General features: G+C 38.9%; 1 protein-coding gene across 1 annotated transcript; it reads right to left on the minus strand.

The window, feature by feature from the left end:
* Positions 1 to 34,246: 34,246 nt before the first annotated feature.
* LOC142150051 (homeobox protein EMX1-like) lies at positions 34,247 to 51,542 on the minus strand. Its single transcript, XM_075205301.1, has 3 exons — positions 50,794 to 51,542; positions 36,693 to 36,877; positions 34,247 to 34,824 (listed from the first exon to the last, which is right to left on the minus strand). Exons 1-3 carry the CDS (start codon positions 51,080 to 51,082, stop codon positions 34,657 to 34,659), a joined length of 642 nt encoding a protein of 213 aa, XP_075061402.1. The 5' UTR covers positions 51,083 to 51,542; the 3' UTR covers positions 34,247 to 34,656.
* Positions 51,543 to 66,187: the final 14,645 nt, after the last annotated feature.

The following is a 66,187-nucleotide window of genomic DNA, read 5'->3' on the forward strand; positions in this document are numbered from 1 at the left end:
TGATGTCCCCATAGACCTCTTAGTAAGCAACGACGCCATCTCAGGATGGCGTACTGGCACTTTACAATGGGATTCAGCAGGGGTTTCTCTGGCTTTGCATCCGTATAGCACTTCTTCCATTCGTTGGCAGCGTTAGGCTGCCACTCAATAGCAAACAATCTTTCCTGAGGAGGAAGGATTCACGGAGGCAGCCCCGGCATGGTGTTTCATTTTGCATCACTGCAATTTGCATTGAATCATATTGATTGTTCTATAGTGTATTATTGAATAGACCCCATAATGAGTATATCTTTACTCTGCAGAACAATGACTCCATGAACAATGGAAAAATGCAGTAATAAGCTACGGAAAGTGTGTATTATATGATAGTTGCAGGGAATATCTTTTTACTATCCAGCAGTTATACTAGTGCCACAGTATGACCTATGCATTTTATTGCAGGAGAATGTCTGCGTTTTGGTTTTACTTTTACCCAACTGTATGTCTCTGAAACTCGTAAAATACGAGTGCTATTTCCCACAGGTCAGGTTCTGCTTCCCATTCTCTTCTCTGCGTGCTCTCTAATCTTCTGAATGTTATAATACATACACATTAATTAGTAATATTGCGCTTCATTTACCACAAAAGCAATTATATTGGTGAGAAGACCTCGAGTGAGACTTTCTCGTATTATACTAAATTGTTTATAATGCGGAAATAGATTTTTTCGTAAGTGCTATAATTGTATTATTATTGTTAATCTTATTGCCATTCAATTAATTTCTTTACAGGTATCAATATTATATTACTATTATTATTATTATTATTATATTAGATATCAGCATTACATTCATGCTGATTTTCTCTACCTGTGTCTATTATTTTAGTGGCTAAGTATAGTATAATGTAAAAAACCACTTATGCTTTCTGTAATATTATGCAAATGTTATTTGGGCTTCAAAGGGCGATTTTTATTTATACCAGTCCAACTTATTCTTCCTATCCATTCATTTCTATTCCTGCTACACTGCAACATGCACCAGTTGTCATTGAGCATAAGCTCAAATCTCTATTGCATATATTCAAGTTTTCCCAGTACAGTCCCCATTTTCACACCCAAAATGTTAAACGACAATAGTTATTTTCCCATAATTCAGACTCTTGATACACCCAAACAATCAGGATGAGTATTTTACTTTACTTGGGACCTAAAGAAATATGTTGTGCATTTTATGGCCAGAAAAAAAACTTCACATAGGTGTCCAACTTTTTTATGAGAATTATGGAAGCTCTAACCTAGATGAGCCTATAGCATGCGGCTCATGGCAACGGAGGACTCAGTCCAGCCAAGGTGCTTCAATAGGGCTCTACTGAAACACTATGGATGCTTTCAATAAGATACTCACTTTCCAGCATGAAAAGTAATAAACTTGTCCTCTGATACAGGTAGAAGTAGGTGACCTGGAGGACCTCCCTAAATGCTATTTGTAGAGTGCAGGAATGATTAAGAAGGGATTGTCCAAAAGTTGACTCCACTAAAATGAATATAAACTTGAATATTGAGCAACAAGCCTAAAAGCTGATATTTGGTTGCTGTGGGTTGAAGCAAATAATTGCTATGTGTACCATGTTATTATAAAAGACCTGATATAAGTAGCATATTGCAATTATGTCTTTATAACCATTTGCAGTCGTCTTCTGAAATTTTCTTTATATGCTCATTAACAAACACCAAAATCTTTGGATGTTTTCCATTATAGTTGTCTGTTTGTAACTATAAGAACTGATTTATAATAGTGGTGCATTTTTATGGCTTTTTCCCCATTTTCTAAGACTATGAACCAGTCAGGTGTACCCAGACTGACAGATTTGTTCATCTCTGTCATCTACCAATACACTAACTCAAGTTCTACATTATTAACCCATATCAATTCATTCATTTAAGAGTGAGGTAGCAGGAGATAGACTGATCACAGAAAGGACATAAATATTGGGACACTATTGTTACCAAATGCAGTTTGAATGAATTATACATTTTTGTGCCTGTAGCAAAGTGAAAGAAGAGCTAAGTACACTCACTGTAAGTAAAGTATATATCTTAATATTAGTTGGAGTAACTTTTTTCTGTAAAGAAATTTACTTGTACTATCAATAATTAGCAATTACGGCATTAGAAAAGGCAATATATATTGTTGTGTGGCTGAATATAATTTGGAGACATCAATTCAATTCCTAAAATGAATTAGTCCAAAGTTTGTTCTTGAGCAATGAGCCTATTAAAGCTAAAAAGTATACACCAAGATAATACTATACAAAAGTATCTTGAATTACAATCCATGGAATAAGAAGTTTTTCCACCTCCAACATTCCATGCCTTCAAAATTTATATAAAAGATACTGTCTGATACTCCTTTCACATCAAAATCCCGGGTCAGACACAGAATAATGAACACAGTTTCAAACCGTGTTGCAACCCTTACACCGCACTTTGGTCCCGGATATATCCCAGGTCGCAGCCTTTTACACTGGACTCTGCATTTTCATGATGAGTTATTAAAGGGGACAGCAGTTGAGCTGCTTTCCATTGAACCCGGGTCGAATAACCCGGGAACATCTTTCAGACCGCAGAGTATCCGGTGGTGACCCCGGTTGCCCCATTTACACCGACACATAACCTGGGTCATTCCCGGGTCCATGCTGCTGTGTGAAAGGGGTATGAGTTTTATCGTTAGTAACCCAAACAACAGGTGAATAGAATACACAGTTCTGTTTTATACATTGTGGGCCTGATTCAAATCGGAACAAGCTTGCAGGTAAGATGCGTTTTAGAAAAGAGTACAGAACTTGAGCGTAGTTTTGACCATATTCAAATCCAAGCGGATCTCAAAATGCATTTCCATTTGAATCTGGGTGTAAGTATGCTCTGTATAAACACTTGCTGTATGTTAACAGACATAATAGACTATAGTATACACACAGGCTTATGTACAATATAAAGTAGAGATGCTCACTGACCCCCGTGTTTTGGTTTTGGATCTAGATTACCTTCGGGTTTTGGTTTTGCCAATACGCCCTTGCGTGTTTTGGTTTTGGTTTTGTTTAGCCATTTTTTTAAAAATTAAATTTTTTGGCTAAAATCACATAATTTAGGTATTATTTTGTACATACATTATTATTAACCTCACTAACACTAAATTCCAGTGATTTCCATTCCATTTTTACCATCTCACTGGTCACAATATGCTTTTCATATACTTTCAGCCAAATACTGCAGCAATCTGGCTGGATGGTAAGCGACAGAGATATGATTCAAACACACGGCAGTTCCTAGCACATCTAGGAAACATTGGCACACAGCAGTGGCAGAAAAGAAAAGTGGTGCAAGATGGAATTGTCCTTGGATCATGAAACCAGTTATGGTTCATCTGATCGCTCCATCTGTTTCTTGGATAAGTGAGGTAATTCTACAGCTAATACATGGCAACAATCGCTCCACCTGTTTCTTGGATAAGTAAGGTAATTCTACAGCTAATACATGGCAACGAGCGCTGACCCCCCCTTTCCCCGGGATATGTGCTTTTATCAGACACACACCAATCCAGGGTGCCAGACAATGCACTAAAAAGAGCCATTGAAATTCACAGCAAAAAGCCAGTTCATCAGTGAGCTTCGAATCAGCCCCAATTCTCACAAAATTATAATCTAGTTAGGTATCGTTCATGTAAAGTACTGATTACACGCACAACAAAACACATGTGGGAGAATGTGGCCTCTAAGAGGCTGACTACTAGACACAAAGACATTGCATGGATGGCTATCCAGGGATGTCTGCCTCTCAGGACATTCATGCACTCCCGGAACCTGTCCACTGCCCCTTCTGCATCACCAGGAGGGAAACAGCACAGCGTATTTTTTGGGACTGCCCCACTGCAGAGGCACTGTTGGATGCCTTGGAACATGAACATAAGGACAGTGTGCCCAGAACTTGCCTTTCACATCATTCTGTATTTTATGGATTATTTCCTGCGACCCACATCATTGGGGCAATCCAGGAGGCCTGGAGCCTAATGAACTGCTTTAAGGATGCTATTTGGCTTGCCAGGAATCGCCTCATCTTGAAAAGGGAGAATATGACCATCCAGGACTGTCGCAGGCTGATCCACAGCCTACTAAGAGACTATAACACTATTGACAGTCCTGAGTAAGAGGAAGATGATTAATTTTCTGTCTCCCTCTTCTCCTTCTCCCCCTATGTGTCAGTTTATTCAATGTAACACTGTTGAATTTGCCTGAAAATTCTACAGACAAGCCTGCTTGTCCTCCTCTTCATTTTTGACTCTTAGCAATGGAGCACTCGTCTTTGGGTGTATATTAGACCCTACACATATTAGTGCAAATTAAGAAAAAAGCCTGCAAAGACTTGTAGATTAATAAAAATGACCAAAGCAGCTCTTCTATAAGGGTGTATATATTAGACCCTACACTTATTAGTGCAAATTAAGAAAAAAAGCATGCAAAGACTTGTAGATTAATAAAAATGACCAAAGCAACTCTTCTATAAGGGTGTATATATTAGACCCTACACTTAATAGTGCAAATTCAGAAAAATACAGTTTAATCACTGCTAGGCCCTCTCTAAACAAGCTAACAATGGGCTTGTTAGAGTAATGGCAGAAACACACATCAGTGCCAGGAAAGATTAATGGTGCAAGATGGAATTGTCCTTGGGCCCTCCCACCCACTCATATGTTGGATCTTACAAAGGACATGTACACTTTAACAAACCAAGCACTTCAGCGGCAAGGGCTGCCACTTTTGTGGCTGAAGTGCTTGGTTTGTTTGGGCCCCCACTAAACCAGCTATCAATGGGCTTAAGGCATGTGAGACCAACAGTGCTGTGAAATTAATTCTACACTGTCAAGATGTTGTCGTCATCATCTTCAGCATTATCCTCACCCTCATCAGTGTGTACATCATCATTGCAGACTATTAATTCATCTCCGCTGGAATCCACCATTAGAGAAGTGTCAGTTCTTGGATGTATTTACCGGTAAAGGCCTTCCTCATGAAAGATCTAGTTCATTTTGATGAACATCATCTTTTACACATTTTTAGGGAGTAACCTCCTACGTCGATCACTGACAATGTTCCCGAATGTGCTGAAAACTCACTGGAGGGTGGGTAGCTTAGGTATTGCAAAGCAAGTTTGTACATGGGTTTCCAAATGGCTTGTTTTTCCTCCTTGTATGGAAAGGGATTGTCTGACACTTCAATTTCAATTAACTCTTGAAAATAATCCTCCACCATCCTTTGCAGAAAATACAGCTTTTTTTATAAGGGGGTATATGAGACCCCAAATACTTTGTAGTGCAAATTCAGAAAAATACAGTGCTATATTAAGATTTCAGCACTCAGAAAATACAGCTTTTTATAAGGGTGTATATGAGATCCCAAACACTTTGTAGTGCAATTTTTAGAAAAATACAGTGCTATATTAGGATTTCAGCACTCAGAAAATACAGCTTTATTTATAAGGGTGTATATGAGACCCCAAAAACTTTGTAGTGCAAATTCAGAAAAATACCCACCCTCCTATTTCTACTCTATCGCTTTGCCTGCTCTATACTGTGACCGTCACTTAACCCTTCTCTGTCCCTCTCTCAAATGGTGCTAGATCGCCATGGAGGCGGGCATTTATTGATTCTAAAACTTGCGAGATCCGACAACGTCACAATGACGTTTTGCCTCTTTTTGGAATCCGAATAGGCGCGAGAGTACTGAGCCGACTCGGCTCGGTAGTCGGAACCCCAAAGTTCGGGTGGGTTCGGTTTCAAGGAAACCGAGCCCGCCCATCTCTAATATAAAGTAACATGAGAAGGCATAATAAATAAATGAACAACTCTTAACACTATAATCATTAATAAAAGTATATATATTTTAAATACATATTTTTTCATTTAAATACATAACTCAAGATGTTCTGTACTTACAAGTTGTTTTATAGTCTATTTTTACTTGCATACACATGTCATGTGGTATTTAGTGACACGCATACATGTACTTTTCAAAACAAAGCCTATGCCATGACAGTCATCACTATCAGTAGGCACCTACACCTGCCCTGTAGGTGGTGCAAATGAGACGGCTGAAACCAAGCATACTATCGATAATCTCAGGACTTCAATCGGCTGAATATGCGTTGGAATGCCTTCGGCACACCCTACTGTACATGGGCAATGTTAGTACACCCCTTCTCTCCTCCATTCCACCCCTCAAGTCAGAGGCTCCTATGTCATTTGCATGAAATTGCATTCATTGGCATAAGGTCCATTTCTGGGCATGTGTAGAGCTATTTCACACGGCAAACAAACGGACTTACTTCCAAATAGAAATCAGGTCCTGAGTGTTTCCATTTGTAAAGGTGAATAGTGATGCTGCACAGCTAAGTTTGATATATATCTGCTGCCCATTTAAATAACAATCATATATGCCACGACATGGTAGCTCTTTTACTGCACTTTTTAGCAACTTGTAGCTTTATACTCATGAAGTTGTAGACATGTGGTACATAAATACATATACACATACATATAAACATACAATACAGTTTTATTAGAGAAGAAAGTTTCCTTTATGTATAGATTTGATAGGTCACTGGTTTTCAGGGATAAAGGGGTAATTTATTACTCAGAAAACTGCAAAGGAGAAACTAATTTTATATTTTGCAGATGCTATTATTTTACCACTCTTAGATGGCATGATAGCATAGATGGTTTGTTTGGGACTTTGAGAAATGTTGAAATGCACAAGTCTGCAAAGGAATGTTGCCTAAAAAGATCTGTCTGCTATAACATTTGGACTGCTATTTTATTCACTTGCACTCTTCCATTTTTCTTCTAAAATACTGCTTATTTGAATCTTATTTATATCTTTATATAACTCATGATAGTAAGCGGTTATTGACGCTGCCTTTATTAAGTGTCACAATTGTACTTGTTTTATTCGCAGTGGTTTATGTTTGTCTTTACTTCGGTAAATTGTGCCTAGATTAAACAGCAGTTGTCACATTGTTAGTACTATCCAAGTACTACCCACTGTCATTTTTGAGTTATTGGCATTCATGTGGATAGTTCCAGAAACTGCAATGCCAACTGAAATCTGTAATATTGGCCCCTATAGTTTATTGTCATATCCCTTCCTGCAAAAATAACCCTATTGTTTTGCTTTAGTGCATTTTAGCACCTATCCTGAATTTCATAAATAAAGCCCATCTGGCCATACCTATCAGCATTTGTCATTATTTTGTCACGCTTCTCATTACACACATGGGCAAAAGCAGGTACAAATACAGGAGAACTGTTTGTGTTGCATTTCATCTTCATCTTCATTTGTTAGAGTCTTTATGTGATTTATGGACCATTGTGTCATTATAGAGCCTTTGGGGTAAATGACCCTGTCCAGAGGTGATCTATGTGCAGGTCAGCTGTAATATACCATAAGACAACCTTTACTATATTGTTCTCTTTACTGATGATAATCTACTGCTTGGATAACTGTGGCAAATATCAATGCAGAGAAACTTGATTGTATTTATTTATTTATCTGCATTAATTTATTTACCATTGTTACTTTGTAACTGTATGCCACATAGCTAACAACAACACATATTACAATTACAATATAATAGATTGTCTTGCACTCAGTTTCACAATAAAACATTTGATTCCTTGCTCTCCAAAATGCATTTTAATGTGAGATGACAGAATAATGTCACCTTGCTTTTCTTCCCCGAATTACATAGAGAGGATTATGCAGATGAGGCTTTTTCACAGTCAAGCTTTAATTAACAAGGTGTTACCTTTTACAATATTTGATAACACGACAGATGCCTGCAGATGTACAACACGACAGGAACTCTGCTTAGAATAAGGAAGTGTAGCGCAGGTGTGCTAATTAACCCTCTGCTCCATTTAAATGAGGCCAATCTGTTTGGAGAGAAATTAATTAGTACATTCATTACACGAGATGAAAGAAACAACTAAGAAGACAATCACTGTTTAGACTCCAATATGGGAAACAAAATATTTGTTTTAATACAAATAGTACAAAAAGCAAAACACTGCACATGATAAAGGATAATGAGATAAAACAACATTGTACTTTACATGTTATAGCATGCCTGGCATTTACTTTCTTTCAAAACTATACCCCTTCCCGGGTAAGTCACACCCATTTGACTGGTGGAAATCAGAACTGTCCCAGTATAATTTGTACTAATATGATTAATATACCAAGCAAGTATCTGCAGCAGTTAGAGCTCATTTTGGACAAAGGACTGACTTCTAGCTTTTATGTGTTTATTTGTAATACAATGTTTGCATCTAGAAATCCGCTCTTCTGCAGACGTGCAAATGGAAGGTTCCAAGTACGCTCCATAATAATTATATGGGTAAGAGCCGATCTACGGGTCCTCAGAGGTGATGGAGACTTCTAGGCCATTTCCAGGGAGAAAAGATCTATCCACACAGAGCAGGGAATGTCTTTGTACCTTCACCACCTTCACCCACTTATCCCATCTAAATAATCTTGTCCTAGTAAATGAAATCACTTGTCTGCACTTCAGCGCAAACATTGGCACAACATTGTGTTGTTTCATATACTATATAGTCTGTCCCTAAACAGAGAAGAAAGTAGGTGGTACAACTACATTACAAATATACTGTAACTGATAATTTAGATAAACAGGGATTAATTAAGCACCCAGAAGAGATTACAAGCATGAACTGTGAACCCGGAACTTCCTTTTGCCAGACTATAAATCTAATACATTTGTCTGGGTTGTGTCCTGTCTGGCTGTTTGCTCCCTCATAATTTACAACACCAATGACATGATAATCGTAGCTTGTCATGAAACAACACATTTCTCCATGAATTCTCGCAGACTTGATGGGCCTGTTTTGGTGTCGAACACCTGTTTAAGACACGTCCAGACACAGTCGAGCAGTAAAAATAGCTGTGTCACAGAGGCAGTTCTTTTGTGCTCTTTTACAGGCTAAAATCGTTTTGTGATTTACACATAATATTATGTTTTAGGTATATTTTACAACTATATGATTATTACAGCTTATTACAGCTTTAGGACTACAGCTTTCTTCCGCATATACAATATAACTTGATATAAATATACACATATGAAATACCCAAGCATTTTGTGAATAAAGAATCTAGTGGGTTTGTGTGCAAGCTTCTCCCCTTTTCACTTATGCTGCCCCACTATTCTACCCTTGTTATGTATGCCCAAGCCTTACCCACCTGCTGTGGTGTCTGGTGGAGGAGGGCTATGGTCTTCAAAGCTCCTCCTACCTCGACTGCTTAATGTAGGAAGGGAGTCTGTGCAGAGCGCTGGTGACGCCCACTGATGATGTCACTGATACAGTGCGCTCACACAGTGAGGCTGCGGCTGAGTAGTGCAGTGCACTGACCCCTCCTCCCCTGGACACAACAGCAGGGTAAGAGATTCTGGCAGGAGCGGATTGGGAGAGCAGCATCAAAAGTGTCCTCCTGACTGTCCCCACCAGAATCAGAACAGACTGGCTGCTGTCTTCCACCTGCTTTTGCAGCTTTGACTACTTGCTGCTGCTGGTGGAGTCTTAAGCTCTGTTTCTGCTTGGCTCGATCCTGGAAAGCTGGGGCCTTATTAGGAAATCATTCTAGGTACTATAAACTTCCTGGAAAGCCAAATAATAAGAACTATATTCCTCCCTCCTCAATTAGTCACAGCATTCAATCAATAACACCCACATTATTAAATTAGTCCTCCTTCCCTCAAACTAACCAATCATTAAATTATTAACTTCACATTTAACACAGAGGTCCAACATTGCCTTATTAACCCCTACAATATATTAATAGTCTCCATCACCCTGCCATAATATTACCAGTCCCTACATTTAATAAAATGAATTTGATTAGCTGATGCTTTGATTTGTTGCTTAAGTTCAATATAGTGTTAAGAGTTTGAATAATGATAGATGTCTCATTTCAGTGAGCTTCAGGTAAGCATAACCCAGAGTTTTTTAATGACCTATCTGAGCAATTCACAGTAATTAGAATAAATTATTCACCAGATCATTCCATTTATTAATTCAAGAGAATAGCCAAAAATTTCTAATTTTCTTTTAGTTACCTGTTTATTTTTTCCTATAGTCATTGCACTTGTCAACAATGATGGTCAAGTAGAATTTACTTATACATATTTTTTTATATCATTATTCCGTAATATACTTCCATCTGAGAAGCTAAATGAATATTAATTCATACACATTTCAAATTATGAGAATAAATGAATTATGCGATTAGAAATATACATGTAATCAAATGTGTAATAATTAGAGATGGGCGGGTCCGGTTCTCCGAGAACCGAACCCACCCGAACTTTGGGTATCCGAGTACCGAGCTGAGCAGCTCGGTACTCTCCCGCCCATTCCGAATCCAAATCGAGGCCGAACGTCATTGTGACGTCGTCGGATCTCGGGGCTCGGTTCTCGCGATACTTCAACTTTATAAATACACGCCTCCACAGCAATCCATCGCCATTTGACAGAGGGAGAGAGCAGGGTGTAGTCATAGGCTAATTAGAGCAGGGACAGAAAATACAATATTGTTCTTGCAATTGCTCTAACCAAAATCGCTAGTGCAGAGAGGAGGATAGAGGTTTATTATTTTTTCTTCATATTTGGCACTCCCCAGCGCTTTTGGGGTGTCCCCCATAATTGTGCATAAATATTTCTGGCTGTCAAAAGTCATATCTGTCAGCAGTATCTACTAAATAATTTTTAGCACTCCTCAGTGCTTTTGGGGTGTCCTCCCTAATTGTGCATTAATATTTCTGGCTGTCAAAAGTCATATCTGTCAGCAGTATCTACTAAATAATTTTTAGCACTCCTCAGTGCTTTTTGGGTGTCCTCCCTAATTGTGCATTAATATTTCTGGCTGTCAAAAGTCATATCTGTCAGCAGTATCTACTAAATAATTTTTAGCACTCCTCAGTGCTTTTGGGGTGTCCTCCCTAATTGTGCATTAATATTTCTGGCTGTCAAAAGTCATATCTGTCAGCAGTATCTACTAAATAATTTTTAGCACTCCTCAGTGCTTTTGGGGTGTCCTCCCTAATTGTGCATTAATATTTCTGGCTGTCAAAAGTCATATCTGTCAGCAGTATCTACTAAATAATTTTTAGCACTCCTCAGTGCTTTTGGGGTGTCCTCCCTAATTGTGCATTAATATTTCTGGCTGTCAAAAGTCATATCTGTCAGCAGTATCTACTAAATAATTTTTAGCACTCCTCAGTGCTTTTGGGGTGTCCTCCCTAATTGTGCATTAATATTTCTGGCTGTCAAAAGTCATATCTGTCAGCAGTATCTACTAAATAATTTTTAGCACTCCTCAGTGCTTTTGGGGTGTCCTCCCTAATTGTGCATTAATATTTCTGGCTGTCAAAAGTCATATCTGTCAGCAGTATTTCCCAAATAATTTTTAGCACTCCCCAGTGGTTTGCGCTCAGAATGGATTCAAAGCAGTCCACATATGATCTGAATGAGCAACCAGGTTCTGTCACCAGTCCTGATGTTAGTGTTCCCAGTACGTCATCTGGCCAAGGCGATGTCAAACAACAGAGTGTTTTCAAATTAGTGCAAAAAACAAAAACCAAAAAAAAAATTACTGTATTGAAGCGAAAAAGAAGTGTAACTGAGCAAAAGTTAAGTGACGATAAAAAAAAAATTGCAAGCATGCCATTCTACACACGCAGTGGCAAAGAGAGAATGAGGCCTTCACCTTTGGCTATTAGTGGCAGATCCCAAAAAGTTACCCAGCCTACAATTGGTGCACAACTACTGTTACGCGTCAAAGCCGAGCTGCAAGATAACAGTGAGGCATTACAGGAGAATATTTGCTCTGATTCAAAAATGACAACAATCCCTGTGGAGAGTCCATCCAACAGTGGGATGTCTAATCGTGAGCATTCTGCTGATGTGTGCCTTAGTAGCCCGAGTGTAGCCGGTGATACCCAAATTGAGGATGCCACTTGGAATTAGAAGAGGATGAGGGGGAGATTTGTGTAGGCGACGAGGGCGCTAATGATGATGTTGATTATGATGCAGACAGATACCAAATTGCCTTTCTCAATTTCTATTTATATTCTAGATTATATAACGACTGAATAGTTTTCTATTTTACTCCTAGTGGAGAGAGGATCTGATGCATACAGATACCAAACTGCTTTTGTCCATTTCAATTTATATTGCACAGTATAAAACGGCTGAATTTATTAGTATTTTATACAAGTGGAGGGGGGCCTAGAGAGACAGAAACCAAACTGGCTTTCTCCATGTCAATTAATATTGTACAGTCTATAACGGCTGGATTTTTTGGTATTTTATACAAGTGGAGGGGGGCCTAGAGAGACAGAAACCAAACTGGCTTTCTCCATGTCAATTAATATTGTACAGTCTATAATGGCTGAATTTTTTGTTTTTTTTAAAAAAAGTGGAGGGGGGCCTATAGAGACAGAAAGCAAACTGTCTTTTTCCATTTCTTTACATATTTAACTATAAGTGTAGGGTGTAATATACATTCAAAGACGATGGCTGCATTGCCAATATGCATAGATGGAGAGGAAGACAATCTGTTTTGTGTGTAGAATAAATGAAGGCCTACCAACGAAGAATTAAACAGTTTTTTTGGATGATTTAATACCTCAACAATTAGATTACTTATCTCTAAAACAGTTGGAGCACTAAATTGGGTTATTTTAGGCCCAAAAACATGTATTTTCCAACAAAATAGCAAAACAAAACCAAACAAAACCAAAACCAAAACCAAAACACGCAATGGCGGTTTTGCTAAACCAAAACCAAAACCAAAACACGACGGTAATCCAGATCCAAAACCGAATCCAAAACCAAAACACGGGGGTCAGTGACCATCTCTAGTAATAATGCACTCAGGTGTCAGATGATTGTGTAAGACTATAATTTTTTTTAAATGTGACAGTGAAATTGTTTTGCTCACCAAAGTCATCATAATGAAATATTAATAAGAATATATATTGTCTAATCTACATATGGTACCTGTTTAGAAAATATTTGGTTCTCAGCCTATGGATTTGGACCCTAAATTTGGGGTCCAAATATGGGTAACTTCCTATGCATTATAGTTTTGGCAATATTACTCATGATCCCTAGGCATTAGTAGAGTAATTGAAAAAAGTACATTGTTAATTAAAAATATAATCCTGGGTAAAAGCTGAGTCACACCACAAAAGTTAGGAAATTCTGCCATATAGGGTGTGATTCATTGGGCTTCTTGTGGCACATGAGGTATAGAAGGAAAATGAAAAAGAACATTTTACTTGATTGCTTTATTGGAAAACTATTGCCATTTGAGCCACATTTGAGCTTTCAGCCAGGACCTAGTACCAGTGTGAAGTTTGAAGTGGTTGTGGTCAGTACTGGATAAACAGCTGATAAACAGTAACCAAAGCTGATCTTAAATAATAAAATAAAGTGCTCACCAACTTAGGATAAGATCAGGTGGAGCTCCTCTTTAAGCTAAAAGGACAAATCCAGATGGAACTGTGAATATTAGAATGATTAATTGGACCTGTAAAACCATCTATTAGACGACCATCTTCTCTTAGATAACCAAATCTTCAACCATTGCAACATATATAAAAGGAAATACATGAACAGTGGCGCATGCAGGGGGGGTTTCTGGGTCTTTCCCCCCCCCCCCCCGCTAACTAAGTGCCCACAATAGCGGCACTGTACTATACAGCAGCCGCGGCACTGTCAAAGAAGCGTCCGCGGCTGTGCTGTATTGTATACATGCCCCTGACAATCCTGCGTGCGCCCCTGATGAATATGCAGCTGATTGATGTTACAAGAAAAAGACAGCAAATATTACACAGTAAGATTGTGGGCAGCACGGTGGCAAAGTGGTTAGCACCTCTGCCTTACAGCGCTGGGGTCATGAGTTCAATTCCTGACCATGGCCTTATCTGTGTGGAGTTTGTATGTTCTCCCCGTGTTTGTGTGGGTTTCCTCCAGGTGCTCCAGTTTCCTCCCACACTCCAAAAACATACTAGTAGGTTAATTGGCTGCTATCAAAATTGACCCTAGTCTCTCTCTGTCTGTGTGTGTGCGTGTGTATGTTAGGGAATTTAGACTGTAAGCCCCAATGGGGCAGGGACTGATGTGATTGAGTTCTCTGTACAGCGCTGCGGAATCAGTGGCGCTATATAAATAAATGGTGATGATGGTGATGATGATGATGAAGATTCATGGTCAAAATAATGGCAAGCTTTAAGCAATTGCTGTGCTAGCTAATTTTATGATGTAGTGAACATGAGTTTTCTTACACATTTCATTATTAGTTAAGAAATTATAAAACTCTGTTTAATAACAATTGGGGTAGAGGTGTCTGCATTACATGGGGTCACTATATAAGATCGCTATGAAAAATGAATCAATGGTTAGTGTTTAATAAAGAAATCTCTGATTATTGAACATTCTACAATGTCTCTTATTTTCATGGCAATTACAAAAAAAATAATTGGTGGTTGAAGTGGGATGCAAAACAACCCAAAAAAAACCAAGTTGGAGACAAAGGCGTAAATATATCGTATGTGATGTTTTCTTGAACCGCCGATTTAATTTTGAGATTTTATGGACTGTTTTTAATGTATTGAAGGCAAAACTGCTGATTAACGGCCCAAAACTACAGTTTCATCCAGCCCAGCATTCAACATTGCTGTCGAAAAATTTTAACCTTGTCTACATACAAACCATTGAATGTATGCAGGGCCGGATTAACAAAAGGGCTTTCTGGGCTACAGCCCAGGGGCCTTGGGCAGCTGGGGGGCCCTAGATATTTTAAAATGTATTTTTTTTAAAAAAATAAAAACGTTGGATTTTTCTTCATCGGGTTGGGGGCCAGGGGCGGATTGGTCATCCATACACTGCCTCATGTGTTTTCAGTACATTTTTTTTTTAATTTGTTTTCCAGCGGCGTGGGGGATGGTGGTGGGTGATTGGCAAAATCTCCCGTATTTGGTTTGACCTGAAGAGGCGGATCCGGCAGTGACGCTGTCCTGGCAGCGAATAAGGAGGCTGCCTGTCACAGAGAGGGGACTGCAGAGGCTCTCGCGTGACTTCCTTAGCTTCAGCCCAGACGGATGCCTCCTGCATCATGAAGCTGAGCAGCACCAGCACAGGTAAGTAGTTAGCAAACGAATCAAAAAAGTGTGTGATAGTGACAGTGAGAGTGTGTGTTGATGTTCCCTGGCTTTTTAAAATGTTATGTTATGATATTTAATGGTCACTTTCTATAGTGAAATAGGAAATCCATGCATAAAATAACACAAGCATAGAAGCTTGGTCGGATTAGATAGATTGCAGGGTATACTGATTTTATTGTAACCCATGAACCATTTTGGTTAAACAGCCCAGACATTTTTGGAACACTGATGGTAAAGAGTAAATAGACTGGTGTGACAGCCATTTGGAGAAGCGACAACCACCACAAGGAGAGAAAAGTCAGAGGAAAAGCACAAGGATATATATATATATATATATATATATATATATATATGTATATATATATATATATATATATACACATCTCCACCCTCCTCTCTATTCATGCTCCATCCCGCCCTCTCCGATCAGCCAATGACCGTCGCCTCTCTTCTCCCCTGATCACCTCCTCCCATGCGCGTATCCAAGACTTCGCCCGCGCTGCTCCCCTCCACTGGAACAAGCTCCCTCCCTCTATCAGAACCTGCCCTAATCTGTCCAGTTTCAAACAGGCTCTAAAAACCCACCTTTTTCTTAAAGCCTTCCAGTCTCCCACTTAACTCCCTACCAGATCTTCTGCCTCTTCCCCTTCACTCCCCCCTTCCCTTATCCTCCTTCTCTCCCTCCCTCGTGTCTCTCTGTCTGTCTACCCCACCCCTTAGATTGTACGCTCCTTTGAGCAGGGTCATCTCTCCTCCTGTCTTCACCACTTTTAACTCTGCTCTCCAGCTACCTTGCCCTCCTCCTCTAGGACCTTCTTCTCCCCGTTCCCTCTTGCTCCCTCCTCTCCACTCTGGGGGTTTCCCTGCCATCCGTGCCCTCTTGGGCTCTGCCGTATGCGGGACCTTCCCCTCGCCCCTCCCCCGCCCCTCTAGTTGTGCTTTGAGCTCACTGAGTTCTGTGCATTTTGTTTACTGTATCGTGCTGTCTCACCTTTGTATTGTAATTTTGTTTGTCCCTGTACGGTGCTACGGATACCTAGTGGCGCCCTATAAATAAAAATTAATAATAATAATAATAATAATAATATTATATATATATATAAATATATATTGCACTTGACCTGTTATCCAGAAAAACAAGTGAGCTTTGTGAATATATTCTCTTCCGCAGGCCTTAGAGCCATGAAACACACTGGGATTGTACTTGGTTAGGGTTAGGCTGAAGATTCATTTGAAGTTGTGGTTCATTCATTTGCAGTTTAGTGGTTCCATGGGGGAGCTTTGAGTAGGTAAGAGCATAGGGTTAGGCTAAAAGGATAGGTTAGAGTTAGGTTGTGATGAGGTAGGAGAAGGTTAGGTTTAAGATGTGGTGGAAAAATTAGGGTTAGATTGTGAGAAGGTAGACATGCCCAATACGATATTACTGGGGGGGCCCCAATATCGGACTGGGCATAAATTGCTTGACAAATGGGGGCCTCACAGTATCCCTAGCCCAGGGGCCTACAATGTCTTAATCCGGCCCTGAATGTATGAAGCGGAGGTTTCACAAATCACCACAAAACTGCCATCAAAATATCTAAAACAAAAGAGGAGGTTGTGAGTTTGAGCTATCTTGTCATTCATAACATAGGAGGAGGCACTATTAACTTATAAATTATTGTGGAAATCATTATTTAGTGATTATGGGGACACAATTAATTTATAGTTAACTTACTGGGGCAATTTTTATTGTTCATTATATCATGCTGGTACTTGTAGTGCCACATGTGTGCAATATAAATGCACACATCATGAAATAATAAGTGTTGCTTCATCATAAATAATTATTGCCCCTGTTATAAACCAAATATTAATGTCCCTTAATATAATTATATATTCCTATTGCCCTCATAATTTAAAAGACAAGAATATTGCCCCCTTAATATAATGAAAAATAAAAATTGTTCCCATAAGTTAATTATTATAAGCTGATTATAAATAAATTTTGCCCCCATAATCATTAAATAATGTTTGCCCCAATAGTTAGCGCTAAACCACCGGGAATTAATGGCGATGTGCGGTGGATTATAACACCGTTTGATAAACTTACCCCAAAGTGTAGCTCTGCATAAGGAACATTATGCTCCATATCTCTTCAGCTAAATTATTATTTAATTAAACATGCCTATGCTATTTTAGAAATCAGAATTTCTGCTACCATTCAATGACAACTTCCATTTTCATTAAAGATCCTGATTTTTTTTTCATGTTCTTTACTATAGTGACACAAAAATGAAATCCAATGAATACTAAATTGTACTAGATCAGTTATCTTACTTCTAGTTCCCAGATGTGCTAAAGGCATAACTTTAGAAACTGTAAAATGGTTCAGGTGGAGAAAGTTTGTTTTAGGCTAGATGCACACTGGCCCAATGATTGCACGAAGACCTCCAATCAACCGATATCGGACCATTTGGTCAGATATTGTGTGAGTGTGTATAGTGACACAATGATCTAGAGTCGTCCCAAAGTGCCGATCATCGTTTCATTTGGTTGGTCGTACTGTTTAATATTTTCCGCCCAACCATCATCATGTAGTGTGTATGCACTCATGCTGACGATCTCCATAGAGTTTACAGAGTCGTGTTCTTTTCAGCCGATGTTAGCGATGAATGTCCAGTGAATAAATGTAGAGAGTGCTGTAGAAGCAATAATTCATTTGTTCGTTCTGAGACAGATTATTTCCTTTCAGAGTCACCGAAACTAACGAAATTCGTTAGGACATGTGGATAGCTATAACAAGGTGGTTTTAATCAGTGTGACAATTTGACAATATGAATGAATGAATATTGTGCTGTCCTTCTCTGATGACTAGAGGACCAGATGAAGGACCAGATGAAGAGCACAGATTGGAAGGTAAATCGCGTCAGTGTGTATGGATGAATTGTCAGAGTGATCGGACCTTCAGTCGTAGGTACAATCTTCTGAGATAACACGTCAGTCGGAAAATTCTTCGGTGTGTACCTAGCCTTAGAGAGAAAGAGTGAGACAGGACTTTCCAGGTGGAGTCGAGAGCTACAGATGTAACTTCAAAGGGGAAAACATTGGATCTTTCTTTATACTTTGCCCATCTGTAGTTGGAATAGAGTAATGTTCTACAAAGATCACCCTCTCCTACATTGCAACATTGCTCCTGTCACCAGGCCCGGCGTTCCCATTGGGCAAGGTTAGGCCGTTGCCTAGGGTGCCGGGCTCTGGTGGGCGCCACAGAAGTATTGTACTTTAATACTGTTGTACTTTAACACTGTGCGGCGACCACTGAGCATACCTTCTGCGGCCGCCGCACAGCTTCAGATAGATCCACAGGGAGGGGGAAGGGGCGAGGGGCCATGGATCGCGACCGCCGCCCTCTCCTCCAACAGCTTATGGGGCGGACCGTCCATCCGACTCCTCTCCTCCACCCCCCCTCCCCTCACTGACTGTCGGGCGTGACATCATCATCATGGCCTGACAGTGTCAGTGAGGGACGGGACCCAGCAGCGAGGAGCATCTTTATGGAGTCACCTTTAAGGTAAGAAAAGAGAGGGGAGGGGAACATTTAGACCCGGGGGGGGGCGCATTGAGACCCAGGGTGCGGGGCAGTGTGTTGGGGGGGTATTTTGAAATTGTGCCTAGGGCGCTGAGGACCCTAGTACTGGCCCTGCCTGTCACATGGACTGGCCAATGGAAATCCAGAAAATCCCCACTGCTTGTGCGGCCCACCATACAGACAGACTGACCACCTGGCTGCTGCACGGATGGGCCAGTCAAGTCTCTTAATAAGGTCCTGGTAAAATACCATTTAAAATTGTGTGTTTCTGAAGGAATTGCTGATAGCTCACTACAGCACTGTAGTGCAGTGTATATATACTGCTCAATTAGTAGCTGGCTATCATGCTTTGCACTAGATTACTGTAGTGTATTGTAGTGGCAGCGATTCCTACAGGAACATGCACTGTAAATGGAGGTGGACCCTAGGCTGTGATGTGACAAAATAATAATAATATAACTAGCTGCATATTTCAATGAAAATGACTAATATTACTTTATTTTTTTTATTTATGATACACCAGGCTAGTCTTCCACAGGCTGGCCACACCCCCTCCCAAGCCGCCTACACATCCTCCAGTGCCGCACAGCTATTTTACTGTGCCATCTGCTATTTTTAAGAGCCCTATTTTTGGCCCTTCATGCTCCAGTCCAACACTGCAAGCGGGTCAGTCCTCACTTCGCATTCACAAGCATGGACAGTTCACTGCTTCCCACAGGATCAACACACTCGTCTCCTGAAATAATATGTGCTGCTGTGAACATTCCAATGATCTCATTGGCTACAAATTTTCCTATACTTGCATACTTTGCAGCTAGCTACATACAGTAACAGGAGATGAAGAATGATAAAAATGTGTTCAGATACTAGTCAAACACACCTTAAAACATAAATGTCTATGTGAAGTGTCGAAGATTAGACACTGCAGTGCAAAATTGCAACCTAAAGGCACAGAGATACTTCTATAGGATGAAACTCATGGGGATTCTATTTAACATATAACAAGATCAATCACATTTACCTCTTTGTGTAGATGGTGAAAATTACTGGTGTTTGCTTGGTAGGTATAACATGATAAATGTATAGATGGGTGTAACACAGGGAACTGCAGAACAGCAATCTATCAACCAAGATTTAGAATCTGAGAAACAGATGTTTCTGTCATTGCTGTCACCACCTCTAAAGGAAAAAATGTGCTGAAATTGTCAGATCACTCCTTCAGCTCCTGGGTCCATTTCCCAGGTTGTCAGGGACTCTGATAACATTAAAAAATGTTGAAATGAAATAAATTATGATTTTACATGATTTTTGAAATAGCACAGTTTTTTTCTTTAAGCTGAGAGTATGAAAATAATAATAGCCATTGGCAGAATAGTATCATTGGTCTGACATAATATAATCAAGTTATTAAAAGGATAAAAGGGAATTCAGAGGTAGCCTTGATTTACGTTTAATACTTTGCCTTTGGGGAAATAAAACATATTATCATATAGTCAGCACAATAAAATGATATAAAAATAGGGGATTGCAGATCAGTGGCAGACAGGGGTAGCAGGGACCTAGACACAGGAACAGTGTTTTAACCTCATGTAACCTCCCAGTACTTATCCCCAATCATAGCTGAGGGGTTGTTTGCAGCATGTTAGAGGTCAGAGGTAACTGCCTTTTAACTTTCTGATTGCTGAGAACTTGTAATTAAGGAAGGCTAGCAAAATGTTATTACTTTACAACAGCCTAAGCATGGTTCTGGGGAATGCAACACTCTTTGGGGTAAATTTACTAAAGTGCGTTTTTCCAGTTTGCAAACCACCACAAATTGCATGGGATTTTCACACCTAAAAAGCAGAATTTACCAAGCTGTGGTTTGGAAGCTGAAAACTCAAACAGTATGTGATGTGTGGTTGTTTGCAAATCTATAACACATTGAACGGTCCCCTGACCCTAGAGTGCCACCACAATGCTGAGTAGTGCTGAGCCCCTCATGACACCCCGGCTGGTGGTACCAGGCTAATAATGAGAAAATATAGTGCACCAACTTGTAGCACTACTGTCCATGCATAGCTGTCCATGCATGCTGGTGCTTATTACATGCGCCAGCATGCACATCGGTGGCAGTGCATACTGGCATTTGTAGTGCCACAATTGTGGTACTACAAGTATTGCACCCATTCCGAAATATAAAAATAGCATTGTCCCATTGGTAATATTAGAAATATGACTCTACCATTCCAAATAATAGAAAAATTATTTCATTTTGTCCCATTCATAAAGAAACAAATATTGCCCCCATAATAGTATAAATAATAATACCTCCATACAAAATGTTTTGTTTTGACCACCTTAAAAAATGCACCCATAATAAATGCTTACTTCTTCATCCTGTCTTGGTCCAAAGTTATCCAATGGGAATTATGTAATCCATGCGTTAGGGGGAGAAGGAGAACCCTATTGAAATGACAGGTATCCAATGCAAAACTAGGTCATCTCCATTGAGCCTGGCTATTTAATCACTGGTAAGTCAATCAGGAGCTGTCCCTTATCTGTTATTAGCTGAGCAGTATAAAAGACCACTCTTTATTGGCTGCCTGGATATTAACTAGCTGGGCTCACTGGGAATTAACTAATTTCACATCAGATGGTCTTTGAGAGCAGGTTTATTCATTTTCTGTTTTGTTTCTAAATATTGCCTAATGTTGTCTGTTGTCTCAGGCAGCTGTATATAAGGCTTTTTGGTTGCGGTTTACAAACCGGCCATAAAATACATTTATTAGAATGTCCTTAATTTCTACTGAAAATAAAATACATTTTTACAGTTGTTCGACATTGCAAACATATATTATGTCATGGATACGTAACTGTCATCACTAGTAATCAGGACTTAGATTAGCCCTGTAGCTGGAGCAAGAGATACAGCAGAAAATGAAGTACCTTTGAGATGCCCAAAACTTGAATCGGAAGTAGTTGTGTGCGCTCAAGTTTGTCACGCCCTTACGCTACATTGACTAGGGTGAATGCCCCTTCCCCACACGTTCCCTCCCTGAAATTGTAAGCTGTGGTAAGTGTCCTTTGTGTACAAAGATGAATTGAACTTTGCTGCATTTAGTTGCTTATGGTCTGGTCCTGGGCATGCACAGATCATATTTGTGGATTATGTGCACCAAATCGGCATTACATTCCTTAATGAATCAGGCCCTTATTATGCAGTTTGCTCTCAGACATTGTCCTTGCCATTGATAATGAATTGCCTATAACTGTCACTATATTTACCATCCAAAAGTAAGTACAAAGTTTCTTTTAAGGGTTCAGCAAAAGACTCAGTTTCCTGTAAAATATTAACAATACAAATAAGTAAAAAAAAAGTAGAGAAAGTAAGAAAGACACAAGGTGGTTATTTTCTTGACCACCAGCAAAACTTTTTTTACTTTCACTAAACTTGTAACCAAAGGGTTAATGTGGACACAGTTCTTCCAAATGAATTACCAATGAGCGGACAAGCCTCTACTTCCAAGACAATTTGTTAAAATATTCTGTAATGTAGGAAAACACGGTCTTTGATGTTTAGAAAAAAGGATATATCTATAATTTGTTTTCCTGAGGGGACGAAACACTGCATTTTCCTCTTGTCAGAGAACTGTGGACAGATGAAAATTGATTGCCATTACGGACAGCCCTAGCAGGATTAGCAGACATCATCACAGCAGAGTGAAGGACCCAGGTATGTGTCATCACCAGACATGTTACTGAGACATAAAAAAAAGAATAAAATTATGATATTGCTGCAGGTCAGTATAACACATTTTTTTAGCTTCTGACTTTTTACGTTAAAAGCATTCTGTGGTTTATAATTGTCTTTGCTAAGAAGAACAAAGAACAGGTCAGATTCCCTGAACTGAACCATCTAGTTTTCTTAGTGAGTAAGAACTGGAGAATGAAGATAAAGTTCACACAGTTTCAGTATTATCTGATAAAGAATCTTTTGATGATGTCCTCCTTTTTAATGACTGGTTGTCCAAAATATAGGATGTTAGATTTCTGTGAGCTTGTGAGAGTTTCATGCATTTTGAAAGTTCTTTGTCTTTTGAATATTTACATCTATTCACTGAGGGTGAATGTAAGCCAATGATATGTTTTGTGAAGATAGAGGACCGCAGTTATCATTGATCACAGGAGAAGGCACATGGTCATAAAAATGGAAAATGGTCACTTGAGATTTCTGTGGTCATTTAACTTCCTGTTGCATATGGCAACTCTCTTAATACTTTTCTTTGCTTATGGGACCGCAGCCATCTGTAGTCAAAAATACATCTCCTGCAAACAAGTACATGTTTTCTTCTTTTAACCTAGAAAGGTATGGCTCCCAAAATCTCATAGTCGCTTTTTCAGAGCATCACTAATCACCTCAACTTTCTATTGTACTTGCAATGATGTTGCATAATAATGATGCATTAGATTTTATCCTTGAGAAATAAGCCTACATTGGGACACAAGCCAAAGGTAATCTTATTATATAGCTATTTCTTCCCTTACTTCCTGTAAATAGTTAGGACCCAGTTTTATGTCTGATTACATTAAACCACAATAACATTTTGACTGACAGGACCTTTATTTAGACCCAGAGCACTTGAGGGCAGAGACTAACCTGGCATTCTTTTGTATTTACCCTCAAATCTGGGCCAAGCTGTGGTCCAAATCAGTCACCATCATAGCCAATTAAAGTCACCTTCTGCTTTCTCCACCCATCCAGCTGACATTTAAAGTGGATCTGTCTTTCGTACATAAAACTACACTGGTGCTGGCTATAAAAGAGTTGTGTCTTGATGACTACCTGTACAGAAATAAACTGTTGCCATGATCTTTTTTTCCTCACTCCAAACTCTCCAAAGCACAGTGAGTGGGTGTCACCTTTCCTGTTACACTACTAGCATAGATTTAAAGAGAGCAATAACTATGAAAATCTTAGAAAATATCATAACCATGTTATATAGTTATCTTTGGACCTGCCATTAAAGTTATTAGGTGATCCACAGGTGGGCCCATTGGCATGATTAATTCAAATAACACATTGGAAAAGGGACTTAATTTAACCTAAAAGATCCCAAACATTACTATTTTGGCCAATCCTGACAATTAATATTAGGAATGAACTTTATCTGTAGGGAATGTGGACTCTTCATATAATATATTGGAACCTTTGGTTGTATCCTCTGACCTGTACCACATGCTCGTGAGGAGGTGGCTTCTCACTAATATCGAATGCCTGATCTCACACTTAGGACCATACAAGTGGTCTTAAGTGGCAAATCATCATGTTACAAGAACCTGTGAGTCATCACCCTAAGATGATTTGTTTCAGTATTACTCTTTTGAAAATATGGCCCGGCTAGCCGAGAAAGTTGTCATGCCGGACTTCAAGCCGAAACCAACAGCAGGGGGTAAATGAATTAAGCTCCGGGTTCTTCAACACCCGCAAGTTCGGCGTCTTTGGCGTTTAAATTTAAAGCGGCGCTGCCTTGTAAAGGGAAGTTTCCCTTTACAAGGCAGCGCCGCTTTAAATTTAAACGCCGAAGACGCCGAACTTGCGTGTGTTGAAGAACCCGGAGCTTAATACATTTACCCCCAGAGGTTGGAACAGACCGCAATCTGACCCCAACGAGGTTCTTTGAGTGTGGCGAGCCAGGGCACTTCCAGAGGTTTTGTCCAAATCTGCCAGAACTGATGGATTGTTCAGTCGTTTCACTAGGCCCTATATTTCCTGCTTGTTTTACCATGACCTCATCCACGGGAAGCCCACACTTGTTTCGGGTGATCAAACTGAAACAGCAACAGGAGGAATGTTGATTTGCTGCCTTTCTTTGAAGTCTGTTTTCCAAGAAGTCGACATGAACAGTCTGTCGGTAAGTAGAGTATAGCTGTTGTCATCTCGGGCAAATTATTGTTGGGTTTTCTGTACTCGGCGTTTAGTACCCAACCCATATCTGGAGCCTGGATATCAGGCTTTGACTGTAACTAGGCCAATGTCACATTCCAGAAGACGGGAGGGAAAAGTCCTGGCTGGAGAAAGTTGTAAGGTAATAGACACCTTGTCAACTGGTAGAGAAGATTGGTCCTCAATATCCAGGAATATATCACTCCAGAGGGGTAAAAGTATCAAGCTGTGATTTTCTCAGCTGAGTTTAAATTCGCGGATATATGACAGTGCAAGTTGATAATAAATCGCCAGTAAAGGGATTTTTCAAAATCATCATTCTACAAATCACAGTCCCAACATTTTGCAACTTTAGCAATGCAAGTCACCATATGTATGAAGCTGTGATTTTGTAAACTCGTCCGAGATTGCTGTGAAAATCACCAGAATCAACACGCTGCTTTGGATAGGCGAGATTAGGAAACACATCAGCTTCCCACTCCTGGCCAATGTTAACATAATAGGAGGCACAATACAAGTTTTAATTATGAGGGCAATCATGATTTCTTGTGCATTTACATATAATTATTACTGAAATTTGGCCCACTAATTTATTTATAAAATAATTTAGCCCCATAAGATGATTAAAAATTATTGTCCCTCTAAAGAATAAATCATGATTACACATAATTAAAACTTGTATTGTGCTTATATTATGTTAAGAATGGTTAGAGAGCTGTAACAGCATGCTTTTTTTTTTTGCTGTTGAACCTCTGGCGAGTTTCTGTTTCTATCGAATCTAGGGCGAGTTTGATTGAACCTCTAGCGAATTTAACTAAACCGCCGGCAGGATAGGTGTTTTAAAATCGAAACACATCACTGGAGATTGGATTTTGGAATGTGAAAATCACAGGTTAATACATATGGAGACTTGCACATAAAATCGCCAGTGATCTCAAGCAATTTGAAGCGATTTGAATTTGCTGAAAAAATTACAGCTTGACCCTCAGGACTTTGCAAAACACCAACTAAATTATAGTGCATTGGAGAATGCTTATAAGTATGTTGGGGAAGTGAATGGTGTACGAAAGGCTGAGAGACCAGCCAGGGGAAAAATCTATTTCATAATTAAAGTGGATCTGCTATGCAGGGTAGTGGTGGTACACAGCCTCGGACTGGCATGCCGGACAGCCGGGCTAACTACCGGTAGGCCCCGTCGCGATTAAGCTCTGCCCCCTCTGTTGTTAGGGCGGAGCTTACAGAACAGGAGACAAGTGACTCCAGAACAACACTGCGACGGCGATGTCCGGCGGGGAGACTACACACTACCGCACAGGTGCCCCGGCAAAAAGGCCAAGGCAAAGGGAAAGTCGTTTGTTCCCGGAGACACAAGGAGACAAATTAACCTGACCCAGGTCACAAGCTGGTGACACTGAAAGAAGCAGACACAAATCTCCAGCAACCCTCTCAACGTCATTGTTATATGGGCAGCACAGGTAACAGTATTATTCCTCTTAAAACTGAAAAACACAAGCCCTCAAACTTATAGCTTCTAGTAGATCTATGTAGTCCTATAGAGGGGGTGAGAGATTGGTAGGGGTAAGAGCTCTGTCCTAAGAGAGGGAATACTGTTGGGCTACTCGGTCTGTTACTGTGCCAGTAATAATTTATTGCAATGGTTCTGAAGTGTGACTTTTGGCTATAACATGTACCTTTTAATATATGGTTGTGTTCCTTACCCACTATGTACCCCCCTACCCCATTTTGTTTTATTGTCCTTCCTTTCCTCCCATTTTTATTTTTGTACCCCTTCATAAAATCTTCAAAACTAATAAAAACTTTCTATGATAAAAACACAGTTTTTATGGTGGAATTAAATACATTAAACATAAAGGCAAGGACTTAGTTTACGGTGTTGCTGCCATCCATGCGGTCCTCTCTCCTGCCAGCAGTGTGTGGGCGATTCACACGCTGTCTGCATGAAAAAGTCCACTGCAATCCAGCGATGCTTTCTTAGCTGTCCATTAATATCATGTTGCTGACACGGAGCAAGGACAGCCCCCCTTGATGGAATAGGGGGGCCCCCAAATGGGGAGATTTGCTGGAACACAGGTTTTTTATTTATGTTTAACTTATTTAAGTTCCACCCAAAAAAGTTTTCAGTGTTGGTGTTAATTAGCCTTTAACAGATGAGCTACCCAATCTCTACGATCATAAGGAGGCACATCATGGTGATTAAGGGGCACAGTAGTGTGTGTGATGGCACAGCAGGCTTGTGGAAATGTAGCGTGTGTGTGGTAGGTGGTGGCTAAGTATTAATTGTGGGTCCTATTGATTTAACACCGGGGCTTGTTGGAATTTTCTCAATGTACCCATTCTTTTTTCCAAATAGGGCCCCCAAGATTCCAGGAAACAGACAAGTGACAACAGGTAGGACAGTCTGTCAAATGTTCTGAGTCTAGTACAGGCTTGGCTAACCTGTGGCACTCCAGGTGTTGTAAAACTACAAGTCCCAGCATACCCTTCCAGCAATAAGCTGGGGCTTGTAGTTTCACAACACCTGGAGTGCCACAGGTTAGCCAAGCCTGGTCTAGTGGGACAATCCAGATTTTTGATTACTGTTCTGCCCAATCTAAGGGACAGGTCAGACTGTGTACTCTTTATACACACACTGCATTCTTTATATACTACACTATGGTGCGAGCTGTCCTTCATGGACTGACCACTCCCCCTCTAGTGTCTGGTCCCACCTCTATGATGGCTGGCCACACCCGCTCTGGTGCGCCCCTAGCGTTGCAGTCTCCCGGTGGGCCCTTCATGCCCCAGTCCGACACTGGTGGTACATTACAAAGTCGTTAATCTAAAACTCTTGGTACAACATGTACATGTCCCTTTAGTATTAACAACAGCCCATACACAACTTTTGGGGGGGCATTTGGAGGGAGGAGAGGACTCTAAATCGGGTGCTCCTGAGGTTTTACTGGCCAGGAATCCGCAAGGCAGTGAAGAGATACTGTCAAGCCTGCCCAGTATGCAAGTAGACTGCCCTAAACCAAACTATTGTGCTCCCCTGGTACCTTTCCCTATAATTACAGTTTAATTCAAGTGGATTGCCATGGTCCTAGTGGGTCCCTTGGAGAAGTTTGCCCGAGGGCATCAATATGTATTGGTAGTTCTTAATTATGCTACACAATATCCTGAGGCAATTCCACTATGGAATATTAAATCCAGTACTATTGCAAATGAGTTACTATTAATGTACACTCGACTCAGAATTCCAAAAGAACGCTTAACGGATGAGGGCACTCCCTTCATGTCAGGATTAATGAAGGAGTTGTGTAAATTGCTAGGAGTACAAAGACTACAGGCCTCGGTTTATCACTCGCAAAACCGATGGTTTGGTTGAGCAGTTTAATAGAACCATTAGATGAGCTCTGGCTCAGGATAAAAGAGATTGGCATACCCTATTACCCTTTCTCATGTTTGTGATAAGGGAGGTGCCATAGGTATCAAGGGGATTCAGTCCCTTTGTGCTTTTGTTTGGGAGACTATCCTGCGGTGTTCAGGATTTCCTCAAAGAAGGGCAGAAACAGCAGGGACCCAAGGAGCCAAATATAGTACAGTTTGTGGCCCAATTGTACGATTGAATACAACGGATCGGTCCGTTGGCAAAGCAACATCTAACGGAAGCACAGGGACTGCAAAAGATGAGTTATGACACCAGAGCCAACTTCTGAACCTTGAACCCAGGTGACAAGATGCTTGTCCTGGTATCAACTCAGGAGAGCAAATTGTATGCACATTGGTAAGGCCCTTATAAGGTAATAGAGCCCATAGGACTAGTCATTTACCAGGTACAGCAGCTTGGCAGCTGTCGAACAGAGCAAGTCTATCACCTTAACTTTTAAAAACCATGGGTGGAAGAAACCCCAACATTAACGATGAGAGCAGTAAAAACCGAGGACTGCATAGTTCCCCTGGAGTCTTCCCTGACATTGTCTCATACACGACAGGAGTTAGAAATGGTAGCTCGTAATAAAGATGTTTTCTCGGCTATTCCAGGAGGCATCAAGATAATTGATCATGACATTGTCACCCCACCAGAGGTAATAATAAACCAACAACCATATAGAATACCTGAGGCAAAAAGGGCTGCAGTAAAGTGAGAGGCAAAGGGCATATTGCAAATTGCGGTAGTGAAGGAGTTCACCAGTCAGTGGAATAACCCCACAGTCCTTGTGTCAAAGCCTTCGGGGCCATCCGCTTCTGTAGTGATTTTAGGAAATTAAATAAGGTGCCTAGGTTTAACACATATCCAATGCTGCATTTGGATGAGCTAGTGGAGAATCTGGCCAGTAGTCAATATCTTATTACCCTAGATTTAACAAAAGGGAACTGGTAGATACGACTCACTACCTCAGCCAAACCCAAAACAGCCTTTTCAACACCTGAAGGGCTGTTTCAGTACAGGGTATTGCCATTTGGCCTGCATGGGGCACCAGCCATGTTCCAACAAGCAATGGATAAACTGCTAAAGCCTCACCGGGTATACGCCATGGTGACCATGATGACATAGTTATTTACAGTCAAGACTGGTAATCCCATCTTCCCAAGGTGGAGGCAGTTTTGGAATCATTAAGACATCACAGCTTTACAGCAAATCTCCTTAAGGGAGTGCTAACCATGCCAGAGGCTAACTATCTGGGCTATATGGTCGGCCTGGGGAAAGTAAAACCTCAGGTGGATAAGGTAGAAGCTGTAAGGAATTGGCCTAAACCAGAAAGGAAGTCTCAACTACAGACTTTCCTTGGGTTGATTCGGTACTACCGATAGTTTATCCACAATTTCACTACTCTAGCCACCTCATTGACATAATTTCTTAAAAACAAAAACCCAGATAAGTTAATTTGGTCCGAGGCTTCGGAGGTCACCTGGGAAATTTGAAAGAAGCCTTGAGCACCACACCGGTGCTTCAGGTACCCAATTTTAGGGAGAAGTTATTTCTTCAGACAGATGCTTCTTGGACAGGTCTGGGGGCAATATTGACCCAAAGGATACAGGCTGAGCAGAGACTGGTTCTTTTCCTCAGCCGTAAACTCTGAGAAATGAGAAGATCTATATATACTACTTTTCTTTAAACTATAACAACTATAACAATTTTTTTGGGACCACCTGGTGTGCCCCTTTCTATTGTTTGCCTGTTACGCTGTTCAGGTCTCTTCTACATGTGTCCCATGTACCATGTTTGTGTAATATATGCAATGCCATGCTTGCTTGTTCACTGTAAAACTCCAAAACTTTTACAAATAGATTTAAAAAATTATAACCTTATATGCCTGTATTATATTTGCAGATCCCTGATATTTACTTATCACTTTTACATGAAAACTAGAACAATAAGAACATATCAATCTAATGTGAATAGATTTAGTGTACATTGGATAAAGCAGGAACTAATAGAGCTAATTCTCTAATTGCACTGGTAAGCAATAAAGACTACAGGTCCCCTGGTCTGTCAGGGGTGTTCTAGTGACATCATAGGACTTCCGTGCAAATGCAGTAGCATCTAGCACTTATCCATTTCAAACCTGCATTGTTCAGAGGTGAAGCTGTAGCCTGCACATGGGATATCAGGAAGCAAAATATATTGCTGTAAAATAGTATCAGAACTGTGGGATAACTCACCCCCCACACCCCCATCAGAGCTGCAGCGGGTCTTTTTGCTGTGTTAACACCTAGGAGATTTTAAACCCAAACAGTGTTGCTTTAGTTTCTAATACAGGCACCGATATTGCAGAACCACAGCTTTGTGCACACAGCACCAAGTCATAGTTGCCTACTTTCGTCAAGTTCTGTCCGGGCGAGGGGTGTGACTGGTGGGAATTTTTGTATTTAATTAGAAAACATGTATAGCTTAGATATATTTATTACAATTCATAAGGCAGGATAATGATAAGGACAGGGACAGTGTAACATCCCCATGATATCAATGCAGAAAACTCACATCTGTATGCTTCTGTTATTAGGTGTATGCTGACTAAATCAACAGGCCATAAGCAATCAGACTTTAAAGATTCAACCCCATGAAAAATGTGTTTGTTAACATAAATCACTTTGGTTGTCTGTAAGGGGATATATAGTGGTGATCATTTTTCCTTACTTTTTTTAAGCTACTATTAATGTAGATTTGCAGTTTGCTAAGTGTCATGTGGCTACCATGGCAACCACTATCACATGACATGTGATTTTGTGACCAGGCAAGCTTTGGATCCTCCCTCTTCTCAGCATGCTCATTCACAGCACAAATCCCCAGCCATCTTTTCTCTGCCACCATGTACACAAAGAGAGAGAGCTATGGCTTAGAGATCAGATGACCCTCTCTTCAGAAACTAGCTTGAGTGCTGGAATGCAAATGTGTTCCAACTGAGAGCCTATGTATCCATATCAAACTCCCCTCCAAGATATATTTTGCAAAGGGAATACTGAGTTATAAGATGATGTTAAACAAGTACAAAACAGGATAATTTTTTTTGCTTTCCAGAATTGTTTATGTGTTTTAAACATCAACGGGACCTATACAACGTATGTTGTTCGAAAGATTTGGCAACTAATTGTTCAACGATCTAGAATGCATCCTCAAATTTCAGGCTTAAGCAAAAACAGACCATTGTAACACTCAGAAAATATTGATCATAGGAAAAGTGTTTTCTGAAGTATATATTGTTTTTAAAGTTATTGTGTATTTATTATTATTTTTTGACATTGTGGCCTTTATATCAAATCACAGAAACCCTACACCTACAATGGCACCACATTAAACTCTTAGTAGGATAGATTAATGGGATACATTTTTGCATTTGTCATACTGTGGTCTCATGTTCATTTTACCGTGGTGCAGTATGATAGGGAGCATTTTGTACCACCAGAGAAAGTTGCACATTTTTTTAGTTGTGTTGACTTCCTTAGGAAAACATATTTTATTTATTATTCTGAATTTTATATTTTCTGTATGAAATTGGAATAAACATATTATTAATTGTTTCCATATTTACTTTCATGCAGTTAGTGCAACCCCAGAAAATGATTACAACATTAAATTGGCTAGTTATCCCAAGTATGGGGGTGGCAAATATGTAAAATTTATTCACAGTCATATGGTTACTGAGTGCATGTGCTGTTAAAGTCTTTTAATTAATTAATTAATTGATTTAATTAAATTCAATTCTACAAACTTTGCTTCTAACAAGGGGCACTCTTAAGAGTCAGAGGATATTGTGATGGGTCACAATGCACACTTAAGCTGGGTACACACTACAGAAATTTCGACCGACTTTTTATGTCGAGGGATTTTACATGCGATCGATGTTCCGATCGCTCGGTCCATGGACTGCATACACACTAGCCTTGTTTAGCGACTTTTTACAGCCATGTTGTCGTGAGCAATGAATGTAATTTTGTACTCACTGTTGTGGATCGGTCGGAAGTTTATACACACTGCACAACGGAAACGAGATTGGAACGAAAATATTAAACGGTACGACCAACCAAATGAGGCGACAATCGTCCATTTGGGCAGACTTTCGACCATCGTGACACTGCACACACTGACCCGACTTTTGAACAAGCGGTCGTATGTCGGCTGTTTCAGCCGATTATTGGACGAAAACAGTGTAGTGTGTACCCAGCTTAAGGGCCTGATTTAGCGTTGGACATAAGTTCATGTAATCAGTGCAAATAGCACTTTTAGCCAAGGATCCAACTCAGTTTACATTCTGACTGAGACAGATCCGCTGGTACTCGTTATTATGATGGTGGTTATTTCGACACGTAATATATAGACAAATGAATTCCGAATAGTGTCAGTGCGACATGAATAAAATGTAGACTTATTATAAATGAGACACAGAAGATCTCTGACCTGCCTGTCATTAATTCCGGATACAGGAAATGCCAGTGCTTCACATTGACGTCATAAAATATAGCGACATAAGGATTTCCATGTTTAAAGCGGCAATGCCAGTACTCGGAAACTGTACAATTTTATCTAAGGTTAGGGTGTTAGGATTAGGGTTAGGGTAAGGCGCCGGAACCTGGCATTGCGGCTTTAAATACGGAATTTACAATGTCGCCACATTAAGTGACGTCAATGTTAAGCGCCGACCATTTTCTCTATTAGGAATTAATTGCAGGCAGGTCAGATATCTTCTGTGTCTCATTTATAATAGATCTACATTTAATTCATGTCGCACTGATACTATTTGGAATTGTTTTGTCTATATTTTACATGTCGCAATAACCAGTGTCGCAATAATGTACCCCACCTGACGGATCTCCCTTTTGCACCTCTCTGCGCTTAGAGAAGTGGAACGGGGAAGTTAGTGGCAGAGCCTAGCAATATAAAGGCGTGTTCACACAGTTTACATGCTATGCTCAGTTGAAAGCAACCGCAGATAGGTCTTTAGGAGAGAGATCTTTTGCGGGTGCTTTCTGCTGGTGCAACAGACCTTGTAGTATTAAAAACAGATTTTAAAAAAGGATTAAGTTTTAAAAAAAAAAAAAGGTTTACACCTCCTCCTGAACAGCTTAACCAAGCCCAGTGCTGTTTGGTGGTGGAGGGCACAATTTTTTTTACAATAATTTTTTTATTCATTAATCTTCTTTATAGGGCCATTATTACTGATACACTTAAGTATATCATTCATACTGGCCCATAAGTCAGATAAAGAGGTGTGCTTGTGCAATTTGAATAGTATTCTGAGTTGCAGGGATCTAAAGATCCATGTGACTTGGAATACTGTGTAAATTACAGGATGAAATTTACACTAAGGTGTTAAGTATAAATTCCATCCAACTCTAAATCAGGCCCTAACAATGTAAGATTCAGTGTAACCTGGATCTAATAGCAGCTAGTATGCCAGCTGTGTAGGGCTTACCCTTGCTTTATGGTTGGCACATTCACTGTCCATTTAATACTATTGATGGTGGAACATAGTACTCTCATGTTTTAAAATGTGTTTAGAAACTCATATTTCGGAGCATTTTTTTCCATCAAGCTGATTTAATTAAACCTGCCATACATGTTGTCTAAAAGTGTGGTTTATACAGAAGCCACATATATTTCTACATAATTAGTTGATACTCCTTGTGCTGTAGTGACATTACCTTCATAGGAAAATGATCCACTTATCTCCATATCTGTGTATTGATCCTTCTAGTTATTTTACCTGCTGAAACCCATTAGTTGTATGCAGCAGTGGGTGTAAACATGCTCTGTATTCCTTTACTGATAGAGATCCCTAGACGGGGACATCTTAAAAAGCTATCGTGAAACTCTGAATGGTACCAGTGACGAGGACTCTATAATAAAAGACAAGGTAGGGAAGCTATACTCGAGTTTTTCATTTTTGATGCTCAATAGTTCTTTTAATAGCTACGTTAGTATGCATTCCTGAGGAATATGTATGTATCACAATAAATAATCTTCGTAACAGCTGTGTACACGTTTAATATCAATTTGTCCCCTTATAGCGCCACATCTTCCATGTTTAAATATATATTTACATACTCTCTATCTAGTACACAATGTGGATTCCTGAGGTAAAAGTTTTGTTGAACTGCGATCATTCTCTGATTGACAGTTCTTAGTCATGTCCATCTGATTCTGTTTCTAGTGAAGACATTATCACTGTGTCCATGCAGCGTAAAAGGATAACTTTAGAACACAAATGATTGGCCAGAATATCCAGGGAAGTGTCGTTAAGTGAAATTACAAACATGACCCAAGTGCATTGTTGACTATTCACACTGCAAGTGGGGTTACGACCTCATCTCCTGCAGATAACATCTTCCCATCTGATATGATAGTCCAACTTCATGTAATATGTGCAGTTTATTAAACAGGTGATCTCAATCATCTGATGTAACATCAATGTCCTTGGGGCTGTCCTGACATGTTGCCATTCTCCACCTGCTGACGTGCTGGCTACTTTTTCTCTTTTGCTGCGTGTCTGGACATTCCTCTTCTAATTTTTGACGTTTGTGCTTTGTCCTTCTGTTCTGAAACCACACTTTTACCTGGAAATAAAATAGTGTCAAAATATAAAAAAAATCTCTTGCAGTGGTCATTTGTAACATCTTCATTATATATAACCATTACGAGCCTGATTCATCAAGGCACCTATATGCTGATTTTGAGCGTATCGTGCGCAAAATCACTCTGTGAATGCCCAGGACCGGAAAATTCGTCCGTGAACGCAGCCCTGTCGGCTGCGTCATCAAACGCAAAGGACACTTTCTATAGCCTACGGTTTCTGGGAGTGATCAGAGCAGGCAAGGAGCAATTTGCCATAGTCAGTTTACAGTAGGGACGTGTAAAACTCAAGCACACGTCCAAAATCCAGCTCTGGATCTTACGTGTGTTTCTGCCGTATCTCTTGCTCCAGCTAAAGGGCTTGTCTAAGTGTTTGCAATCACGAGCAACAGTAAAAATGTATTTCATGCTCAGTGGACATTAACAACATCCTAATAAATGTATTTCATGGAAAAGAAATGAATAAAAAATAAAACAGCTAAAAAAAGTGTCATCATTAATGTCTGTATTACAGGTGACATTAATTCAATATTTTTTTTCCTGTGCATTCTTTTGTGAATCTATAATCCACATTGATATTGGACGTATCGTGCAGTGTTTTGTGTAGTAGAGCAGACAAGACCTACACCCAATTTCAACAGCACACTTAGCCCCGCATTGATGAATTCAGGAATAGCCAAAATACGTGCGTATAATATTAAACGCGGATTTCGCTCAGAATGCATGCCTTGATGAATCAGGCCCCACATGTTTTCCAGCTCCATATAAAAACACTTTGTAAACATAAATCACTTCTATTATAAAGGCCATTTGTAGTATTTATCAATTCGATATTTTCCATATCACACTTGCACAGGTGTGAGCAGTAGCACACTGTGCAAAAGTGTAAAGGTCAGATCCAAGTCAACCTCGTCCCCTTTAGCACAACCTTTCATTAAACCTTTTCAGTTTCTCTCTTAAAATATTATTGAGCCTTATTTATAGCTTAGATTCATCATGAGAGTGAGGGAATCAAGACTATTATTACCTTTTTGTGACTTTTTTTTACATAACCTGGATTGTGTTTAGAAATATGCTTCTTCACAGAAATGCACAATTACAAGTATAAGACCAGAAGACCAACTTTTCTGAGCTGGTGCAAAATTCAGAGTGGAAATTGATGTGTGCCCCTCGACACACCGTGGAGTGCCCCTAAACGGCACCTTCTCACCCCTTTTATCTCATTTCAATGATCACACTGCACAAAAGGAAATCTAATTTATTGCTCTGCAAAACTAGGTGCACTGGATGCCTTTCCCCTGCCCAACTCCTTCCCTTGGTCTGTGCAAACGTCTGCTCCTCCACAAATGCCTCTAGCTTGTTTCGTAAACCTACGCGCTTTGGCAGAAATCTAGGCACATTTGCACAAAATGAGGTGCACAGAGGAGCAAAAGTTAATTTTGAACTTGCTTCATAAGTTACCTCCTATGTGTTAGATAAATTCCTGCCTTAATAGAAAACAGGAATGCGTCACTAGACCGTGGCAGCATTTGGGGAGGTAGGTAGGTAGGACCCTGCACCTTGCATTTCCGCTGCCATCAGTTGGAAACATGTGCATGTGTTAAAGGTGGAAGGTGGCCACAACTTCTACTTGGCTGCAACAATGTTCTGCCATCTACAAAACAAGCATTGCAGAGAAATTATGTTTTCCAACCACAAGGTGCTGGTTTGAAATATAATTAAGTCCAAAGATACAAGCAGTAGGCAGAACAAGTGTTAATTTCATATTAATTACAGTAGCTTTCTCTTCATCTCTGCATTATCTCAGGCTTTATAAAAAGGATAGTAGTATTTACTGTGACTGGTGCTTTACCTGGGTCTCTGTGAGGCACAGGCTGTTTGCAAGCTGTTTCCTTTCTGTCCCCACTACGTAATGGTTTTTCTCGAAGGCTCCTTCAAGGCGCAGAAGTTGGGAGGGGGAGAAAGCAGTTCGTATCCTTTTGGGCTTTCGTGAAAAAGGTCCCTGAAGCATATAGCTCTCTGGAGTATTTTCCTCGCCTTGGAATAAAAAAAAAATGTTATTAGTATTTATACAGTCTGAAAAATATAAGGGTGAATATATTGTGTGCATGTCATTATAAATGTGGTTAAAGCAGACTTTTCATTAAACATAATGCTAATTATTCATCCCTATCTACAAACTTGCAGTCTTTTTATATTAACTTTATATGAAATTTCATTAAAAAAAAAATATATATATATATATATATATATATATATTCCCACTATGTTACTGGCCCTCCCGAGTGTGCTGGCATTTGTAGTACATTATAGCTGGGAGGGTAATGGGAAGTTATTGCTGACTATACACCCAGCACTAGAAGGCAGGACTCCCCTGACTGCATACGTCACTGCTCCTCACAGAGGGTAGAGGGGTGGAAAATAATATCACACAGTCATGTACAGCTGGCCTTCCTCAATAACCACCCTGGGTTGAGAGATTCTCCTGTCTAGTCTAGGAATAGCCATCAGCCTATGTTATTGTTCAGGGAGTGGGGTGTTCTATTAGAATAACAAGTTCTGTTGTGCACAATGTGGTAGCTTTGAACCATTTTGACTTCTAACACTGACACCAATGTATGGAAGATTCATGTATTATTTGAAAATAACACTTAAAGGGCTATTTTACATCCATGTAATTTTCTTCCTGTTTGTATGCATTTGGACACTTGAAAACCAGATGGAAATGCTTTAAAATTAGAACACATATACTTACAAAAATATATTGTATTGAGTTAAAGAGCTATAACTGAAGGTAAAGCAACCATTCATGTTAGTTTGATAGAGCAGCAATGCAAGTAAAGCTAAAGTACAATTCCCGGGTGAAAAATGAATGTACATTTCATTTTCTTTTCATTCTAGCCGAATCCAAGACACTTTAGGGGGAATTCAATTGGCCGTGTTACTCGTGAAAGAAATGCAGCCTGCGCACTATTACCAATATTACAGTAATTTTAACGTGGATTTCTACTTGTGGCCCTCAGAGCTGCAAGGAGAAAGCAAAGTTGAAATAATCCTATTAACGGTGAATGTGCGCTGTCCATGTTACGTAACGTGGCCAATTGAATTCCCCCCTTATAATTACATGTGCAGTACATTATGTTTCTGATGGAGGTGCAGTTACTATAGCTATTTAGAGAGGATATTTATTTTACTTTTTGGACACCTTTGAGCCAGGTTTGTCCTTATGGTGATTTGGACATGTGTATATGATTAAATGCAAATATGCATTTAGTTAAATCCATCTCTCTGGTGGTGTTAAAATCATGACCATCGTGACAAAGCTGCTTAGGTTTATGCTGTTTAAGACACATTGAAATTTCCCCTCTCTCTATTCCTAAATGTATGGGCCCATAGCAAAATTGTGATGGGACCATCTGCTCATAAGTCATACCCATCACAGTGTCTTCTTCATCCCCAGACAGTATCCAATAAGGCAGAGTACTAACTGCATTAGTAGCAATCTGGCACATTAGACTGAATTTTATTGTCATTATTTTCCAAATCATATAACTGCATGTATAAATGTGTTTTACAGCCACATTAACTTTATACTTATGGGGACATTTTTTGCTCTGGAATAGATCCCTCTGTGATATTGCACTCCATAGCAGTCACAGATAGTGTTAAATATTTATACCCTTGTCTGTGTTTTCAAAATTTAGATAAGCGACCCTAAATGTAACTAGAGCATTAGGCAAATAATGTTCTGATCAGCCACAGTCCATCTAGCGTGCAGGGAAAAAAAACGTTTAACAAAATATTTGACACATGGCCTGATTCATGTTGCGGCTTACATCCAGTGGTGGAAGTGGGGGTGTATACAGTGGTAGGCCATACTGCCACTTCTTCTGCTGCCTTCATTGTAAAACTATCACATTCCATTCACTTACATTCCCATTACATTTTCCATACCGCCCTTCTAAATTACCACTTCGACCTCTGCTTACGTCCATTTGCATAGCATACCTTTGTGAAATAGCTTTGTGCTCAGAAACGGACATTACGCCAATGAACTCAATTGCATGCAATTCATTTCTAAACGCATATGACACTTACGACTGCCTACAACTTGAGAGGTGGAACAGAGGAGGGAAGGGATGGACTAACGCAGGCCATGAACAGTAAGGGAGATAAGACACAAATATAGGCGATTCATGTCCTGTAATTGTCATCAGTACGCTTGGTCTCACCCGTATCATTTACACCCACTACAGGGCAGTTGTAAATGCCGACTGATAGGGATAACCAAAACGGCATAGTCTTTGAATTTAAAATTACACATATGTATGTCAGTAGCTATTACAGAACAACGATACTTAACTAAGATATACTATAAAACGCATTGTAGATACAGTACACATTGAAATCATCTTTATGTAATTAATGTTAAAAAAAATTAACATAAATATTTCTATAAATGTTTAAACTGCTAAGAGTTGTTCTTTTAAATTGTTTAAAAAAAACAATTTATGCATTCTGATGTGACCTTTTATTGTAATTGCGCATGTGTGTATACAGCAGTCTGCTCTATGTACCAATGCATGGCAAGTACTGTATAGACAAAGTGTACTTACACCCAGATTCAAATCATGTATTCAGATATGCTTGGTTTTTAATATGTTAGGAACTCCGCACAAGTTCTGTGCTCCTTATTAAAATGCAACTTTTATATATATTTTTTTCCCTTACGCTCTAATGCCTCAAAGGAGCATCACTGTGCATGCACAAATCTCCGGAAGAGGAGGCACTGGAAAACACCAGTGCTGGCCCTGGTTGCAACAACAGAAAACAACGATTGTAAAGTGGTTTAATGCACCTCCATTGTGTCTGAAACCTAGACTGGTTTGGAATTGTAGTAATCATTTAGGAGTATGCGGTTAGTCCTCTGGCAGTAAAATAGTTAACTCTCTCATCATGTGTCTGAGCGGTAATGTGCAGTAGGCCAAATGACAATCAATTTAAAACTGGACGGCAAAGTATTTAGATAGCCCTCAGGTGTACTGCAATTGGGTTTCAAAGCTTACCCCCAAGCTACAAGAATTAAGCCGACCTCAAGACCTCAATTGTACAAACTTGAAATGATTAAACTGTCAAAATTATATGTTTATTGTTGTAACATATATACATTTTTTATGTTTATAAAACATATATATATATATATATATATATATATATATATATATACATACACACACACACACACACACAGGCACAAGCTGGCACATACATAGAAACTGATAAAAAGATGGGCCTACTAGCAGGATTGTCTACACTCGTGGGGAAGACTTTTATCGTGCAGGTGGACAGACTCCAGGCCCAGCAATTGAAATGGCGCAGTTCCAATCCTTTACACAAGCTAACACAAACATTTATTCATTGTGTTGTACCCATAAAAAGCAAATCATGTAACCTAAATAAATCATTACTAAATCTACCAACAATGTAGAGACTATCAGTTTAGACGCCGTAGATGCCACCTTCCTCTAATCTCTAAAATCAGGTTGTGAAGATTTCTTTCAATTTTTGTCCTGGAAATGTTTCTATTTTGAAAACTATTTTACATTAACTGTTCACTTGCACAGCACAGTACTGTATGCCTTTAAAGTGCCGTTGCTAAAAACTGATCTAAAACTTATACACTTATAATATAATATACACTCTGCTATCATTCATATGAGAAAACATAATAGTCCTCCACCTCTTTTCTGATTTTCTATAAATATGTAAATTATAGTATGAACTAGTTCATATTTCTTATTTCACAAACCTACCACACCTTAAAAATTACATACGTTTCTCGCAAATATGAAATCCAAAATCTCGCCAATATTCATACCTAAGAATATAATTATTAGTATTATATTCGTATGTTGTAACACAAAAAATATAAACACGGGGGTGTTTACAAATGAATATAGTTCATTTATTTAACTCTGCCTGCTAAATAAATCTTGTAACACGTCCTTATTGGAAGACAAACTAATTTATGATAGCATTATAAAATAGTACGCACATTTTTACCCATGGACTAAGTTACGTTTATAGTATAGCTGGATGTTTTTTCAAATGATTAAAAGCACTCAGCTAACGCAACATTATATTGCCATTAAAACAAGAAAGAAATGGTGGTTATGAGTTCTTTATATATTAATATGTGGCCCACCTATAATAAATATAGTAAAATAAGAATCAGGGAGAAATACACTGCAAGAGAGCCTTCTCTCTAGAAAAATACAAATACTCATATAAAACATGCATTGTCATATAATAATAGTAGAGAAGAAGAAGAAACATAAATCTAGACCACTTAAATTAATAAACATTCATCTAGAACAAAAGGAAATCGCTCTCCTATTTATAAGACAGAAAACTGGGATACACAGACAACATGGAGTTTGCTTGGGAAAGTCATCACCTCATTTAAGGTGTTAAATCAGCTAAACAGACATAAAAAAACAACAAAAACAGACATAGAAAAACAACAAAAACAGACTTGAAAAACAACAAAAACAGACATAAAAAAACATTTCCACCAGAAATTTAATTCATCTAACTGCATCAGTTTGAAATTCTGGTAAAAAATAAACCATAACATAACACAGATTAAACATAACATAAGAAACTAATGTGCATGGTACAAAAACCAATACAAGTGATTAAATGGAAAAAAAAAAAAGTCAGTGTGAGAAGAGTGAGGTTTTTCCCCCGATAAAAGCAAGATGTATTTAAAATACTTTCAATTTAGGACAATTGAAACTAAACTGCAGAAAAAACTTCATTATTTTTCTTCTCTCTTTATATTCAACTGTGCACATACCAAAGGTAAATTACATTTCCATTCCTGAATTATATTATATGAATAAACATTTTACTTTACTAACTGGCTAATATAAAGTGCAATTAAACTAACATACTATATAACAACTGACATCATTTCTACAGTCTGTTGACCGGGAACTGCTATGATGAGGTCCCTCAAAGCGAGTAATGCTACTATATTGACCTGTCAATAAATTTCAACCACATCTACAACATATTATAGATAACTTTATAATGTCAGTGCCATTCTAAACTGGAATTTATAAATGTCATGTAAGGATGGCTGCATCTGCCTACAATCATGTACCCCTACTGTTAAAGGTAACCTCACATTACAAGGGACATCCGAATGTTGTACAGAGTGCTCAAACTGAATATTGTATATCACTAATGTTGGAGCATACACTTTTGCTTTAAGGCATCCATACAAGCTGTGATTTTGACAAACAGTGGACCATTTTAGACCTAAATGACCACATGTCACAACACATACGGGCCCAAAAAGTTTACTGATCCTTATCAATATCTTAACAGGATCGATCAGATGTCAGTTGGGATGAAAGGTGAATGTGGATATACTTTACAGGTCTGGCAAAAGCAGACGGATCAGCCCATGTGTGGCCAGCTGTACTGCAATAATGCAGTGTTTCAATAATGATGTCACCAAGGATACCCCTAACTGGAGAGGGGCCTCAACAATGTGGGTGAGTATCACCCACCTCATCAGGATGAGAAATGTAAAATGTATTTTTTATTTTTTTTTGTTAAGGTGCATTTTTGCATTTGCATTCATTTCTGGAAAGTAACTATGGGAATATACATGGAAAAATACTTTCTAACGCTGCCAGTTGTTTCTCTACAGAGCACACAAAAAATTAAGCAGACAAACCCCCCTTCCTCCCCTTCCCTATACACACATACTCCCACACACACCTCCCCTTGGGTAAATAAAAATATGAAAATCAATTCAGCCATAAAGGTGTAAAAATCATTGGGTATGAAGTGATGTAATAGTGATACTGTGTATCAGACTTCACGGCCATGTGTTATTGAGCCTAAATTTTACAACCACTGCCCAAGGTCAACTGACATTTCCTCTAAAGCAGTAGTTGTGCAGTTATGGTAAACGGGTTGTAGTGTAAGAGAAAAACACCTTTAAGCGACTCCCTATGTAGTATTTGCTTGCATACTTACTCCACCAGCTAACTACTAAGAATTTCCAGCTTACAAAAGTTTAGTAACTATGTTAAAAATACTTGTATTTGTAGTTTCACAGTAGAGAACAAATCTGGAACATAGACAGGTGCATAGTAAATGGTCTTTGAAATCATGTTATCTGTACATATACAGCTAGAACAATTGTTAATTTCTATCACACAAATTTTAATATATATTTCCCCTTGTTGAACCACGCATATCCTATATTAATTGAGATACCTGGTGATTTTAAAATATTTATTTTGTTGGGATGTTTGCAAAAGTACAGGTTTTTTGATTCACCCAACTACCTATATGATTGTGTACACTTTAAGAATAGCACAAAGCTCACACTATAACTTAGGAATGTAAGTAAGTGAAGCAGTTCCTGTACAGTAATACGTACATGAGTGTGGTTACTGTGTTTTATTTTACATGTATGTACACAATATCAGATGCAAACGCTTCAATTGCTGATGGGCTCCTGACAATTGCACTTGTCTCCATATGTTTGTACCATATCTACGGCTCTACATCATTATTACATTAATACACAGAAAATCCATGTGACCTGAGGTTTGGTAAGGTCATAAAATCCATCCAATTTTGGGTACTAAATAAATTTATTTATATAGAGCCAACGCATTACTATTGAAACCTACTTCCTACTGTCTTGTTAATTTGAGGAGTTGAAATTTTGGGAAAATAAGCATTCTCAGATAAAGGTTTGGGGTGAAAAAAAGGGGTCTGTCCTGAGAAAACCGGAACACATGAGAGGCATAACCATAGCTATAATTCTTCTAGTTAAAAAAAAAACATTTACTGTATGTCTCTCACATATTTTGTCACTATGAAAGACGCTTTGGAATACAGTTTTATTCAAAAGAAACAGCAATAAAATGAAACAATATATTCTAGGGGGTAAATTTATCAAGCTGCGGGTTTGAAAAAGTGCAGATGTTGCCTATAGCAACCAATCAGATTCTGTAATTTTGTAGCATGTACTAAATAAATAACTAGAATCTGATTGGTTGCTATAAGCAACATCTCCACTTTTTCAATCCCGCAGCTTAATAAATGTACCCCTAGATCTTTTACAGGGTGATAACCTCTGCTGCTGACAAATACTGCATAAAGCACCTCCAAGTGTGAAGACGACAGTGGAGAAATTGTCCCTTCCCCTCTACCACAAGCATTACAATGATTTGAACAATTCTTGTAACTTCCAGTGGAGTTTCTGTTTTTATGTAGTCATGTTCTGACAGTGTTTTTGTTAATTTCTTGTACGCAGATTTAAATATTATGCTAAATCGGTGAGTGCATCTGACTAACCAATAAAATAAATGATTTTTATTTAATATTAATATTTATTTAAATAACGCCAGCACACTCCATAGTACTTTACAATTGTAAAGTTAAGATACAAAACTGGGTATTAATAGATAAAGAGGTAGGAGAGCCCTGCTCACAAGCTTACAATCTATAGGAAGATAGGTGTTTGCTACAGGAGGTAAAGTGTCACTTATTGCATATTGGTCCAGCCAGACAGCAATGGAAAAATGTGCTTAGTGGGTCTATGTCACCCAGTCAGGGGTCAGAGGGTTTTTGAATATAGAAGGAGAATAAATATATTGTGTGAACTGTGTAGTGTGGAGGTAATAGGGCAGAAGAGACTAGTGAGGTTAAGACATGCATACTAGTTATCAAAAGTTGTTTGGAGTTTATATGAAATGTTGGTTTTGGTCTTGTGCTGATTATTTAATTGTGTAAACAATTAGAGTATTAGTAAAGGTACCTCCCTTTACCCACAATGCATCATGTGACCCTGTAGAATAAACCTGAGGCCCATGGTGTCATGGAGACTTCTTTAAACATAGAGAAAACATCCTGATTTTCCTTCTTGACTCATCTGCATTGACCCCTTAACAGCCAGAGGGTATGCACACACACACACCAGAGAATTATCGTTTTATGGTAAATGTACAAGATTGGACATGCCAGCATGACACTACTATAAGACATAACATACTGCAAATATTGTATATCTCCTCTCACCAATGCCACTAGACATTGTGTAATAGCTGAGTTAAGGTGTTAAATGCAAGTGAACTAGCACAACATATATCAGCATATTAATGAACGTAGTAATCATTTTACTGAATTTGGCACTTCCACCTAAGTGCATTTAAAACGACTGATAGCCCTCTTACCCAGTGATGTTGTATCAAAAAATCATATGTGCATGATCTGATAATCGTTTGATATGCGCCCGATGCATTGACATGCTTTGTCAAACACTCAAGTCGCTGGTGCAACTGTTAGTGTATTTCTACTAAAGTTTGTATTGTAAATCCTGCTGACATAATTCTTTATCCTATTAACAATGGTGAGGGAAAGAATGTCATGCTCCTCATGAATCTTACCATACAGACCTTAGCTATGGCAGCTCTGGTGTAGATTTACAAAGCGTCACTGGAAAGCAGGCAGAGGAGGAGAAGGTATTGGTATGAATTGTTCTGCTTCACTCGAAAAACATATTAGTAGGTTAATTAGCTGCTTAAAAAAATCACCCGTGTGTGTGTGTGTGTGTGTGTGTGTGTGTGTGTGTGTGTGTGTGTGTGTGTGTGTGTGTGTGTGTGTGTGTGTGTGTGTGTGTGTGTGTGTGTGTGTGTGTGTGTGTGTGTGTGTGTGTGTGTGTGTGTGTGTGTGTGTGTTAGGGAATTTAGACTGGAGCAGGGACTGATGTGAATGACAAATTTTCTCTGTACAGCGCTGCGGAATTGATGGGCGTTATATAAATATATGATGATAATGCTTTCATTTTTACTGCTCTTTTTGAAGTCGCACCCCTTTCTACACCCTCCTCCAGTTAGGAATTTCCTGTCTGAAACAGGATGTGGGGAGGATTTGTAAGCTATAACTCTCTTGCCAACTGCTAGTTAGTATGTATAGAATGCATTCCCATAGACATCCAATTATAAAAAAAATCTAACATTCATACTTGTATCATGTCTGGGATCAAAATAATATGTTAGAGAAAAAATCATATCTAATAATAAGAATTATTTAAAAAAAAAAAAAAAAAAACAATACACTTGGCTTACAAATCCCATCTCTTTAAATGCTCAACAATCTCAATCAGTAAATGCATCCTCACAGAGATGAATGGACATTTCAAATGGAGTGACATGTTTTGAATGCACTGAATTCAAGCAAAACTGTGACACAATCACAGGCAGAGGCAGTTATGAATGCAAAGTTGTGAATGCAAAGCAACATGGGCACACAAAAGAGAATGGGTTTTAATTTAACATGCGGTTGTATGCATTGCACATGCATTAAAAAAAAAAAAGCATTTTAGCACCAGTGGACAAGAGCCTAAAGGGTAAATTTATCAAGTTGCGAGTTTCTGTCAGGTTTGAAAAGTGGAGACGTTGCCTAAAGCAGCCAATCAGATTCTAGCTATTATTTTATAGAATGTACTAAATAAATGATAACTAGAATTTGATTGGTTGCTATAGGCAACATCTCCCCTTTTCAAACCACCGGATCATCACAGCTTGACGAATTTACCTCTAAGTGTCAGATCCAGGAAAAGAACATGGAAAATAGCAGTAAAAGCACAGAATGTGATGATGGATAAGTCCAGACATAAAGCTTGCAGGATGCACTCAAATTATATCTGAGATCTTTAACTTCAGTTGGTGAGAGTAAAATTCAAACATCTCATATCAAAAGCTCACTATTTCTCAGTCAGCCACAGTTATATGTGGAGTTAGAGCAGATAAGGCCATAAGCATAGTTAGAATAGTAAGAGGTATTTACTCACAATATTGAATTAAGAATCTGGGCTGTGCTTAATGTGCCTAAACAGCCTTGTGCTTTGTATATGTCTTTAATTCCTTCACGATAACTATCAAGTGGGCCTGGGTCTTATTCACTGGTGCCATATGCAAGCAAGGGGTGGTTGTGTTCTGCAGAGAAAGCTTGTATGCCCAGGTCTATGCTGTCTATAACAGATGGGGGTCAGGTGGGGGAACATAAACAATACAGACCATCATTACAAACAGTGTGTTACATTACCGGGCTTTCCATACAGAGGACACAGGGGCCGATGGGACACCTGTATGAGGCCTGCCATGCTTAGCACTACTAATAGTTCTAAGCAAAATGCTTCAGTAGATCCAATTTTTATATATATATATATATATATATATATATATATTTACGCACACAGCGTTAACATTTTGAGGTGGGGATTTAAAATTTGCGTTCCGATTTATAGTTGGGGGGGGGGGGGGGAGTTCCTGCATGCAGAAAAAATTGCATTTGCAGCCCTTGCATTGCAACATGGGTTGTACATTTACAAATGTGCACCCTTTAGCTGGATTTTCTACTATCAGTGCAGATCAAATTTAAAGATATTTCATCTGATATGCAATCACATTAAATTCATTTCTAATAAAAATCCTATAAGATTCATATAATTAGATCCTAGAAATAAAACTGTAATAGCTCAAAAACACAGAATGTGCTTTGGTCATTAAAGTGCAAACTACCTCAGGTCATTAAGGGGCTAAGAATATGTAATAAATAATGGATGTAAGTATGTGTATAAATACATATATATATATATATATATATATATATATATATATATATATGTATTATGTGTGCATGTCTGTATATATTCACATATTCACATATTCACATTCACAAGAATATGTAATAAATAATGGATGTAAGTATGTGTATAAATACATATATATATATATATATATATATATATGTGTGTATTATGTGTGCATGTCTGTATATATTCACATACTAACATCCATTGATTATTACATATTCTTAGCCCCTTAATCACTAGAGCTAGTTTGCATTTTAATGACCAAAGTTCATAATATATGAAAATATTGGTCACTTTAGTTCATCGAGATGGGGAATGGTCATTTAGAAAGAACTGCTTTCCAAATCAATATTTCTATATGCATTTATGGATTAAGAATCACCACGAGACCCAGGTTTTCTTAGGGAGCCGACAGGGGTGGGCTGGCAAATTTCAGCGCGAGGGGGGCGCACAGGCGGCCACATCACATGACACGAATCGAATGTCATGTGATGCGACCGCCTGTGCGCCGCTGGTAATATTCAGTTTAAGCGAATGGCACCGTTTGCATCCATGAGGGGGGTTCGGCCTGCCAAAACAGCGGTTAGACTGAGCGGCCCGGGGTGTCCCCCGGCCCGGCCCAGCCCGCCCCTGAGCCGATATAGAATTCAATCCAACCGCTGGACAGCTGAATCTATGTCGGATAGGTCCACACACATACATTCACATGTGTGATCACAACTGATACACCAAGGCCATTCATGGCTGAGGCTACGGGGGGAGATCTGACAAAGCACCATTAGCACAGTATGGTGATAGCTACATACACGGCCAGGTCCATTTTATATCAGACATTTACCACCCATCCCAAACAACATCCTATAGATTCAAATCAGATGATGATTGGGATTTGTGTCCAATTAGCTCTAAAACGGCAGCATATATAGGCACTTTATGCTACAAGCGAGTTAGTGATAATGCAGCAATCTCTTGTAACATTTCTTTGTGCTAAAACTCAATAATATTGAGGCTGAGTTAGAAATCCTACATGATGATGATGTAGCAGCTTTACCACTTATGAATATATATTACAACACAAGGTTTGTTCACCCTTTTTTCATGGGAAGAAAAAAAATAACAGCTGAATTTTATATGCAGATCTAAATATTTTTATTGTGTATTTCACAAAGATTTTATAAATACTTTAGTCTAAGGAGGAATCTGCAGTGTACTATGTATATACCAGAAATGATGCATACTATGTTTGACTTCATAAGGGGAATGGTTCTATTAATACCAGATGTATCATTTATGCCTCTCACCTGTTAGATTGTAAGCTCATATGTGCAGATCCACCATTACCTCTTGTTTCATGTCATTGTATGTAAAGTATAATATATATATATATATATATATATATATATATATATATATATATAGTATTATATATTTATATCACAGTCTCCTCCATGTACAGTGCTGTGTACTATGTTGGTGCTTTATAAATAAAGGATGTTGGTAATAATAAATATATATATATATATATATATATATATATATATATATGCCTGTGTGTGTAACTGTTATTACATATTTGTGACGCGATGCATAAATTAAGCAACCAATCAGGGTGCATTGGCTGCTGAAAACGCAGAGCTCTGCTAAAGTGAATCTATATAAACTCTGTATTACATGTGATTCTATTGTACAATAATAATAATAATTCTATTGTACAAGCTGTAACATCCAGGATGTGAAATTCTGTCTGTCACCTCACACGCCTTTCACCCAGATTCCCATCGTCTGCAAACAAGGAAATAAAAGTACAATGTTTATTTTCGAAAGTTTTCCAAACGAATGCGTCTGTTTCAGCAATCCATCATGTCTATGCATTTAATCAGAACCACGAATATTGTGTTCACTCCCGAAAATCAATTATGTTTTAATAATATGCCCGGTATATACAAAGTATGAACTGTTTTTTATTTGTTAAGGTGTTGTGTTTGCTTTTTTGGAACTATTTGTACTTTGGTACATTTAAAACTTAAGATAATTTAATGTATAACAATATATACACACACTATAATAACATGTTGCAGAATTGAACTTTAGCTAAGGCTGTAGTCTGTAGATGGACATATTTGAATATATGCGCGACTTCATCACCAACAGTAATTTAATACAGAAAGCTACATTTTACACTATTTAGAGTTTGTCTCTATTTATGCATTAAATAAAATAATACATTTTAATAAGTTACATGTGTGCTATAGAAATGTTACAATGTAACTATTAACTGTTTACAACAAGAATTTATCCTCGTTATGTAGCATAGTACTGTTTGATTAATGGAAAAACAACCCCAATATATAACCTACACAGTAGGCGCTTTCGGTTTTATTTTCTGTTCAACCTCAAAGAGGATTTGCAATTTATTTTGTTTAAAAATATATAATTATTTTATTTAAAAATGTATCTGACTGCTTATGGTGCAATATATTTCTAGCATGTATATGGTCCATCCTGAAGACGTTTACACAAGGAGTGAGACTGCACAACATTGTTATTGACTGACAAATCCGATCCATGCGTATTGCGCTAAATGAAAACTGTTTTAACTTTGGAGTAGTTGACCCTTCGCCAATTAACCTATAAACAATACAATATTTAAGGTATTTGTAATACCCGCGCTGGAGCTCCCTGATACTTGGCAAAAAAAAGCAGAGATCTTGTGATTTATTTAATACATTTTATCAATGAAAACAGCATTTTCTATAGTACTATACCAGGTGAAACAGAGGGAGTTGACTTCTATATTATTGTTATATAGAAAGATGTTACATCTGATTCCCTGAACTGGTGGTAATTTATAGAATGAGCACTTTACAAGTGTGTTAATTAAAACGTACAAAGTGTGACTGTGGGAAATATGGCTGGATTGATACTTCTTGTAAGTTAATACAGACTCAAATCTCAGTTAATTAGCACAAGTAACCCACCGTTGACAAATTGTACCATAGGATCTGTAAAAGGAGTCATATGGTGCAAGACTTGGAAAATATAGTAATTAACGAGACAAACACCCTTACACTAATCAGTCTGGTTTTCACTATCTCCCTGCAGAACAGCTAGAAATCAGAGATTCAGAAAATGTATATTATGTGGAGATCATATAAAATGTATATGTATAATATACAATAAAAATGACATAACCCAGCTAAGTTGCATTGACATAAGTAATGTATCCCTCTGTTTACAGTAAACCTGGCAGCTTCCCACTCACCGGGCAGCCGGTGACGCAGGATCCAGGGGCAGAAGCTGAGCGGGTCCCGGTGAAGGATGCGGTGCTGTGGAATCCCCAGACCATGTCCATAGGGATTCGATGCTGGCTCCGGGAATAACAGATCTGGGGCCCCTAGGAGGCGGATCCCGTGGCGTAGCTGGGCAGGTGGCAGACCGGGGACAGGCTCTGGGTACTTTATGGCCGTGGGTCTGAGAGGCTCCTCGGGGCTTCGGTCTGGACCTACCAAAGCCTCAATCGTGAAGCCTTTCCTAGTTGGAGGCAGGAACATGGTGCTGCCCCTGGGGCAGATTATAGGAGACGGAGAATGGGCATTACCCACTGTATGAACAATGCCAAATGCGGAGTGGAAGACCCTATTCCGTGATGGGTCTTATATATGATTTATTTTGTACCAGTTCTCATCGCTGCTGTTCAGGGAGAAAGAACTGCTTCTTAGTTACACTTCTCAACCTCGTTACGCGTCCAGCAGTTTGGACCAGTATTTGGGGAACTTGTCCCGTACTGGGCGATCTTATGTGTTGTAGGGTCACCACCCTTCACTGGTAAGCTGGCTAGTTCCTGACACAGGTTGATAATTGTCACCTCCTCCACAATCTAGAAGAAATGTTTCTGCATCTGTACAGTGTTGCTCCAGTTGGTAGATGTAAGTGATATCCAGGAATACATCAGGTCTCTGGCTGAGTGTTCTCTGGACTCACTGGCAGAGTATCTGATGCCAGTCTCTGGCATAGAGGAGACAGCTGGTAGAAAGAGTGGCTTGGGGACTGGGAGGAGTGCGATGAGTAGGATGTGCAGGAATTGGGCGCAGCACCTGGTTGTACAGGTCTTGTGCTCACAGGGTCCTCCTCTTTATCAGCCCTCATCCCCAGTCACACCAATAGAGGAAGAGGTGGGAGGCGCAGCCGCAGGGACGAAAATCTACTTTATACACCACCTAACTGTAACCATATCCCTTAGCAGTCACATTTATTTATCTAATAACATCGTTTAATAGCAGTATTTGTCCATCTAAATTAACAAGCAGTGGTTTTCATACAACACTACATCAACTTACACTACTACACTATGCAGCATTAATGCACAGTTTTTCTTTTGTCAAATATGCACAAGTAACGAAAATACAGAATAAAATATAGGCCAGTGGCTCTCAAGCTTATCTTAGATGCGACCCCAAAGATGAGTGCCCCGTTGTTCCAGGACCCGAAAAGAAGATTCTGTTATTTATTTTACACCTGATAGTCAGTGGTCCCCAAAATAAATCGATAATTACGCTGAACGAATAATTCAATGACTCACTTATCATGATCAGTTTATCGTAATTGGCGACCTAGCCTGATAGATAGGGATGTTATTACATTTTTAGAGAACGCATAAACAAAGGCAGGTATGATAAAATTGCTATATATCACTAGTATTCACTGTATGCTACATGTCATTCCATCTTGTTTTCTGGTTTAGATATTCTTACATATTTTACGGATTTCTGCCAATGAACACAAAATAACAAACAAAAATATATATAACCACAGCAATAATGTTGATAATAATTGATTTCAACATACAAAGGAACATTTATATGTTGAAAATAAATGTGCAGCTGAGAAACGTGTGAATTAATACAGTTATTATACATACCACATAAAGTAGAGGGATTAAACGTGTTGAACCAAGGTAAAAACGCATCAGCTCTTTAATATAATTAATGTCATAGTCGAGACATGTTTACATTTTGAGGATTAAAACACAAACTCTTGCGAAATGTATTATTTAACTTACAAAGATTAAAAAACGATCGCACTGTAAGACATATTAAACAATAAACGGAGGATTACAGCCTTCATGATGAGGCTTTGTTTTGTAAATGTTTTTTTTTACATTTGTCTCCCTTTCATTAGTTGATAAATATCACCCCAATTAGCAAAGTTACAATTTACGTATGGGTCTTTAAACTCAGTGACAAATTACCGTTTCTCTGTCCTAATACTCAAATAGCTGTAATTATTGTAGTGATAACTCTTCTCACGTTGAGAAAGAACTACACACCTACAGAAATGTGTCACCTGCGATTAACATAGTGTGCACACCATCATTCAGACAAGAACTGCAGAAATCCTTGAGATCTCATTATAAAAACGGCTATAGAACGAAACATATGTCTGTGCATTTTATAGTGTACCTGTTTGTTTTCATGTTTGGTGGAAATTCAGGTATATACATATCTATATATATCTATATCTATATCTATATAAATTTTGACCACTCGTGCTCCACTGGTATATGCGATAGAAGTTATTACAATCGTCTGATCTATGTCACTCGTACATTTATTCGCATTGTTTTTGGACGCCAGGAACTGTTAAAACATCTACATAATTTATTTCTAGCCTCAATCAGCAGACAGTCATGTATAAGCAGTAGGCAATCTTACAGGTCCTGATATATAATCAAATAATGTTTTATCTAGATTCAAAACAATGAGAGTCCTTTGGTCTTTATAGGGTTTATATATTTCAGTGGAAGGTGAAGAGGACATAACTTTTACAAATAAAACAGGCTTAGATAAGCAACCTTTTTCAAACTGTTGTGAAACTACACGTTTCAGCATCATATATATATATATATATATATATATATATATATATATATATATATATATATATATATATATATATATATTCAATCATTCTTTTATACCACTCATTGGCATCCATTTCTTTTGTAAGAATAAAAATGTGGAATTAAAGTGATGCTTTCTTAGATAACAATATATTTTTGTTGCAGCCTTTTGAGACTACATAAATATCTTTGTTAAGCATGGCATAAAACAAATATCACATATTTATAAATAAACAAGCACAGATGAAGCAGCTCTCAATTGTAAAGTTTTTTTTATCAAGCTTAGATTCTGATCAGGGGATTCATATTATTCTCCAATTACTGACAAGAGAGCCAAAAGAAGCACATTTCAGCAAGCAAGCATAACTTGGCAGAGATTGACAACAGCCAATAGTGTACTATTTTCACGCACAGTTATGTTTGCTTGCTGAAATGTGCTCAATTGGTTCTGTTATTTCCTCTTACTCCTTACTGGTATTAATACTAAAGTAAAAGTATTAATTTACTTTATTAATAGTAGTAGTAATGAGTAAGATACGATTTGGTTCTAATATCTTGTTGAGATAGATATATATATATATATATATATATATATGTTTTTTCATGTAAAAAACTGGGTGGTGATAAAGTAGAATAAGCAAGCATTTATAATAGAAAACATGCAAATACGATTGTAAGGTAGCGGAGTAAGCTTATTACCACAGGTTAGATATAGAGCATAAGGAGCTGATTGTGATTGATCATGTATATAATAAAGTCTGAATTATGACTATGTGAAAATATGCTATACATATTCATCAACATCTCGAGTTATAACGGTATTACTATTATAATATAAACCATCAGCATATCATCATCATTTATTTAAATAGCACCAGCAGATTCTGTAGCGCTTTACAATTGGGAACAAACATCAATAAAACAATACTGGGTAATTCATACATACAGAGAGGTAAGCGGGCCCTGTTTGCAAGCTTACAATCTATGGGACAATGGTTTGATACACTTGGGTAAGTGCTACATCATATTGAATATTTGTCCAGCTAGAATGCAAAGGTTACAAAGTATTCAGTGGGCTGTATGCTCAGTCACACAATTATGTTGGTCAGAGGGTTGTTGTCTTGTGTTAGCTGTGTAGAGGGTGGTAATAGGGTAACCTAGGGAGATTAAGATGCTGGTTGAGGAATATCATAAGTTTGTCTGAAGAGGTGGGTTTTCAGAGAACGCTTGAAGGTTTGAAGACTAGATTAAAGTCTTGTTGTCCGAGGGAGGGAATTCCATAAAGTGGGTGCAGCTCGAAAAAAGTCCTGTAATTGAGAATGGGAGGAAGTGATGAGAGTAGAAGAGAAACGCAGATCTTTTGCAGAATGGAGGTGTCGAGTTGGGAGATATTTTGAGACAACTGAGGAGATGTATGTTGGTGCAAGTTTGTTGATGGCACCAATTGGAATTGGCAAGTTATATTAAGAAAAGATCCATGAACAAAAATGGATGAAATTATGGTATAGAAAAATTGGGCACTTCTTATGTTTGTAATCTGTATTTTGTACTTGGTTAATTTACAGACTTTTATATTTAAATTTCTCTTGTTAAATATCAGCTTAGCCATACTGGTTGCTAGAATTTTGACCTCATAACTGCTTATCCTTTTCTTTACATGTAAAATTGTTCCCCTTCCCCCTCCAATTGTGTACCTGTCCCTTTATAATTTTGTTATTGTCTCACTGTATTGCTTTTTGGAAAACCTCAATAAAAAAATCTTTAAAAAAAAATATAAATAAATAAAAACTGGGCTCTTCCTTGTAGTAGTGAGATCAAGAGAAAGCTGGCTCCTCTGATGACAAATAACCAGGTTTGCAGTAACATCAATAAACTGATTTACTTGGTTATGTAACATACTCCCAGGTTTAAAAAAACATTAAAAGAAAATAAATAAATACAATTACTGCACATACGTATATCTTATGTAAATGTTTGTGTAACAGATGTTTGCAGGAATTCAGATACAGCTAATAATCCATTAAGCATACTTTGTGGAGGTATTGTAACACATAGAAGGGGTCTTAGATTATGACCACAGTGGGCTTGATTTTGATTTAGGAGCAAAGCAAAGGAAAAGGAGCAAATTTGCACCTGAACAAAACCATGTTACAACGCAAGGGGTACAAATTGACTTATTTTTTTTTTACATGCAAAGAAAATGACATGCCCTATCCCATCTATAAATATTTCCCCACATTTTAAATGTACCTCCCCCTATATATGCAACATGGTTTTGCCAAGGTGCAAATTTGCTCCTTTTCCTCCAGCAGTTCAAAAACATACATATGGGATAGTTGGCTTTCAAGTACAATAAGCCTTTGTGTAGTAGAAAACTAGATCTTTGCTTCAACGGAGCAAGAGTTGATGCAAAAGAATGGTCTGATTGAACAGCATCGGGTAACATATAATTTATATATAAATAAAAGGATAATAATAAAAATACTTTTACATTTGATGGCTTCTTTAAGACCACCTTTATAAATATGTTATGAGTCTTAATCAGATAAAATACAGTGTATTAGTTATAAAACAATATAAATCCATCTCTAAATGTAATTAAAATGAAAATATGCATATAATGTAAGATATAATTGGGTTTCTATTGATCTATTATTCTGTATATAAACATTTATACATGCAATCGGCTATAGCATACCTAGCTGTATATGTAATGAAAACTTCATAAGATTTGATTTGCTTATGTGGGGCAATGAAATCTTCACATAAAATATCATTAGAAGACAGGCAGATACCATTTGGTAACAAGTGTGAATAACTGAGTACAAGAATATGCAAGTGGCAAGAACATACTACCACTCTGGATTTTGAAGAAAATAATAAGCTCAGATTGCAAACCCTGGTTAGTTAATTATTCCATGATGTACAAGCTCTGTCACTACTGAATTTCTTGTGAAACATATACAATCTCGCTTAAAAAGTAAAAAAATATTGAATAAAAATCTACAAACTATCAAAATTTAAATCAAGCTGCAAATTAAACAGACAAATCATTATATAGTCAATGCAAAATAAAGACAAACTTATATAACAAAAAATGTATTATAAAACATTCTGAATTTACATGAACAGTATAATCAATGTAGAATTGGTAGTCCATGCATGTAAATATACATTTGGAAGAGGTAAACAACGAAAACAAAACATTCACAGCTATTAAAACACTTTACAGTAATAAGTAAACTAACCTAGAAGTCCAACACAAAATCTCCAGATCCAATCAAACATTACTGGCTTGTATATGAATTTTCAGTTGAAAAATGGGGTATATTGCTCTAAAGCTGGGTCCTCTGTCCTAGTGAATAAAATATCATAGAAAGAACAGAGAGGGTTGTGGTGGTCGTGTATGTGTCTGTGGAATTAGATTGTTGGATTGATATATTTTTGTCCTGACAAAGTGGGATATTTACAGGACTGAAGACAATAACTGAAATTAGAATTGTATAACCATACTCAAGAACCAAGTGCTAAGGTGAGAAATAAAAGCAGTTCCTGTCTTTTGTGATGACTTAATGAAGGTTTAAAGAGAAGCAATCTAAAACTGGAGACAGCATGAAAAAAAGGGTAACAGGGCATGAAATGATCTTACACATCTCATTAATGTCTGGGGAGGAGAAAGGGATTGTTCATGCATGCAGGTTCCATAGGATTAAGGAAGGGCTACTAGCCAGGGTTATCAGCATGAGAAGAGGTATGGGCTTAACAGCACATATAACTGTGTTTCAGTACCATGCATTAACCAAGAGAAATGCTTGTATGGAATGAGTGCTCTTTCTCTACACACTCAGCAAGATCGGAGCATTTTTCTAAAATAATTCTGTAAACTGGTAAATGTTCATTCAAAAATCATAGAAAATATCATTGTATATTGAAGCAGTATTTTACTGTACACAAGCTGTATTCTCTAATGACTTGTCTGTCTACAAATCTGTACTTTCCACATATAAAACAAGTGATTTATTTTACCCTACCCTAGTGTAAATACTATTTCTAGAAATAAAACAATATGATATACTTTGTAACATCTCCAACACTGGATGTTTTAGCAGCAATGTCCTTTTACAACTGAAGATGTAAAAACATTTATCTACATAGGTAAGTTTCAGGGCTATATGAAATCACTTATTTGTAATACATTATAGACAGCTAAAGTGAAAACTTTTTATGTCCCAACCGAGTTGTCAAGAGAACAGTTTACTTAAAAAGTTTCCAGCCTCTGTTCCCCAGAAATGGATGCTACCATGGCAGTTATGAAGACTAATGTATTACATGGAACAAATTCACATCTTTAAGACTTCATCAGGTATGAAGAAAAATCCTGAAACTACTAGTAGAAAGTGTGAAAAGTAAACAGAACGGCTTCAGTACAAACTCATCACCTGCCATAGTTTATCAAACCACAATTTTGTAGGTCCAATTTAATATTTACAGATGCAGTTACACAAGCTTGAAGAAAACTCTAAAGCAAGCCTCAGTTACTGCGGACGTAATGAATTCCCGACAGGCAGAATAGCTTTTCCTACACTTTTTAAATTTGCCTTTATCTACTAAGATAAGCTAAAACTTTACCAAGTAGATATTATAAAACAACGGTTGAAATGATGAAGAGAAGTTATAGTATTGCATTAGATCATTATTATGGACCCGAAAAATAATCATACTGACTTTACTTAGTAGTTTTGAACTATGTCAGTTTTTCTTTTAGGAGTTTTGTACAGCTGATGTCCATGTGTATTCTGAATATTCAGGGCCTGATTCATGTTTGAACGCAAGCTGCATGCAACATGCCGTTAAAAGACGAGCACAGAACTGTGCGTAGTTAGGACTGTATTCAAATCCAAATGTATCTAAAGATACGTTTCTGTTTGAATCTGGGTAGAAGTATACTCTGCCTAAACACTACTTGCCATATGTAGATAAATAAATAAAAATTGTGGAATGGGCGCAAAGGGATATAGGGAGAGGGAATACACTGAGAAAGTAGGTAATATAAATATATGAACAGTATATGATGTTCTACCATCCAATATCTAATAATCAATAAAACTGTGTGTATGTAGATACACACAACAGTATACACGCAGAAGTGTAATCAATAATAAAAATATGGATTTTTAATTTTTGCTTTACATTAAACACATAAATCAAGATGCTTTTAATGCGTACTGTACATACATTGTATTTATATAGTCAAGTGTACTTACAAGAAACTCGGAACTTGAATCAGCTGCATCTGCGTCAGCACCCCTTAACAGTACATGGCTTGCCCCTTCCCTCCCCCATTCTGCCTCTCAAGTCGTAGACAGCCATACATGTCATTTGCGTTCAGACATGAATTGCATGCAATTGCCTCCACTTGCGTAAGGTCTGTTTCGGAGCTCTTTCATGCAAGTTATGACACACAAGTGGACTTATGTCCGAACATGAATCAAGACCAATCTGTGTGAGTATGGATCACATTGAAATTAGGAAAGTGAAGGGGGGGTATAAAGGAAATTGTAAGCTAGCATTATTTGCTAAACAAACTGCAGAGCTCAAATTTACTGTTAAACAAAATAATATGATAAAATATTTTTAATTAAGTGGGTATAAATGGATACTCCAGGATCGTGATATCCATTTATTAGTGCAGAATACAAGACAAAACAGGAGACCAAGTGCAGAACAATTAACTGCATGTGTTAACCTGAGGCACAAGCAGCCAATTTACTCAAAATATGTCTGACGAGAACTCTACAGAGCAGCATATCATAATCAAGTTGCAGTGCATTAACTGCTCATTACATCTGACAATACATGTTTGTGAGTTCAGAGTGAGTTGCAAAGAGCACAAGCAATAAACCACTCAGCAGCAGAGAAAAGTGATATGGTCAGATGATTCATTATGTTTTTGACAAATGGCTAAGTACACGTGTGACACCAACTTAAAGAACTCTACAGTGCTGAGGGCTTGTTTACATCAGTGAAGGGTTATGGTGATTCTATAGTGCTGAGGAGCACATTTCACCCCTGCCTTGTTTGGGTGCAGCCATTCTCTTATAAGGCAAGGTTAACTTAATGGAACAGTGATTATGTTCAACCAATGTTGCAGCATTTCTCTCCTGACCGTATTAGTATCTTTCAGGATGACAATGCCTCTTCCTCCGGGCAGATGTCGCATTTATAACATCTAAGCAGGAGTCTGTTGAGTGACTTTCTAGAAGATTTCTCTTCCACAATTGCAGACAATAGTACACAGTGCCACGATGTATACAGCATCTATCATTGCAATGATGACAGATCATTTTTCGGTCCTATTTACTAAAAATCATCCCAGGACAGCGCATCCTATAGGAGGCTGTCCTGGCAATGATTTTCCTTACCTTAAAAGTACCGTTGTGTGGCTCTTTTCTCCGGTCACTAAGGCAAAGTTGCTTTGCTCATGCACAGAGACATACTTGCAATACAAACCTATGGGGACTGTTGTTGCTTAAGATAATAGTGGGATCATCATCATCATCATCATTTATTTATATAGCGCCACTAATTCCGCAGCGCTGTACAGAGAACTCATTCACATCAGTCCCTGCCCCATTGGAGCTTACAGTCTAAATTCCCTAATATATACACACACTCACACAAAGACAGACAGAGAGGGAGACAGACAGAGACTAGGGTCAATTTTTGATTGCAGCCAATTAACCTACCAGTATGTTTTTTGGAGTGTGGGCAACACAGTGGCGAAGTGGTAGCACTTCTGCCTCACAGCGCTAGGGTCATGAGTTCAATTCCCGACCACGGCCTTATCTGTGCGTAGTTTGTATGTTCTCCCTGTGATTGCGTGGGTTTCCTCCGGGTGCTCCGGTTTCCTCCCACACTCCAAAAACATACTAGTAGGTTAATTGGTTGCTATCAAATTTGACCCTAGTCTAGTCATAGATCTCTTGCGGTCCTATAGTCATAAATAGCTTCCTTAATTAAAAACAGTTATTCCCCGAAAACTGCAATTTTCAGGGGATTTAAGGCTACAGGCCCCTTTATATCAGTGTTTCCATTTTTATATCCATTATCTGTAGCGAACAGAATTCAATAAAAAAAAAATGACAGGCCTGCCCTCTGCTGGACAAAGTTGAAATGACAGTGTCTTTCAACTTGTTTAAACTGCTTTTTATGAATTTTGTTTTGTTTATTTTTTGTAAAGAAAAGGATGATAAACCAAGAAAGCAAAAAATATTCACAATGTAATAGTGCTAATACAGAAAATATTTTGCTATTTAAAACATACAAGACAGTTAAAAAAATGTGGATATGTAGACTAGATGGACTCTCATAGGTCCTCAGAACATGGGGTTCAGAGAGATTAAGGCACAAGAAGCTATTTTAACTCAACCATCAGCCCAAGACTGCATTGTTCAAATTGCTAAATAAGAAAGCACCTGTAAACCAACTGCCCTTGGAACTGTAGTCTGGGCCATGAAAAAATGTAAGAGGCATATATTCAAAATAAGACTTATTCAAAGTTGTTTGCTGGAAGATAAAATAAGTATTTTGTCATTTACAGTACATTAACAGTTGGAATATAATTCGATTTGAACATAAGTATAAGAAGAAAAAAGAAACTCTTGAGATTTCATCTTTTCTTTTACTTGCACCTTCAACTAATCAGGCTCCCAGATGTCCCTTTGTCCAAGACTGTAGTATAGAAATGATGGCAGCTTCAGTGGTGAGAACTTACAGTACACTCACTGATACAGATAGATAAGATAGACCGATCCATAAATAGATTTTTCTTTAAAGAACATTAGTATGTTTTCAAATGTTCTTTTCTTACACCAATTGCCCTATCACTGTATGGTTACAGGGAAACAGCACACATGGATCATTACTCCACCATTGCACAATATATTGCAAACAAATCTACACCACTTGCATATGGCCTTGACCTGGGAGGTGTTTTAAAAATTGCATGTCTTTAGTGTAATGTAATTTGTCAATTAAATTGAATGAAATCACACATTTAACCATTAAACTGACATATCACTATTACATAGCCGGCCTTGTACTATGGAGTGTTTTACATGCCACATTAATATCTAGAATACTTTCTCATAATCATATGTACTTATTTGTAATTATAAGCTTGAGCTTGGCAATGTATCTCCAATTTTCCACAAGGAACTGCGTTTGTCTCCTGTGCAACAGAGCGCCTGCTACCCACTCTGCAATGCAAATAATATTTTGCATCCCTGGAAGCTGCATTTTTGCCCACATTGCAAATATAGTATGGGGCAGGCCGCAAAATATTGTCTATGACCTTAGTGAAGGCCCTCAGCTCCATCCTGGAGAAACTTGTATCCCGCATGTTTGCAAATGAATGAGACTTTTCAACAGTCTACATTGGTTTACAGGACACATGTGGGGTAGGTACGTAAGTCATGGTTCCCTTTCAAGACCATATGTAAAATGGCAGATACAGGCTTGTCCATAATGGAGTACCTGTCATATCACCTTCGATCATACTTGTGGGTCATGCCAACGCAATTAGGGGAGTTTCCACACTTGGACATTCCCGAGCAACAAATACACCTCTGCAGACACTATTTAAAGCTGAAGAGGTGAATTGTACCTTGCCATTTTGTGACCCTGTATCCATTTTGGTATTGTGCTGTATAGATTTCCTTAGAAATTTCAAGCAAGTCTTATTCCCATGAAGAGACGCCTGGGCCCAGCCAAGCATCTGAAAATGTCGCTGGCCAATATTTAGTTATCAGAGGTTGAGGTACTGGTGAAGCTTGGTGGGTACACTGTACCACACTACCCGGCAGCTACTTGCCCCTGCAAAGCACCACGTATGGGAGACTATCACGAGCAGGTCAATGCTGTGGCTCTTATTTGCAGATCTGTCACAGTTCAACAAGAGGTAAGTGCAGTAAAATGTGTATCTAATACATTATGCTCAGAATACATTATAAAAATGTCCACCTTCTAGCAATATTGTCAAATACATATATGTTGTGCACGGCCTGCAGAGTTTTAACAAACAAAAAAAACATGTGCAAAAGCTAAATTAAGCAAAAATGTTTATGGGTGTGTAGCCAGGACCACCATCAGGAGTACGCCGATAGGAGGCCCAGAGACTCCAGGAAGCCCACTGCCTACCCCTGATCTCAGTGGGAGCCAGCTTTTCTTCATGTTCATCCACACTACTGGCTGCCAGTCAGGGCTGGCACCACCATTAGGCACTGCCTAGGTCACTGGCCTTTGTGGAGGTGGCACTTATGGGCAGCACGGTGGTTAAGTGTTTAGCCCTTCTGCCTCACAGGGGTCATGAGTTCAATTCATGACCATGGTCTTATCTGTGTGGAGTTTGTATGTTCTCCTCATGTTTGCATGGGTTTCCTCTGGGTGCTTTGCTTTCCTCCCACACTACAAAAACATACTAATAGGTTAATTGTCTCCTATCAAATTGACTCTAGTCTCTCTCTCTCTATGTTTGTGTGTGTGTGTATATTAGGGAATTTAGACTGTAAGCTCCAATGGGGCAGGAACTGATGTGAATGAATTCTCTGTACAGGGCTGCTGAATTTAGTGGCGCTATATAAATAAATGGTTTTAACTTCAAAACCAGTGTACATCAGCCTAAGATTTGGGGGGGGTTTCTTTACACCCATGGCAGCATTTATTATACCAAATTTCAATACAATCTGAAGCGGTCAGTTTGAAACCCTGTGTTGATATTATGTGGAATGACCCATTACTGGCAGAAACCTTTCCACCATTTTTTGTGATCAGTGTATTTTTGACTACTATATGTTGCAAGTGCTCGCATATACAATTCTGTAAAAAATGTTGGATGTTATTCAAGTATACAACATATACAAATGAAGCTTCAGCAAAAAACAGTGTTGCACATGCAAGCTTGGGGGGAGGGAGGCTGTGTACACACTGACCAATAGAAAGCTATTAGTCTGCGCACACACACTCCCTTGCACACAATCTCCCTTGCACTCAATCCAGCTCAGATGTGAATGGAAAAAGAGGATTTATGTACTTCCGTTAAATCCGTTTCTCTGATTCCGTCTGGGGGACACTGCTTACCATGGGAGCTTGGGGAGTTGGCACCTAACTAGTTAACTTTTAGTACTGCCGACAGACCCCTCCCCTCTACAATCCCCCTGCCCTCTCTTGTTCAGTTAATCAAAAAGCCCAAGGAGAAAAGGCCAGTCAAACAAGAGCACACAGAAGAACAGCAGAAGGGAGGTATCGCAGTGTCCCCAAGACGGAATCAGAGAAACGGATTTAACGTAAGTACATAAATCCTCTTTTCTCTTTCATCCAGTCTGGGGGACACTGCTTATCATGGGGACATTCTAGAGCAGCCCCCTAAGGGTGGGACTACTCTGAAAATCCTGCTCGTAAAGCATTACGAGCGAAGTTTGCATCCGCAGATGCAAATACATTGAATTGGTAGAATTTTGTAAAGGTGTGGACAGAGGACCAGGTGGCTGCCCTGCAAAGCTGGTCTGCAGAAGCCCCATTTCTCGCTGCCCACGACGCCCCTACCGATCTGGTGGAATGGGCCGTAAGTCTCTCCGGCACAGGAGGGTTAGCCTTTATGTAAGCTTGCCTAATGGTCACCGTAATCCATCTTGCGATGGACTGTTTTGAGGCTGGCCAGCCTCTCTTATTAGCATCATAAAGAACAAACAGGGAATCCGTACGTTTAATCTGAGAAGTTCTTTTGACATAAATGCGGAAAGCCCTAACCACATCTAACTTTTCCATAGACTGATGATCCGACCGGAACTACAATTTCCTGGTTAAGATGGAAAGCCGAAACTACTTTTCGAACGAAAGAAGGGAGGGTTCTTAACACCGCTCTGTCCTCGTGGAAAACCAAATATGGTTCCCGACAAGACAAAGCTCCTAATTCTGAAACTCTTTGAGCAGATGCGATAGCCAAAAGAAAAAGGACCTTCCAGGTCAACCACTTCAATTCTGCCACACGTAAAGGCTCAAAGGGGGGCCCCTTAAGCATATCCAGTACCAGGTTGAGATCCCATGGTGCTGTAGGCGGAACATAGGGAGGCTGAATATGCAAGACTCCCTGGAGAAAAGTCCTAATATCTGGCAAATCTGCTAATTTCATATGAAAAAATACTGAAAGTGCTGATACCTGGACTTTTAGGGAACCTAACCTAAGACCTGCTTCCAGGCCATCCTGAAGGAAAGCTAACAAGCGAGGGAGGCGAAAGGAGGACGAGTGGCATGTCCTATTTTCGCACCATCTAATGTAGACTCTCCAAATCCGGTGATAGATGCGAGCTGAAACTGGCTTCCTAGCTCGCATCATAGTGTTCACCACGCTGGGGGAAAAACCTCCAGCCCTCCAGAGGCTGGCTTCAACAGCCATGCCGTTAAACTGAGCGGAGGTAAATTCTGGTGACGGAAGGGACCCTGCAGAAGAAGGTCGTCTCGAGACGGAAGACGGAACCCCGGTCCTTCCGCCATAGAGATTATGTCTGCGTACCAGACTCGGCACGGCCATGAGGGAGCTACTAGAATTACTGTCAGACCGCCCTGCCTTACTCGTCTGAGAACGCGAGGAAGCATGGGAATCGGAGAAAACAGGTATCCCATCCTGAACTCCCATGACATCGTCATGACGTCCACTGCCACCGCCAAGGGGTCTCTTGCCCTTGCACAAAACCTGAGGACCTTCCTGTTGTGTCTGGAGGCCATGAGGTCTATGTCCGGAAGACCCCACCTCTGAACCAGAGACTGAAAGACTTCCTGATGGAGTGACCATTCCCCCGGCATCATCTGGTTGCGACTTAGATAGTCGGCTTCCCAATTGTGCATTCCTGGAATGAATACTGCCGATATTGCTAGAACATATTGTTGTGCCCAAATCAAGATATGAGCTGCAATCTTAATTGCAGCTGCACTCCTGGTTCCTCCCTGTCTGTTGATATATGCCACAGCCGTGGCACTGTCGGACTGAACCCTGACAGGGTGGCCCTGGAGGAGGGTCTGGCCTCCCCTGAGGGCCAAAAGAATAGCCTTCAGTTCCAACACGTTTATAGATAGGGCCGATTCCTGAACCGACCAAAGGCCCGGGAGCCGGAGGTGTAGGATTACTGCCCCCCAACCCTTCAGGCTGGCGTCTGTCGTGGCTAAAATCCATGACCATGGAGAGAAGGATCTGCCTACTGTCATGTGATCCTGAATCAGCCACCACTGGAGTGATTCTCTCGTCCTCGGGGATAGAGAGATCCTCTGGAGATCTAAGCGTAGGTGGGATCCTGACCATTTTGTCAACAGATCCCACTGAAAACAACAAGAGTGAGCTCGACCAAAAGGAATGGTCTCGAAGGAGGCCACCATCTTTCCCAGCAAGTGGATTGAGGGGCTGGGAGAAGACAAGACCTGGGCTGTTATGCTTTGAATTGAAGCGATCTTCTCGACAGGCAGGAACACCTTTTGCTGGCTGGTGTCCATGATGAGGCCTAGGAAAACCATGCGTTGACACGGAACCATCTGGGATTTCTTTAAGTTGATCAGCCATCCGTGGCCCTTGAGAACCGCCAAGGTGAGGGACAAGTGATAACGCAAGCAATTCTCTGAGGAGGATTTGATGAGCAGGTCGTCCAGATAAGGCACGACCTGAACTCCTAGAAGGTGAAGACGCGCTGCCATCACCGACATGATCTTCGTA

Source organism: Mixophyes fleayi, chromosome 4 (assembly GCF_038048845.1).
Source record: "Mixophyes fleayi isolate aMixFle1 chromosome 4, aMixFle1.hap1, whole genome shotgun sequence".
In the NCBI taxonomy this organism is placed as follows: domain Eukaryota; kingdom Metazoa; phylum Chordata; class Amphibia; order Anura; family Limnodynastidae; genus Mixophyes; species Mixophyes fleayi.

Bases quoted from the DNA above. Each gene is read 5' to 3' on its own strand.
- LOC142150051 (XM_075205301.1), bottom strand. From the start codon at position 51,082: ATGTTCCTGCCTCCAACTAGGAAAGGCTTCACGATTGAGGCTTTGGTA. The intron at 36,878-50,793 runs GTGAGTGGGAAG...TTTTATTCCAAG, and splicing joins CCTGCGTCACCGGCTGCCCG to GCGAGGAAAATACTCCAGAG. The intron at 34,825-36,692 runs GTAAAGCACCAG...TTTTATTTCCAG, and splicing joins TGTGCCTCACAGAGACCCAG to GTAAAAGTGTGGTTTCAGAA.